At 41.7% G+C, this 72,089-nt stretch overlaps 1 protein-coding gene across 2 annotated transcripts; it reads right to left on the bottom strand.

The window, feature by feature from the left end:
* Positions 1 to 24,110: 24,110 nt before the first annotated feature.
* On the bottom strand, positions 24,111 to 54,288 carry obi1 (ORC ubiquitin ligase 1). Of its 2 annotated transcripts, none has more exons than XM_073027543.1 (6): positions 54,114 to 54,288; positions 52,113 to 52,248; positions 50,842 to 50,933; positions 44,316 to 44,567; positions 37,639 to 37,727; positions 24,111 to 26,554 (listed from the first exon to the last, which is right to left on the bottom strand). In XM_073027543.1, exons 1-6 carry the CDS (start codon positions 54,195 to 54,197, stop codon positions 25,054 to 25,056), a joined length of 2,154 nt encoding a protein of 717 aa, XP_072883644.1. In that variant the 5' UTR covers positions 54,198 to 54,288; the 3' UTR covers positions 24,111 to 25,053. The 2 variants fall into 2 exon arrangements, with proteins under 2 accessions (XP_072883644.1, XP_072883654.1); XM_073027553.1 differs by lacking the exon at positions 54,114 to 54,288 and adding an exon at positions 52,936 to 53,286.
* Between the last annotated feature and the right edge of the window lie 17,801 nt (positions 54,289 to 72,089).

The following is a 72,089-nucleotide window of genomic DNA, read 5'->3' as shown; positions in this document are numbered from 1 at the left end:
TCGCAATAAGCACTGCATGGAAATGTTTTACGAAAAGGTAAAAGGAGTATACGAAGAAAATGTTAATTTTTGGGCTACATCCAAAGTTTAATCGAGAGAGTTAAACCATGTTCTCTGTTTTGCAGGCAGAGGCTGGTTTGATTATTTTGAAATGCAGTATTTAAGTGTGTGATATCGATTGTATAAATTGTTTTCGGGCGTTTTGCTACATTCAATTGACTATTGACATTTGCCTTATCAATATAATTTAATACGAAACATGATGAAACAAGTTTATAAACTTGAAAGTGGTGAGATTCATGTTTACATTCCAGGGCCACTTTTCAAAATAGATCTTTCGAAGATAATTGACTGGTTTTGTGCCCCACCCCTTACAACAACGTAACTGTTTAACAATGAGCAAGCAACATCGGGGGCGGGGTGGAACTGTACCAACACGCTTCTGTGGAGTAGTTTATTCGGTAGTCTGTGACACAATCCTTGTAAAATTCGAGGTTGCCTGTATTTTAATGCAAATAGGAGCGATCAGCTTGCTGCTAATTGCTTATCAATTTTAGCATCCAGGGCCATGAATGTATTTTATCTTTTAAACATATTTGCTACCTGCACCATACACTGAAGTACGATAAGAAGGGCAGTGATCAATGAGATTTAGATTACTGTACTGTTGGATAGCGCAGAGGAAATTATACAAGACGCAATATACACACTTGCTAGTGAACTACAGTTTAATGTAGCTCGGCATGTTCGCGTGGGTCTAATTAATTTACATTTATGCGCATTCTTTGAGCAAATAATGTTATGGGCCCGAACAGCAATTAGAGTCAGGCTAGTATATATATATTTTTTTCTGATGCGATGCCCAGTAAAGCAGAGCCTTTCAAAAAGAACTTCTATCTATTAAAATAAATGCATGAACTAAAGAACTTCTGGAATAAGGAGATGTAATTCTACTCTGGCTACAACATTACTCCGGAAATACTGAAAGCAGGTTTAAAATTACCAGTTTTATAAGCTTTTGAAACAGGAAATGAGTGCAATATTTAATGTAATTCTCTCTTTAATTGGGTGTGGGAGACGTGCGTGGCGAGTCTTTGTGAGTCACCTATTGCAATCACCAATATCTTTAGTTGGAGCAATAATATTCTCTTTTGATCCTGTGGGACTGTAGAATTTCTTCCCACAAAGACGCGCATACATAATGACGAACGCTCGGCTCCTACTGGAATTGCCAGTGGTTCAGTATTCTGTTGAGAATTATGTACAGGAATGTGTGATTGCACTCCTAGGGTCGATACTATTTTGAATTATTTTTAATGAGGCACAACTAGTTCTGAATAATTCTTCAATAGAGATCTTCCACAAATAGGAGACTGTGATTCGGGAATTTGATGGTGCTGTAACGCTAGATACAATGAAACGCTTCTGATGCTAAGGTGTTATCATGTGATTTATATACTGCTGGGCGAGAACTGCGCTTTTCTTAGCTACGAACATCTCAAGAAACGAATGCACGATTAGATTATTGAGACTTGCAACAATGAAATCTTGAATGTGCGCCTTTGCTGTTCGGAATTAGTGTTCCGCTTCTCAATAGCGATCACAAAGTATTATCGCGATTTGCAACGTCACAAATGGCATATAAAACCTAAGATCAAAATGCCGGCATTCACTTTTTCAAAAATGATGTAAACTAATTCATTAGGTCAATGCAGCAGCAGCACTAATTTCCCACAAATGGTGATCTATTTAGGGTTAGCTTCATGGACTCGGGGTGCATCCAAGGCGCAGGGTGCTGATTTCAGAAGTGTAACACACCCGTTAAACAGACCAATTCAGAATCAGTCTGGGGCCCACCTAATGCCTGTTTGAGATTGTTCTTACACTCAAACTTAAAAGTCTGACCTCAATTAAGCGGAAAACAAAGATATAATTTATATAAAAAGTAACCAGTCTGACACGAAATATTAAAATTGGTGGTTGATTTGTTTAATTACCATAATTAGCATTTATTTAATTTTATTAAATTATTTTGTACTGTTAGTATATAAAAGCATGGGACAGATTATGAAGCGATATTGTTTATACATTCACATAAATCAGTTCTTTAGATTAGCAAAGAACAGCCAAGTGTCTGCGGACGGCGGGTAGTAATTATGGTTTCATTCAAAGTGTGTAACGATGTAATATTAAATATTGAAAGCCTTAATTGTGCTCTCCATCCCAGGGCTTGCTGCAGAACCCCTTCAGGGTTGGAGATAAGAGCATGCCTGCTTGGGTTCTGGATGCCAATGTTCCCTTTATATTTAGAGCATCTTGCATTGTTACCTAATTACCGCTCGCAAATATCATCTTTGAAATTCGAGACCACTGTAGCACTGGCAGCAAGGTCTGAGAAGTCGCTGTCTTGTCCCGCGTCTGATCTGATTTATTAGAAATTTCTAACGAAATCATGCATCCTTTACAAGCCTTTAATCACTCCATGAAATTTTAATTCATGAACTGTGGCGCGTTTAAATAAATGAAGCGTTAATTCATTAGGATTAATTAATTTGTTAAAAAGTTCTGTGCATGGCCGAGACAGCATTGATCTGTTAGTGTTATGAGCTAATGGGATAATGAAGTGCCAACGATAAGGTGAAGCATTTCTTAGCGTTTGTTGTCAGAAGTTTATGATCTAATGTAAAGTGGCACACAGATAAACAGCCAAGCACAGCGAAAATCGAAATATTGTATTTCCTTTTATGTGTCTACAATATTCTTTTATTCAAAGAATTGATTTCTTTCTTTTAGTTTATCCGCGCAATATCTACTCCATCTTTCACTCCACGCGATCTGAGGCAGGCGTAAAATAAACTGCAAACCCAACCCGGTTCAACCTGTACTGGCGGACAGGTGTCCGTAATAGGAGCCACGCGAAGAGTGGGGACAGCGGCCCGTACAGAATAACTGCTTTTAAAAGTGGAATTAATGTTTGCTAAAGACCGCCTTTGAAAATAGGTGAAATAAATCTGTATCTTCCCGGACTTCAGGTTGAATTCGGAACCCTGTATTCTCTGTTTATAAACGGCGTTCCAATTCTAGGCACTCTTTAGGCCAATAACTTTTGAATGGCTTATAAGGTGTAAATGAAGCTGGGCTCAAAATTACAGCGCAGAAGCGAATCAGCAATGAAACTGAATGACTGCATCAAGGCAGAATAAATCCGATTGTATTTGATTATTGGCTTTTAAAGCGTTGACTGTATGGACACTGGTTTGTCGGTCGGATTTATGCTTTCTAACCAGCCTCCGTGCGTAATGCGAATAACTGCTGGGAACGTTCATCTGAGTGATTAGCCCGCAATGGAAAATCCCGACCAAAGCTCGTGATTACATTAGCCCACATTCTAGAAAGCCGGTTGTTTAATTGTGAAGCACGGACACTGTGCAGCCTTTTAAACGGTATTGCTATAAGACCAGACACGGAACACGAATGCATCCGGGACTGAGCCTGCATCCAACGCGTCGAGCCGAGCACACGCACTGTTGTTTGGGTTTCCGTGATACTTTGAATCCTTTCAACGGCCGTGGCCCTTGGTTCCCGTCAGGAGGTTCAAAAGAACGCGCCACTCAAGAGGCTGGAGCTTACAGGCTGCTGTGATTCCCCAATGGATCACGGGGGGTGGGGAGGTTGTGTGGGGATGCCGAACCGCCGTCGCACAAACGAGAGGTTAAGACGAGATGCATTCGGGGGGGGGGGTTAGACGTACAACATTCCTTTATGCAGAATAGGACAGTTTCACGACGCCAATCAAAATAATGCCCGTGAACTCCTGTGTCCTTTGCAACTGAAGTGTTTTTTTTTACGTTAGGAGATGGTGTAGGCAGCCCTGGCCAAGACAGGACCCGAAACGTTTACAATTCCTTTCCCCCTACCGATACTGCTCAACCCGCAGAGTTCATTCCGCAGATTGTCTGTTGCTCTAGATTTTTGACTCTGCAATCACTAGCTTCGTTGACTTCGAGACTCGTTTGGAACTTAGTAACATGTTGGAAGGAATTTTTTTAAAAATCAAGCTTTTTGGAGTTGTGGTCATACAGCACAGAAACAGCCCCTTCAGACTAACTGGTCCCTGCTGATCAAGATTCCCATCTAAATTGGTCCCATTCTCTCACCTTTTCCTAGACATGTAACTGTCCAATTGTCTCTTAAATGTTGTTAGTGTTCCTGCCCCAATCTCTTCCCCGCTCACCTTAAACCAATGCCCTTTAGAATATAGAACACAGAACAGGCCTTCAGCCCAATGTGTTTTGCCTGTACCTTAACCTACTGTTACATCAATCCAACCCTTCTCTCCCAGATAGTCTCCATTTTCACGCATTCATATGTCTCTTAAATGTCTCTTTTGTTTTTGTCTGCTAGCACTCCAGACAGTGTGTTCCATGCATCCAGCACTCTCTGTGTAAATCCCTACCTCTGGCATTCCCCCCACACTTCCCTCAAATCGCTTAAAATCATGCCCCTTCGTATTAGCCATTTCTGCCTCAGGAACTGAGAACATGCTCAACCTTTCGTTTCCTGACTTGATAGGAAGGCTTAACAACATCTCTCCCCACAACCACTCCACAATCTACTCTGGTGCTCTGGTTCCCATTCCCCTGCAACTCTAGGTTAAACACCCCGCCCCCACCCTGCCTTTCCACATGCAGCACTAGTGAACCTTCCTGCAAGGATATTAATTCCCTTCCAGTTCAGGCGCAAACTGTCCCTTCTGTACAGGTCTCAACTTTCCTGGAAGAGAACCTAATGCGCTAAAAATCTGAAGACCTCCCTCTTGCACCGTCTCCTTTTCATCGTTTACAGCTCTATCAAGACCCATGGAGGAAAGAAAATGGAGGGCTATGTGTGAGGGAAGGGTTGGATTGATCCTCGAGTAGGTTAAAAGATCGGTAAAACATCTTAGGCTGAAGAGCCTATACTGTGCTGTGCTGTTCAGTGATCTATATTCTAAAGGGCATACAGCAGGTTTTTTAAAAAGCCCAAGCTTCCTCAACCTATCCTTATAAGGCACACTCTCTAATCCAGGGAGCAAATTTGGGAAAAGACTTGGTACATTCCTGCTATTTATAGAACATAGAAAACCTACAGCTCATTACAGGCCCTTCGGCCCACAGTGTTGTGCCAACCATGTAACCTTCTCTAGAAGCTGCTTAGAATTTCCTTACCGCAGAGCATCTTTCCTTACCTATCATGTACCTATCTAAGAGTCTCTTAAAAGACCCTATTGTATCCACCTCTACTACTGTCACTGGCAGTGCATTCCATACACCCACCAGTTTCTGTCTGAAAAACTTACCTCTGACATCCCCCTTGTAACTACTTCCAAACACCTTAGCCATTTCGGCCCTGGGAAAAAGCCTCTTGCTATCTACATGATCAATGCCTCTCATCATCTTATACAGCTCTATTAGGTCCCTTCACATTCTCCGTCACTCTACGGAGAAAAGGTCAAGTTCACTCAACCTATTCTCATAAAGACACACTCTCCAATCCAAGCAGCATACTTTTCCAAGAGCTGGGATGTGATGCTGAGGCTTTATAAGGCACTGGTGAGGCCTCACCTTGAGCATTGTGAACAGTTTGGGCCCCTCATCTTAGAAAAGATGTGCTGGCATTGGAGAGGGTCCAGAGAAGGTTCACAAGGATGATTCCAGGAACGAAAGGGTTATTAAATGAGGAATGCTTGATGGCTGTAGGACTGTACTCGCTGGAATTCAGAAGGATGAAGGGGGATCTCATTGAAGCCTTTCGAATGTTGAAAGGCCTAGACAGAGTAGATGTGGAAAGGATGTTTCCCATGGTGAGTGAATCTAGGACAAGAGGGCACAACCTCAGGATAGAGGGCTGCCCTTCCAAAACAGAGATGCAGAGAAATTTCTTCAGCCAAAGGGTGGTGAATTTGTGGAATTTGTTGTCACATGCAGCTGTGGAGGCCAGGTCGTTGGGTGTATTTAAGGCAGAGATTGATAAGTTCTTGATTGGACATGGCATCAAAGGTTGCAGGGAGAAGGCCAGGAACTGGGGTTGAGAAGGAGAAAAAAAAGGATCAGCCATGATTTGATGGAGTAGGACTTGATGGGCCAAATGGCCTAATTCTGCTCCTATGTCTTATGGTATTATGATCTTTTAAATCTCCTTTGCAACCTCTCTATGGTATCCACATCCATCCTGTGGTGAGGTGACCAGAACTGAACACAATACTCCAAGAGTGGTCTAACCTAGGCTTATATGTTCCATGTTCTATCTTCTTTGCATTCTTCCTGAATGCCAACAGCACAAAAAGAATCGTGCACATTAAATCCCAAACCACTCGACTTTACATTGGCCTACTAACACAGAAAAAAACAACCCAATGTGCTTCACATCTTTCACAATTCCAGGAACCTGGGTTCAGCCCTGACCTGAGCTATTTGGAAGGAGTTTGCAGACTCTCCCTGTGGCCAAGTTGAATCCTCCTAGGGTGCTACAGGCTCTTTCAACATCCCAAAGAAGCATGGATTTAACAGCCCACTGTAAATTATCCCTTGGGGTAGGGTAACAGAAAGAGGAATCAAAGATATGTTGATAGCCATGAGTGAAAGAGAATGAGTGGCAGAGTTACTGAGAACTGAGGAGAGAAGAACAGGAGTAATTGGATTGATCATGGCCTAAATGGCTCCCTTTCATGTAGATATTAGTATACAGTTATACAATGCGATATGGAACTGAGTCACGTGATGCTGAAATGCAGGTACTAAATTATTGGCCAACATAAAACTGCTGGAGAAATCCAGTGGCCCAGGCAGTGTCTATAGAGAGAAATGGACAGCAATTTTGTTTTGTTCTGTGCCCTTTCATCTGGACTGAAAGATGATCAGAGATAGCTATCAATATTCACTCTAATTTGTAATGAGCTATGTGTGCAAAAATACTGTGCTTTGCAATTTGATATATAGAGGAATTCATCTTAACGGCTAACAAAACACTGTCAATAAGAACTTTGATCTCATCCGTGTTTGATTGTTTTCACTCTCGTTCGTCTTCACTCTCACGAAACATACCTAGCAGGCCTGTAGTCGCCAATGAAGGATTTTCTCGCTGGAGCTTTTGCATATCATCCGTATGTGATTTGCTTGCTAAATGATACTTTAAAAAGTCGGGACTCCAAATATCACTCCACTTCTTCCCACTTGCAAATTCTCCAGCAACTTTTGCATCGCGACAATGCATGCAGGTAGCACCAGTCTTTTTATCGTCAAGAAATATTTCTCATAGCTTCACATTCCGGACCTCATGAGCTCTCAGTGTAGCAGTTTCTATTGTTTCATTAAGCCATTCCACTTTAAATGAACAAGCAGTTCTTTTGCACTTCACACCCTTTGCTTCTTTGGTATTTGACAGAGTGAATCAATAATTTCTTCAATAAAAACAGTATAAATACGTCAGTTCTAAAATCTGCAGACAAATTATCACAAACTCCATGTTCTCAACACTGTCCACATCAAAAACCAGAAAAGGAAATGTGATTGTGTACAATCATTAAGTTTACTTAACACGCCAATGAAGTAGAAGATGATAACCATTTGTGCACAGTTTAAATTCCCTTGTGTGTTGGTAGCAAAACGTGTGTTCGTGCATCCACTTGCACACCTTAGAGGGAACATTGATAACCTTCATAAAGAAGCAACGGGAAGGGATAAAGCAAGACCTAGCCAGTTATAGGTGAATCCAAGTGAAGAAGGATGGCAGGCAGATGGCGAGGGAAGAGTGAAATAGTGACAAAGTCTCAGAGGTGATAGGTGTGGCAACAAATGGCTCCAGATGACTGAACCTCATAGGAAAAGGAGGTGGAATGTGAATCCAAATAGGGAGGTGGGGAGGACAGATGGGAACAGTGGTGGGGAGGACACCCAACGGAATAGTGTGTGAGTGTTGGGCAAATGGAATGAGGCTCAATTAACCTATCACATGAATACATACATTAGCATTAGACTGTCACCTTACCATCAATGTTAGAAAAATAGAACATAGAAACATAGAAAACCTACAGCACAATACAAGCCCTTCGGCCCACAAAGCTGTGCCAAACATGTCCTTACCTTAGTACTACCTAGGCTTACCCATAGCTCTCTATTTTTCTAAGCTCCATGTATCCATCTAAGAGTCTCTTGGAAGACCCTATCATATCCATCTCCAACACTGCCAGCCCATTCCACGCTCTCACCACTCTCTGAGTAAAAAACTTACCCCTGACATCTCCTCTGTACCTACTTCCCAGCACCTTAAAACTATACCTACTTGTGCTAGCCATTTCAGCCCTGGGGAAAAGCCTCTGACTATCCACGCGATCACTGCCTCTCATTATCTTGTACACATCTATCAGGTCACCTCTCATCCTCCGTTGCTTCAAGGAGAAAAGGCCTAGTTCACTCAACCTATTCTCACAAGGCATGCTCTCCAAACCAGGCAAAATCCTTGTAAATATCCTCTGCACCCTTTCTATGTTTCCACGTCCTTCCTATAGTGAAGTGACCAGAACTGAGCACAGTACTCCAAGTGGGGTCTGACCAGGGTCCTATATAGCTGCAACATTACCTCTCGGCTCTTAAACTCGATCCCACGATTGATGAATGCCCATGCACCGTATGCCTTCTTAACCACAGAGTCAACCTGCGTAGCAGCTTTAAGTGTCTTATGGACTCGGACCACAAGTTCTCTCTGATCCTCCACACTGTCAAGAGTCTTGCAATTAATAGTATATATTCTGCCATCATATTTGACCTACCAAAATGAACCACCTCGCGCTTATCTGGGTTGAACTCCATCTGCCACTTCTCAGCCCAGTTTTGCATCCTATCAAAGTCCCGCTGTAACCCCTGACAGCCCTCCACACTATCCACAACACCACCAACCTTTGTGTCAAAGGCAAAATTACTAAACCATCCCTCCACTTCCTCATTCAGGTCATTTATAAAAATCACAAAGAGTAGGGGTCCCAGAATAGATCCCCGAGGCACATCACTGGTCACCGGCCGCCATGCAGAATATGATAGGTCTATAACCACCCTTTGTCTTCTGTGGGCAAACCCGTTCTGGATCCACAAAGCAATGTCCCCTTGGATCCCATGCATCCTTACTTTCTCAATAAGCCTTGCATGGGGTACCTTATCAAATGCCTTGCTAAAATCCGTATACGCGGCATCTACAGCTCTACCTTCATCAATGTGTTTAGTCACATCAATGTGTTGACTGTGCCATTTATGCTCTGGTGTGTATGTGTCCACGAGATCCAATTTTGTGAGTGGCTAGCAATAACCTGAGCCAATGGAAACCATCTTGCAGCTCTTAATGAATCTTAAGTTATTTACAATCATTAGTCCATCCCCTTAATCAAACTCTTTTACAGGTGTAAGCATGCACCTCTTGAGCAATTAGTGATGGCAATAAATGTTGCTGTTGCAATAATATTCATCCTATTATATTAATTTAAAACAATTATAATAGATAGAAGTTGTTGTCAAGTGTGTCCTAGGAACACATTTTATAGAGCAGTGTGCTTATCTAGCAGTGCTTGTTGATAGCTTATACCTGATGTCTTCACTGATCTTGATAGAAATGCCATTGGGTATCCACAAACACAAGTCAAGGTGAAAGTGGATGAGGCAATTAGCAAGTTCATCTCACTGTGAAGGGGTTTGTTTTCATGACCTAGGATGTTATACTTTAAGTCCTTATTGAGACGGCACCTGGAGTACTGAGTACAATGTTGGTTTTCTTTCCCAACTGATGACTTATATGGTATAGAGATGTAACACCTGCTCAACAGACTGGTATACGTCTGGGGGAAGAACTCCAGCCACTCTCCAACCCCACCTCCCGTACACGCAGGTGCTGTGGAAAACAAGGTAATGCAGCGACACACACACAATATCAGACTCACAGCAGATATCGTTATAGAATATACTTTAAAGGTTTTACTAGAACTAAAAGGTTACTAACAATACAATATATATGAAGGAAAATAAAATAAAATAAAAGGCGCCAAAACTTATCAGAGTTCATCATGGATAAAACCCTCCCCACTATTGAGCACATCTACATGGAGTGTTATCACACAGCTGAGACATTAAACAAATGTTTTGCAATCTTTTTTGTAGAAGGCACAGTGCATGTAGCAGATCTGGAGAGAAAACAATTATCCAGTAATTTGGGGAGCTTAAAGTAATTAAGACCACTGGAGGGAAAATACTGAAAGAATTAAAAGGACCTGAAGCCTCAAGACAAATCACTAAACTCCAAATTTAAGGTGTTGATACCTGCTAGTGCAACTGCATCCTTGATGTCCCCACCAGCAAATCCCAGTCATACTGATTGGCAACAACATCTCCTCCACAATCACCATCTGCACAGGAACACCACCAGGCTATGGACTTAGCCCCCTTCTCTACTTGCTGTATATTTATGACTGCATAGCTAAGTTCAGCTCCAGTGTAATATTCAGGTTTGCTGATGACATCACTGTTGATGGCTGAATCAAAGTTGGTGATGGATTGGCATGTAGGAGGGAGATTGGAAATCTGGTTGAATGGTGCCCCAACAACCTCTCACTCAGTATCAGCAAAATCAAAGAGCTGATTATTGACTACAGGACAAAGAAGCCGAAGGTCCATGAGCCATTCCTTGTTGGGGGATTGGAGGTGGAGAGGGTCAGTAACTTTAAATTTCTTGACATTATCATCTCAGAGGATCTGGCCTGAGTCCAAAATATAATTGTCATTACAAAGAAGGCACTACTTTCTTAGAAGCTTGCACAGATTTGGCATATCATCTAAAACTCTGATAAACTTCTATAGATGCAAATTGAAGAGTATTTTAATTGGTTGCATCATGACCTGGTCTGGAAACACCAAAGCTCAAGAATGGAAAAGCCTACAAAAATTGGTGGACACAGCCCAATCCATCCCCACCATTGAGCAAACCTACAAAGAGCACTGGCACAAGAAAGCAGCATCGACCATCAGGGACCCCCACCGTCCAGACCATGCTGTCTTCTCCTTGCTGCAATCATGAAGAGGGTACGTGTGGCTTTGATCCCATACCACCAGATTCAGAAATTGTTATTTCCCTGAAACCATCAGGCTCCTGAACCAGCATGGATAACTTTGTTTACCTCAATTCTGAACTAATTCCACAACATACAGACTCACATTCATTAACTCTACAACTCACATTCTCAGTGTTATTAATTTATTTACTTATTTGAACTTTTGTTTTGCACAGAGGTTGTTTGTCAGTTATTGCCTATATTTTTTCATTGATTTTATTTTTCTGCTCAACTGTGAATGCCTGAAAGAAAATAAATTTCAAGTATCTATATACTTTGATAAAAAGTTTACTTTGAACTTTGAACTTTAGAAGCAGATAAATCTGGCCCTGGTAGACTCTGTGTCAGAGACTGGAACAAAAGCTACAGGGATAAAAGATGTATTAAGTTAGAGTCTTTGTCATAGAGGAAGCAAACAGCATCCTTGGTGCAACTCATCCATGCTAAGTCTGCAATCTAAGCTGGTCCCATTGCTCGCATTTGACCTATATCCTTCTCAGCCTTTCATATCCATGTGCACGTCCAAGTGTCTTTCAGTATTCCCTTGATTGAGGAAGAGTACCAGGAGAACACAGTTATTTTTAGAAAGGAGGAAGAGAAAAAAATACTTATTGAGATGCAATATGGAATATACCCTTCAGGCCCTTCAACTCATGCTGCCCAGCAACCCCCAATTTAAGTCTAGCCTAATCATGGGACAGTTTACAAGGGCCAATTAATCTACCAGCTGGGACATCTTTGGAATGTGGCAGGAAACCCATTGGTCACAGGAAGAACGTATAAACTCGTTACAGACAGCGGCAGGAATAGAAATAATATACCAGTTAGCCTTGATTCATTGTGGTTAGGTACTGGGATCTGTCTTTGCAAAGTAGTAACTTGGCACCTGAAAATTCATAATATGATTAGGCAGCATCAACATGATTGTTTGTGGAGAGAACATTGTGTTGGACAAATTAAATGGTTTTATGAGTGGGCACCAAAATGCAGCATATTTAAATTTTTAACAGGGTCCTTATAAGGAGTTTTTATGGATTACAATCTTGTGGTCTTAAGAGACATCCAAGATACTGAGAGGCATAAACAGGCATAAACCGAGAGGCTATTTTTTCTAACTTGAGTGTTCAGAACTACAGATGATAATTTCAGGACGAGGGCCATTTGGGAGAAATACTGAAAATTGTAAGAAATTTTCACATTAGAGGACTATACTTGTTCAATCAATGCATTTTCAAGGCCGAGATTGATAGATTTTTTGGATTTACAGATACAAGATCTTACTGAATGATGGAGCAATGTCTGGGCTTTTTCTCCCTCTGTTCATACCATTCTTGAATTCTTACATTGCTTTGATAGATTGAAGTACCTTCACCAAGAGATTTTTCTCTTTTATATGAAAATCTGAAATACAATCAATGCCAGCAGCAATAAACCAAGCACCTGTCTGTTAACTCGGCAGTCAGGAGATTGCTGCCAATTATGAGGGCAGCAGTCTCATAGCAAGCATTTGAACAGAGTTTACTGACAAGATGATTCCATTATAAGGGTACTCAGATGCTAGCAGCTTAGAAGAGGAGCATAAAGATGTTTTGTAGATGTAGAGGAGTCAGATAAAGATTGCAGTGAAGCAGTTCATGCTATGCGTGCACTTGATACTTGAAGAAGTGTCAGGATACCTGACGCTACTCCAAAACAAGCCTATTATAGCAATAAAGCCCTTTGTGAGTGTTTATGGTGATGAACACTTTGAGAGTTTATTTATCTGCTTTCAGCACTGGGTTCATGGTGACCTTAAAATCACCACAGATCCTAGCCGACCCATTTTTCTTGGCTACTGGCACCACTGATGTTGCAGTCAACCCAGAAAGGAATTCCTTCAGCCTCCAAGCTCACTGGCTACTTTATCATGGATTGTAAGGGAAGTGGACTGGCTGCGTAAAAATTGATTGTGGCTTTTGCAGTTAATGATATTTTACCCTTGATGTGTTTGAGTTTTCCAATGCCATCCTTGAACACAGTCTGCTTTCAGTTGACTTTATTGCAGGGGATGTGACATGCAAATAGTGGTTGGATCTCCCATCCAGTTGTGGTTGTCTCAGCCAATCACAGGCCCACGATGCTGGCCCTGTTGTTTTTACCACATACAAGCCCAGTGTGGCTTGTTGGTTGTTGAATTTCACTGCTACCAATGTTACTCCCACGGGTATTATACTTTCTCCAGTAGAATTTCTTAATTGGATATCTGCAGGCTTCATTTCAGTATTTCTGTAAATGCCATTCAAACTCATTTTGTATAATGACTAAAACAGATAAGCCAGTGTCTAATTCCATTTTAATTCATTTGTCGCTTACCTCTGGTGTAAGCCATTTTGCTCTTCTCTTGTTAGTTTTCACATAGTAAATCTTAAGGCTACACAGTCCTGTGTCACTCTGATCATTATCAGATTTTTCCTCAGCAGCATGCAGATTAGTACTCTTTTTGAAACTGCACATTGACTTTGTTATCCTTTTCTCTTCCCTGTGCACTCCATTTATTTTTGGCCATCCAAACTGCTCTTTGTATGTGTCCTACTTGGTTGCATTTTCTGCAAGTTTTGCCTTTAAACCTGCATTGCTCTGGTGTGTGTGAGTCCCTGCCACAACAATAACACAATTTGTTTGGCCAGGCAGTTCTGCAGTTTTGTTTGTGCTCATTTTCATTCACAACTGCTACTCATTAACATCTCTGGCTGCTGTTTCCATTGATACAATTATAACAGCTCTTGTAAATGTGAGTTGTACATCCCTTAGGAACCATTTTTGAATGATATCTTGTAAGATTCCACAAACTGAACAATCTCTTAATGCATCATTGAGCCCATCACTAAGGTTGAATAATTTCTTCGATACACTGACATAAACTAAAATGGACTCCCCTTCCTTTTGATTCCCTCTATGACACCTAAAGCATTTTGCAATGAATGATGATTTCAGTTCTAAATGTTCCTGCATTACACTCATGATGTCAGCAAAGCTCATTTTGCCTGTTTGGTTGAAACTGTTAAACTTCTAAGGCAACTATATCCTTTCCCTGTCATTGCACACATCAATACTTCCAATCATTTTTCATCGACTATTTTATTTACTTAAAAATATTGCTCAATTTGTTCAGTATAATCATCCATATCAGTTAATCTGTTGTACACTTGTATCTTTTTGATGTAGCCAGCCATTTCTCCTTTTTAAAGAATTTATTATTATTTTCGCCTGGTATTATCCCCTGTTTATGAACCAGTGGGCATATTTGTTGCTTGTTAATTTCATCCATTTTCTGGTTATTTTTAAAACATCAAACTTCACTCTCTGTTGGAAAGAAAACCATTCTGTGCTTCAACAGGTATGTGGTCGTCTCAAGTTCATTTAAAAACTTACTCATTACTACTTTTATGTTTTGTAACTCCAAAAACTAACTGAAGGAAAAACACAGGAGCCAGAATTCTTACCTACTTAGTTTTTCTTTTTCTTTTTTTTTAGTGTGTCAGTCACATATGGCATGGTGGCATAATGATGTATGCCATTCACTTACTTTTACATATAACCCTTAATGAATTATGTGAACTAAGGAACGCTTAACAAACAATATTTTTACAATAGTACTCAAATATTAGTGAATTTTGAATACACTATGGATGCCAGGGAGATTTATACAGATTAGTGATATGGGTAGAGAATTGCTATCATAAAATTTGTTGTTTAGAGATAGTAATGCAGTGTAAGATATATTTAAAAAAATACCCTGATACAAATAAATAAAATGTGCGAAAGCAGAACAGTGACATAGTGTTCATGGACCACTCAGAAATCTGAGGTGAGGGGAAAATGCTGTTCTTAAAACACTGCATGGATGTTAATCATACTGGTACCCAAGAACAGAGCTTTATAAATAAAGTTATAGAGTACAAAAACAAGGAATACATGATAAAGCTTTATAAATTTCTGGAGTAACAATCTACTGGAGGGGCTCAGTGGGCGAAGGGGAGCAGTGGGAGGAGGTAGCTGCCACGGCCTGACTGCACCCCATCCCCCCACCAACCTGACTCAATCTGCCATTTAACTGCCTCACCACTCCCAATCTCATCTTTAGCCTTTACCCTCAGCCCTGATACAAAATTTTGACGATTTCTGCCCAAAGATGCTGGAAAAGCCCCAAGTTCCCCAGCAAATAATTCCAAAATCTGCTGTCTCACGTTTCCAATTATAAAACTCTGATTGGGCCACATCAGTATTGTGTGGAGCTCTGGACACCTCTGTTTCTAAAATATACAAAGGCTTTAGGAGGGTGATTTACCAAAATGATGAGTGACTTTAGTTTTTAGGACAGACAGGAGAAGCCAGTACTGTTTTCCTTTAAACAAAAGAGACTGCAAGGAAACTAGATAGAAATATTTAAAATCATGATACAGAGAAAGTAGAGAGGATGTATGGGGGAGGGGAGAAAAAAACAGACAACAATGATAGCAATTGAAAAAAGAACAAAAATAACAGGCAGAAAACTTCATATTGTGAGTGGTAATTGGTATATTATTGTCGTATGTACCAAGATGCAGTAAAATATGCCATCCAGTTATATCATTCCAACCATAAACACACTGAGGAGATACAAAAGAAGAAGCGTTAACAGAATGCAGAATTTCGTGTTGCAAAGGAAGTGCAGTACAAGAAGACTACTAAGGTGCAAGGGCTATCGGGAGAGGGTGGGGAATTGGAACTAGCTGAATTGAAGGATCTCAACCCAAGATGTCCATTGTTAATTTCCCTCCAAAGATGTTGCCTCACCTAGAGTTCCTCCAGCAGTATGGTTTTGCTCCAGATATCAGCATCTGCAGTCTCATGTGTCACCAGTTTGAACCTGACAGGCTGAATGGTCCTTCTTTCATGTAACCATTCTTTAACAATGTGAAGTTAGCTCCTCCATCCATTTGCATTACAGCAGTGTGTGTAGCTGTTTGTACTCGTAGCAGGATCCTGATCCAGCAACAAGGGCTAAGCAGAAATATATTCCCAAAACAGAATATAATGTGACTCAGGTGATAATCTAATTGTCTGATACTGCCAAAGAGGCTACAGTAGAGTTTGTAAATTGAAGGGTTACCTGTGATAGAATACTACAGTGCAGACCCTTTAACCTACTCCAAGATCAATCTAACACTTCCCTCATAAAAAGCCCTCCATTTTTCTTTCACCCATGTCCTTATCTACAAATCCCATTTCCAGAAAAGTTGGGATATTTTCCAAAATGCAATAAAAACAAAAATCTGTGATATGTTAATTCACGTGAACCTTTATTTAACTGACAAAAGTACAAAGAAAAGATTTTCAATAGTTTTACTGACCAACTTAATTGTATTTTGTAAATATACACAAACTTAGAATTTGATGGCTGCAACACACTCAATAAAAGTTGGGACAGAGGCATGTTAACCATTGTGTTACATCACCTTACCTCTTACTAACACTTTTTAATCATTTTGGAACTGAGGATACTAATTGTAGTAGATTTGCAATTGGAAATTTTGTCCATTCTTGCTTGATATAAGACTTCAGCTGCTCAACAGTCCGTGGTCTCTGTTGTCTGATTCTCCTCTTCGTGATGCGCCATACATTTTCAATAGGAGATAGATCTGGACTGGCAGTAGGCCAGTCAAGCACACGCACTCTGTGTCTACAAAGCCACGCTGTTGTAGCCTGTGCAGAATATGGTCTGGCATTGTCCTGCTGAAATAAGCATGGACGTCCCGGGAAGAGACGTCACCTTGATGGCAACATATTTCTCTCTAAAATCCTAATATACACCTCAGAGTCAATGGTACCTTCACATACATGCAACTCACCCATGCCGTGGGCACTGATGCACCTTTCGCTGATAACAATCAGGATGGTCGTTTTCATCTTTGGCACAGAGAACTCGACGCCCGTTTTTTCCGAAAACTAGCTGAAGTGTGGACTCATCTGACCACAGCACATGGTTCCACAGTCTTTCGGTCCATCTGAGATGAGCTCGGGCCCAGAGAACTCGCTGGTGTTTCTGCATAGAGTTGATAGATGGCTTCCTCTTGCATAATACAGTTTCAAGTTGCATTTCTGGATGCAGCGACAGACTGTGTTAAGTAACAATGGTTTTCTGAAGTACTCCCGAACCCAGGTGGCTACAATTGTCACAGTAGCATGAGGGTTTCTTAGGCAGTGCCGCCTGAGGGCTCGAAGATCATGCGCATTCAACAGTGGTTTCCGCCCTTGCCCTTTACGCACTGAGATGTCTCTGAATTCTCTGAATCTTTTCACAATATTATGTACTGTAGATGTTGAAAGACCTAAATTCTCTGCAATCTTGCGTTGGGAAACGTTCCTTTTGAACTAACAATTCTCTCACGAATTTTGGCACAAAGGGGTGAGCCATGACCCATCCTTGCTTGCAAAGACTGAGCCTTTGATGGACGCTACTTTTATACCCAGTCATGATACCTCACCTGCTACCAATTAGCCTGCTTAATGGGGAGTCTTCCAAATCGGTGTTACTTGAATATTCTGTGCACTTTTCAATCTTATTTTAACTCTGTCCCAACTTTTGTTGAGTGTGTTGCAGCCATCAAATTCTAAATTTGTGTATATTTGCAAAACACAATTAAGTTGGTCAGTAAAACTATTGAGAATCTTTTCTTTGTACTTTTGTCAGTTAAATAAGGGTTCACATATCACAGATTTTTGTTTTTATTGCATTTTGGAAAATATCCCAACTTTTCAGGAAATGGGGTTTGTAAAAGCCTCATCTTAAAAGGTACTGACAGTCCACTCCATCTTACTACTAGAACTATTCGAGGGCAGGATATTTTGGGACGAGGATCTCAGCCATTGACTCCCAATTGCTTTTCCATCATCTCTGAGGTACGAGTCCAGAATGCAATGGAATTTTTTCCACCTCCCTGGATGAGCTGTTCCAATAGCACCCAGTAAACTCAGCCTTATCCCAAATATAGCAATTTGTTTGATTGGCATCCTGTCGGTCTCTCTGGTCATGCATAGGCACAGTACAGCTGTTGGTCAGAGATCCAGTGAAGGGGAAGCTGATAAATAAAAAGTGCAAGTAGTCAGGTTGCCTCACACCTTGGTGCTTGGGTGCTGCTTATGTTATTTCTTTTTATTGCCTGAGCTTGAATATTATGCAGGTCCTACTGCACACTGGCATGAATAGCTTCATTACCTGAGGCTTAATAACTTGCCTCAGGCACGTCACAAAAACTACAAGGAGATGGTTCTGTCCCTCACACTGTGTATTATCAGAGTTCACAGGTTTGCCAGATAACATTAAAGAAGCTACTACACAGATAGACTTTTGACTGGCTTGCACTAAAAGAGACTTCATTATTTAAATTGTAATTTTCTTTGTAGATATTTAATTTATGCTTTTGTGAATGCTGCTTATATGCTATGTCTGTGATGCTGTTGCAAGTACATCTTTGTTGCACCTGTGCATACATCTGCATGTGACAATAAACTTGACTTTGATCATTTGAACACACTGATCCTCCACCTCCTCCCCATTTCCTCATCTTTCTGTCCAGCTGTGCGGAAGGGCAATGCATATATGCATAGAGATACATAAATAGTCACCATGAAGTGGGTCTCTTTTCTTTTTAAAAACACTTTGTGGGTGTGTGCAGCTCTCATCCGGGCTAGGCACTGGTGCTATCCACAATCTTCCAGAACTGCAAGCCCACTTGGAGTATAGACTCTGCTGTGAAGGAGGCACTCGTTAATCTCGACTGGCCCCAATATATCTGGTGTGCTGACAGGTGTATAGTAGCCATGGCAAATAACATGACTCATTTGTGCAAACCTCCCAGCAACCAAGAAGTCACCACAAAGATTTCCTAGTTGTAGCTACATGTGATGTTATACAATGAAACCCCTTGCAGTTCCAGCAGATCGCATGTGGAATCTTTCAAGGTGATTTGGATGCAACCAACTACTCTCTGAACCAAAGGAAGCCTACCTTCTCAGAAAAAGCCCACAGGCATGTTCCTCGCTACTCTGTTCAATTCCCTTTAGCACAGAGCTACTAGCTTTATGCTACATCCACCACTAAAAAAAAGCTTATTCTTACCCGTAAAGACTTTACAAAGCATCACTTAGAAGATACTGTAAAGATATGAAAGGGGATCCAGTGGTCAGATGAGGCTACAGTGTAACATTTTGGTCTCAATACTAAACAGTACGTGTGATATAAATCTAATACTGTGTATCAGCCAGGCAACATCAACCCTACTGGAAAATATGTTGGTAGTAGCATCATGCTACGGGGAAGCTTTTCAGAAGCAGGGTCTGGAAATCTGGTCAGGATTGATGGGAAGATGAATGCTGCTAAATACAGGGAGATCCTGGATAAAAACCTATTACCTTCTGCCAGAAAACTTAAACTGGGGAGGAAATTGGTCTTTCAGCAGGACAATAACCCAAAGCACGCTGCCAGAACAACCATGGAGTGGCTTCAAATGAAAAAAATTGACATCCCCATGTGGCCCAGTCAGAGCCCTGACCTTAACCCGATTAAACATCTTTGGCAAGACCTCAAGATCGTTGCTCACAGCCGCTAACCACCTGGTACAACTTAAGCAATTTTGCAGGGAGGAATAGGTAAATCTTGCTCCATCATATTATGCAAAGCTAATAGAGATATACCCTAAAAGACTACTGGCTGTAATGGCTGTGAGAGGTGGTTCAACTAAGTACTGAGCAAAGGGGGAATGAATACTTTTGAAGTGCTAACATTTCAGTTTTTGATCTTTTAGTTTTTCATGTTTTTCCTGCTTTTTCATTTCTACTGAGAAACAAACATGCATGTGATGCATAAATAAAAATTCTCAGTTGAATTGGTCAAAATCCTATTTGTAATACTGTACTCATTTATGTGAACAAAAGGGTTGGGGGTCTGAATACTGTACTTACAAGGCTCTATATGTGTGTTTCAGTGTTTACATCTTGGCCGTTGAATGTCTGTATTGCTTTTGTTCCAAGTTCAAATGCTCAAAAGCAAAACATTTTCAAAACAGTAAGTACTGCAATCAGAAAACCACACACCTCCAATAGAAAATGTGGCACTATTCCTACATTATATATACAATCCATTTTACTTTTAATATGGATTATGTACTGATTAATCAGACCTTCAAAGGGCCACTGCTGATGAGTTCTGCTTTTACAAACCTTCTCCTGAATGTGGGATACACATACTTCATCCTGGTTTCTCGTAGTGTCAAAGACCTTGCCAATCCACATCCCATTTCACACACCTTCCCTCTAGCCCCCTTTGCCTTGTTCCTGCTTAATATTTTGACTTTCTCATTCTGTTGTAGCAGAGGTCAGTACAAACAATTAATGGTTGATTTTATACCATTGTTCATACAGGATAGGGGGAACCATTCTGTCAAACTGAGGCAGTAAGCAAAATGCTTGGGATTTTTTTTAACAAGTTAAACATTTCCCTGTATTGAAGAATGTATCTTTAACGTTCCATATCTAACTAGCCTGAATTGAGATTCTAAGTGTTGCCTGTTAATCTTAACCACCATCACCTGCACTGCAATTCAGACAACATCTGCCAAAAGAGAAACAATCACTGATTCAAGTCTAAGATTCTTAGGAATGCAACAAATGTAATGGTTGGAATAAAGCGAGTGTCTCTGAAACAATTTGCCTGTTAAAGAGCAGTTAAGCACCTTCATTTCAATTCTCAATTCTGCGTAATATTCCACAGTGTGGGCTACTGGGAAAGCCAAGACTCAACAATACAAATGAAAAGAGGTCATGTTGGGAGGGGGGGGGGGGGGGGGGAGAGGAGGAAGTTGAGAATGGAGAGAGTATTCTGTGTGGATTGTGTGCATGTTCTTCCTGTGACAGAGCTGAGGTGAGGAAAGATCTTGGAAAGGCCTTATCCAGGTGGCAGACCTGAAGCCAGTGGGTAATCCAAGCGCTAGGCTAGATTGGAATAGCCAGCATCGGAGCTGAGAGATGGGCTGGTTTGGCTTGCTCCTCCACAGGGTTTGCTCAACTGTGTGCTGGACTGAGGCCTTCTAAACCAGCTGCAGTGATGCCTGGCATTGAGAACTTCCATTCTGAATTCTGTTTGCTAGCTTTATTCTTAACACAATTTTGTTTTTTCTGTCTATCTGCGCATTGGATGTTTGACGGTCTTCGTTTTAATGGATTCTATTGAGGTTTTTTTGTTTCATGGCTGCCTGTTTAAGGAGACAAATCTCAAGGTTGATAAAAGTGTACATTCTTTAATAAAATGTACTTTGATTGCTTGGTTTTTCTCCAAGTGCTCTGGCTTTCTCCTACATCCAAAGATGTGCAGGTTGGTAGGTTAACTAGTCACTGTAAATTGCCTCTGGTGTTGGTGGCTGACTCTAGCATGAATTAGACTGTGAACAGTGTGCTTGACAGTGAAAAATCAATGGGCTTATGGACCATTTTGGTGTTGCACGACTCTATAAATTCAAATGCATTAAAATGATTAAAGATTGATTCTGTTCCTTCCAATATTTCCACCTCAATATGTATTTCTGCTACTAATGATCTTACTTAAAAGAAATCTTGTCATCTGAATGAGAGAATATTGTGGACACCAGTAATATCTAATGTACAGGCCTGTAACTAATTGCTAGCATTACAAAGTACTCTTGGACATGGTAAAACAGGATCCCAAGATCAGTAAACAGCGGGTGGCCATGTTTGTGGAATATGTTCAAAAAGAAATGAGAAAAAGTTGGAGAACATCCAACTTAACCAATAAAAGTTAAGATTTTTGGAGAGGTCTTCTCTGCATGAATATATTGAGTTGAAACTGAATTTTGTCCTTACTTGTCCATGATCATTGATGCTGCCCTCAACGCCTCCATTTCCCAGATTTCTGCACTTACTCCATCTTCCCAGCACCTTAATAGGGGTAAAGTTCCTCTTGTTTTGATCTACCACTCTCATAAGCCTCTGCATCCAGCACATCATTCTCTGCAACCTCTACCATCTTCAGTGGGATCCTACTGCAAATCATATCTTGACGTTCTCCCATTCTCCATTTCCTCCAGGAATCATTCCCTCCATGATTCCCATGTCCATTCATCCCTCCTCATTGATTTTCCTCCCAACACTTATCCCTGCAGGTGAAACTTAATCTCCTTCAGCACAAGTGCACCACAAGACTGTGTGCTTAGCCCCTGTTCTACTTGCTTTATACCTATGAATGTGTGGCTAAGCACAGCTCCAGTGCCATATTCAAGCTTGCTGATATGGACCGAATCAAAGTTGATGATGAATCAGCATTCAGGAGGGAGATGGAAAATCTGGCTGAGGGGTGTCATAACAACCTCTCCATCAATGTCAGGAAGACTAAGGAATTGATTTATGGACTTCAGAAAGAGGCCCATGAGCCAGTTCTCAGAGGATCGGAGGTGGAGAGGGTTAGCAACTTTGAATTCCTGGGTGTTACTAGTTCAGAGGACCTGTCCTGGGTCCAGTGCGCAAGTGCAATAAAAGGCACAGGAGCGCCTCTACTTCCTTTGGAGTTTGTGGAGAGTATATTGACTGGCTGCCTCATAGCCTGGTAGGGAAAGAGGAACGTTTTTCAACAGAAAATCCTTCAAAACCCCATCACGGGTAAAGCCCTCCTAATGACTGAGTACGTCTACATGAAATGCTGGCGCAGGAAAACAGCACCCGTCATCACGAATCCCACTGTCCAATGACACGCTCTCTTCTCACTGCTGCAGTTAGGAAGAAGGCACAAGAGGCTCGCGACTCACACCACCAGGTTCAGGACCAATTACTACCCCATAGCCATCAGGCTCTTTAACAAAAGGGAATAAACTTAATTTGCATATCATTCAAGTGTTCCCACAGCCCAAGGACTCTTCACCTCATGTCCTCAGTATTTATTGTTCATTTCTACTGTTCACATTTGTACAGTTTGTCTTCTGCAGTCTGGTTGAACACTCTCGTTGGCTATTCTCTCCTTGACTCTGCTGTAGTTACTATTCTATCGACTTGTTGAGTATGCCCACAGGATAATGAGTCCTCAGGGTTGCAAGTGGTGACATACATGTTGATAATTAGTTCGATAATAAATTTAGATTGAACTTTGAGGAGCTACACCTGCCCCTTCACCACCATACAGGGTCCAAATAGTCTTTCCAGGTGAGGCAACACTTCAGCTGCTAGTCTGCTGGGGTGATCTACTCTATCTGGTGCAACCACCTCTACGTTGTCGAGACCCGACATCTATTGGGGAACCTCTGTCCACAACCTTTGCTCCATCCACAGCAAACGTAACTTCCTGGTGGCCAAACATTCTAGTTCCACTGCCCATTCTCAATCCGACATGTTGATACATGGTCTCCTCGACTGCCACTCTCATGTTGGAGGGATAACGCCTCATATTCCATCTCTGTAGCCTCCGACCTTACGGTACGAACATTGATTTCTCCAATTCTGGTAATTTTTCCATCCCTCTCTTTGTGTATTCCCAATTCAGGCTCCACTCTTACCCCTTCTTCTCTTCTCACCTGCCTATTACCTCCTATTACTGGCGCCCCTTTTCCTTCCCTTTCTCCCATGGTCCGGATTCCTCCTCCTTCAGCCTTTACCTTTTCCACCTATAACCTCCCAGCTTCCTACTTCATAACCCTCCCCCATCTTCCCCCTCACTTGGTTTCACCTATCACCTTGTAATCCTCTCCCTCCCCCACCTTATTCTGTCTTCTTCCTTTCCAGTCTTGCTGAAGGGTCTTGACCTGAAACATTGACTCTTTATTCCTTCCTGCAGATGCTGCCTGACCTGCAGAATTCCTCCAGCACTGTGTGTGTGTGTTACTCTGGATTCCCAGCGTCTGTAGATTATTGTGAATATGGACACATTTTCATTGATTCAATATTTAAGCAAAGACAAATAGATTTTTTTTTAATATTTCCATAGAACATTAAATGATTAATGCAAGAAAAACCCAGACAGTGCAACATATTCATTCTGATTCCATTTGGTGGGAAACAGGATTTTACTGAAGACCACATTTTGTCCACTTCTGTACCCAAGAATCAACTTGAAAAAAAAAATTTGGAGATTCCGGAATCTCTCATTCAGAATTTGCCCATTTGTGTATCATTCACGCTGCTTCCTAAACCAAGAATGCTTTTGCAGAGGTCCTTAACTTTCACCAATAATTCTTTATGCTCAGTTGTCTGACAAATATAACAACCAGTCTTAAAAGGAATAGATCACTTCGAGAAATACCCTTTTCCAATAAGACTGCTTGAAGGATAAATTGCTCACTATAATTAATGGTGAATGGACTGCGAATTATGTTCAAAACTGCAATATAAGAGGAAAGGAACACCAGTGAACTATATGGAACAATGGACTACTCCCCCTTTAGCACTAATACTTGTAAAAACAGAATTTCAGAAGCATATTGGTATATTTGTGGATTAAGCACCAGACTTTCAACACATTAGCTTAAAGCACACTGAGCTGGGTATTGCATTCAAAAACAGTTGCCTAGCTTACTTTCATTTGCCAATTTGTAGTAGTTTTCCAGCCTGAATGATTTAAGTACAAAACAAAGAAACAGCATTGCAATTGCATTTGATACATACAGCTGATATCGATTAATGGACTCCTTGGAACATAGCTTTCTTCCCATTTAATGAGAGGTTTGTTGTCAGCTGTTGGATTTCACAAGCAGGAAAGGTGCACCCATCAGAGACGTGTCATTGTGCTGTCCCAGATAATATGTTACACGATAATAAGACAGTTGGGGGTGGAGGAGAGCGGACAAACTACGAAGATAAGATGGACTCAAGATTCTATTGGGGAGGGGTAGAAAATCGGAACGTTAAGAGTTTCAACATAGGAAGTCTTTTTTTGAGGATTTAGATGGACTGGACAAGTCCTCGCCATAACTCGGTGGCTTCCTCTTGATGGTAAGGCACCTGTTGACTGGTTCCAGCATTGGCTCACTTTCAGCCATTAAATAGTTGTTCCACAAAGATGGCTTCTTATGTGGGAGGACAGATAATTCTGAAGGGACTGAAAGGAATGGAGAACTAAAACTGCAAGGGAAAGACCGTTTTTCTTCTGAAGTTTCTTCCTTTTGGCTCGAAGTAACCGAAGATACCGTGAGCAATGAAACTGCATTTTTCTCCCTGCTCTTTATCTGATCTCCAATGTCAGAGGCGGGGGCAAGCAGCTGATTTTGCCTCATTTTCTGCTCCAATCTTTTCTCAGCTTCATTCAAAAGTTCCGTACACTGCACTAGATCTGATGACAAAGATACATCCAAGTCAGAAAGATCTTGGGACAACACAGAGCACTGGGGATTTTGAGTATTCTCTGTTTCATCCAACATGAAATCCAGTTCAGATACCTTTTCTCGATAGGCTGCATCCATTGACGTCTCACTGGAGGTTCTGGAACGTTGACTGTTGTTCTCAGCATGCGAGGGACCATCAAGAACTGGACTACATATTAGATCGGGCATTTCAGCTTTCAATTTGGTGTCATCATACACAGAAGTCTGAAAGTTTTTTCCTAAGGTATCTTTCTGGGCATTTCTATTAGGACCAGACTGACAATCCCAAAGCATCATGCTTTCAGAGGTAACATGGGCATTCGGTGCATGACCATTGGCATTCGGCTTTGACAAAATCTGCTCCTCGAAACATGCATTTCTCCAGCGAGCATCATCAAAACAAAGTCTTCTCAAGTAGCCCAACTTCTTGTCTCCATCTCTCCTTTTCATCAGGGGACTGGCTTCGTCGTCCGTGCTGTCGAGGTGCAGTCCGCCTAGTGACATGGATGGCGTGCAGGGGCTTGGCAGTTCAAACTGGATCACGCTCTCATTCGCGGGCAAGGTGCTCTCCTCGTCCTTCACATCAGACTTCGGGAAACGTAACACATTCTCAACACTGGCTGTAGCTAAAACTCCATTGTCAGCAGGGGCTTGTTTATTCGTGATAGACTCACACACAGTTTGACTTGTACTTCGGTGGGAGAAGGCAAAAGACGATTCCGCATTATCTAACCGGCTGACGGATGACTGCTCTATTTCACTGAGGCTTCTCCTCAAGGCCATAATCCTCTTTTCCTGCGGGTCATTGTGACCATCCCACAGGTCGCCGCCACTTCCGTTTTCTCCGTGCTGAGCAGAACCAGATGGTGACTCTGAACAAAATCTCCCACCTTTGTTTTCACTTTGCTCACACTTTCTCCTCAGCCGCTCCATCTGGAACTCCATATCCTCGATGTACTTGTCACTCCTTTCCAAAGCCCTCTTCAATCGGCTTATCTCACGCTCACACTGTTCCACTTTGGACTGAAGGGCAGCCACTGTGAACCTTCCAAATCTGCAAGCAGATAGGAACCGTTTGTGACAACGAGAACAGACACCATTTTTCTTCATCTAATTCTTACCTTTTATCTCTGGCCAGCTGCAAAAGCAGAGAATAAAAATGCATGCAAATGGTTTACGCCAAAGCTGGTTGCTAATGAAAAAAAAAAACATTTGAACTCATGCTATCTGCTTTTCAAAGCAACAGCTGCAACAATCTCCAAGATCTCATTGCATTGTGCAGATGACATTTGTGTAAAGGTCCTCCCTGGGCTACTACAGTGTGTGGAGCCTGTGCAGTTCGTCAGTTAGAAATCTACAGAAACAGAGAGGGTCACAGAAGCGGCGGAGATGGTAGAGGGAGCAGGCGAGGGAAGAGCAGCCACCAATTGACCTCACTGACTCTGTGAGACAGCGAGTCTATTCAGTGCTCTCAACCCAGCCTGGGAGTGGTGCCGATGATGGGGGAGGGTGGGCAATGGCAGAGAGGGCATGCGGAAAGTCCTCAGCCCCACATGGCAGAGGATACCAGAAAACCTGTAGCAGCCGGCAAGTGCATCCCACTGTGCTCCCAAACACTCACTCAAACACGTCAGGTGTTTGTAACCTGGGGAGGGCCTGTCTGCATGAGTTTGGGGGCTGAACCCCAAATGTTTGTCAAGTAAAAGAGGCCACTCGGCCCCTGCTGACCTTCCCCTTGTCTCATTCTGCTTCCGAGTCAGTTCTCTATAGCACTCAATTCCTCGATCTTCCACAAAGCCAGCTGCAGGTCCTCCCCAGGTGATGAACAGCCTGTACATATCAGTGAGCCTGAGAACTTGGTCCGCGGCGGCATTACTGACTTGTGGACATTTCACGGAATGGAACCCTGCCAGAACCTGGGGGAGGATTCCGTAAATACCTTCCATTTAAATACCTGCCAATGACCTAGAGCCCAGAAACTGACGAGTCTCTATGTGATTCTTGCACATCAGTTATAAGTGCTTACCCCAGAATTATGCAAGTGTATGCCTCGTTCAGAATTCTCCCACTAGTGAAAATGTAGGCATTTCCCCCTCGGACCTTATGTTTCAGTAAGATTGCCCTCCCCCTTCTCCTAAATTCTGAAAAATACAGACTGAATAAGATCACAAAGTATTTCAATGGTGGTAAGCAAATGGAATGCCCTATGCTTTACATTGCCTACCTAATCAGACTGTTGCTTGACTGACAAGTCATACTGGCGGAGGAATAGTCACTATTAAATGTGAAGCTGACCAAGGGGTGCAGGGATTGTGATCTACTTAATACCCCTGGGAAATTTTAGGCATATGTACTTCAATCTGAAACCCAAGCAAACTTAGGAGAACTGGGTGAGGCGGTTAACTTCATTGTAAAATTGCACACCTAGATTTTCACTGAACAAAACTATTTTACATCTCATGTACATCTATATTTCAGTTTTTAATTTAACTACCTGCATTTTATTCAGTGCCCTTCCGGGTCATTAATTGTGCAAACGATTATTGCTTTAAAACATGATTTACATACTATGTTAATACCCCACTCCTAATATATGACTGTAACCTCACTAAGAGCTTTTTAAAATGACTGACATTGTTACACAGTAAACTGATAAAAGCCTGTTTTCCTAAGTGACAAATAGTGAACATGCACAAAAAGAGTTCATTTAATGCATTAGCGGATCCTTTCAATGAAATCTGTGCTTCAAACAGCTTGACTGACAATGAAAGATTGCTGAGAGATAATTTTTAAAAACTAAAATGGCTATTGCATTTGAACAAGTACTCTAAGATGTACATACATCAGTATTCTGCATTAAGAACAAATCCCTTGTCTCAAACAGTATGAAATGATTTTCATCTCACTCACACAGACAGCAAGTTGGATCTAAATTCATAACCTTTGGGAAAATCTACATGTCTTGATTCATGTTGGATAGCTTCTCCTGCATTTGATCAAAAAAAATCACTACCTTGCCAAAAAAAAATGTCTGGCCATTCCTGGAGCATTCAAGAATGAAGGCAAACTTACAAAATGATAAATTGTCTTTCTGCTTTATTCCACACACTTCTCAAACTAAAGCTACAAATCAAAGTAGCAAATATTTAAGGACAACAATTTTGGATGTAGAAACTACTGGATTAATTTTGAGTAATCCACTATAAGCGCGAATGTGTGGTACAGCTTCAGAGAAGGTCAATCTAACAGTCTACACGACAATATTAAGTAAAAGGATCAGGAACTCAAAGTGTTCATTTGCAAGTGCATGGAGAGGCAGAAGTTTAGGGAGAAAATTCCAGAGCTTGGAGCCAGTAGCCAAAGGCACACTATCAGTGGAGAGATCGAATTAGGCATCATCATAAGGTCAAGACTGGAAAAATACAATGCAAAGTTAATTAAAGTATAGGGATAAGTAAAGCCATGTAAGAAAAACAATTTGAGGGAAAAGCCAAGGAATTGCTCAACCGAAATCCAGTACAACTGGTCTTAAATGAAGCAACAACATTACATGGGTTTCAGTGACAAATTTTCAAATGAGGTACAGTTATAACAAAGCTGGGGTGACACAGAGCAACACAAAAAGCAAGCTCTGGATTTCCTCAACTCCACAACTGCAAACTCTAGAAAGTACAGCCCAATTCACTTAACGGTGAGTACTCCTTCATCAATACAAGGTAAAACCAGGGATAGTTAGCCGCCATCCATTAAGAACATAGAACAGAAATCTACAGCTCATGACAGGCCCTTCGGCCCACAATGTTGTGCTGACCAGGTAACCTACTCAGAAACTGCCTAGAATTTCCCTACCACAAAGCAGTTTGTTTTTCTAAACTCCAGGTTCCTACGGGTTTCTTAAAAGACCCTACAGTATCCACCTCTACCACCGTCACTGGCAGTGCTTACCATGCACCCACCACTCTGTGTGAAAAACTTATCCTTGACATCTCCTCTGTACTTACTTCCAAGCACCTTAAAACTGTGCCCTCTCGTGTTAGCCATATTATATTGTCCTCAAATTTCACCAACCAAACTGAACCACTTCAGTTATTTGGGTTGAACTCCATCTACCACTTCTCCGCCCAGTTCTGCATCCTATCGACGTTCCATCTCTGACAACTCTCCAGACTATCCACAACACCCGCAACTCGTGTCATCATCAAACTTACTAACCCACCCTTCAGGTCATTTATAAAAATCACAAAGAGCTGCCCCAGAACAGATCCTTGCAGAACACCACTGGTCACCGACCTCCATGCAGAATATGAACCATCTAAAACCCCCCCTTTGCCTTCTGTGGGCAAGCCCATTCTGAATCCACAAAGCAAGGTCTCCTTGGAATCCTTGCATCACTGCTTTCTGAATGAGCCTCGCATAAGGAACTTTATCAAATGCTTTACTGAAATCCATAAACACAAGATTCACTGCTCTACCTCCAACCTGTTTTCTTACATCCTCAAATAATTCAGTCAGGCTGATAAGGCACAACCTACCCTCAACAAAGCCATGCCGACTATCCCTAATCAGATTATGTCTCTCCAAATGCTCATAAATCCTGCCCCTCAAGATCATCTCCAACAACTTGCCCATCATTGAAGTAAGACTCACTGGTCTATAATTTCCTGGGTTATCTCTAGTCCCTTTCTTGAACTAGGGAACAACATTTACACAGATCATTGCCAGAGGTTTAGCAATCTCCTCCCTCACTTCCCGCAGTAGCCTGGGGCATATCTCATCTGGTCCCGGTGACTTAGCTAACTTAATACTTTTCAAAAACTCCAGCACATCCTCTTTCTTAATGTCTATATGCTCAAACATTTCAGTCTGCTGTATGTCATCCCCACAATTGCCAAGGTCCTTTTCACTGGTGAATACTGAAGCAAAGTATTCATTAAGCACCTCCACTGCCTCCTCCGACTCCACACATTTCCACTATCCCATGCGATTGGTCACATTCTCACACGGCTATCCTCTTGCTCTTCACATACTTATGGAATGCCTTGGGGTTTTCCTTAATCCTGTTCACCAAGGCCTTCTCATGGCCCCTTCTGGCTCTCCTGATTCCATTCTTAAAGTCCTTCCTGGCAACCTTGTACTTTCTGGAGCTTTAACAGTAGCTAGCTTTTTGAAGCTTTTGTACGCTTTTCTTCCTAACTAGATTTTCTACATCCTTTGTACACATGGTTCTTTTACCCTACCATCCTTTCCCTGCCTCAATGGAACATACCTACGCAGAACACCATACACGTTCTCTGAACATCTGCCACATTTCTGCCGTGCATTTCCTTGAGAACATCTGCTCCCACGTTCCTGCCTAATAGCATCATATTTCCCCCTACTCCAATTAAATGTTTTCCCAAATTGTCTGCTCCTATCCCTCTCCAGCACTATGGTGAAGGAGAGAGTTATGATTACTACCTCCAAAACGCTCTCCCACCAAGAGATCTGACACCTGACCAGATTCATTTCCCAATACCAGATCAAGTACAGCCTCTAGTTGGCTTATCTACATATTGCATCAAGAAACATTCCTGAACACACCTACCAAACTTCAACCCATCCAAACACCTTGCTCTAAGGAGATGCCAGTCAATATTAGGAAAGTTAAAATCACCCATCACAACAACCCTATTATTATTGCACTGTTCCAGAATCTGCCTCCCTATCTGCTCCTCAGTGTGTCAGTTACTATTGGGTGGTCTATAAAAAAAAATAACCCAGTGGAGTTATTGCCCCCTTCCTGTTTCTGACTTCCACCCACACTGACTCAGTAGACAGTCCCTCCTTTTCTGCAGCTGTGATACTATTCCTGATTAGCAATGCCACGCCCCCACTCCCTTTGCTTCCCACTGTCCTTTTTGAAACATCAAAGGTCTGGCACACTCAGCAGCCATTCTTGCCCCTGAGATATCCAAGTCTCTGTAAATGGCCACACGTCATAGCTCCACATATTGATCCATGCTCTAAATTTATTCGCCTTGCTTATGATACTCCTTGCATTAAAATAGACACAACTCAAACCCCATCTGGCTGACTGCATCTTTCCTCCATCATCTGCCTATCCTTTCTCACAAACTCCCTAAAAGCTGTCTCTACTTGTGCACCAACCGCCCCATCGTCTGCCTCTTCACTTTGGTTCCCACCCCCCTGTAAATCTAGCTTAAACCCTCCCCAATAGCATTAGCAAACCCCTCCCAGCATATCGGTTCCCCTCCAGTTGAGGGGCAACCCGAACCATTTGTACAGGTTATCCCTGCCCTAGAAAAGGTTCCAATGATCCAAAAACTTGAAACCCTGCCCCATCTCCTCAGCCACTCATTCGTCTGCACTAACTTCATGTTCTGACCTTCCCTAGCTCATGGCCTGGAAGTAATCTGGAGATTACCACCTAGGAGATCCTAACTCCCTAAATTTACTGCGCAGGACCTCTACCTCTCTCCTGCCTATGTCATTGGTACCAACATGTACCACGACCTCTGGCTGCTCACCCTCCCCTTCAAGAACGTTCTGCAACTGCTCTGAAATATCCTGGACCCTAGCACCTGGGAGGCAACACACTATCCTGGTGTCTCTTTTGCTGCCGCAGAATCTCCTATCCGTCACCCATATCTATTGCTTCGCCTAACTTCATCACTGTGCTCAGATGCTCAGAGCCAACCCCAGTGCTATTAGTCTGGCTGTTGCTGCTTTGCCGAGATAGGTCATTCCCCCTCAGCAGTATCCAAAGGTGTAGTATACCTGGTGCTGTGCAGAATGGCCACAGCGGAGGGGGGGGGGGGGGCACCTGCACTGACTTCGTTCTCCCTTTACCTCTTTCAGTGTTCACCCATCTACTCACTGAATTCTGCACTCTGGGTGTAACCATCTGCTCAAAAGTCGCATCTATCAATTGCTCTGCCTCCCGGATGATCCTTAGCTCATCCAACTCCAGCTCCAGATTGTAAGCTGAACACCATGGCTTTGTCTAGTCCTTTGCCAGATCCCCAAGCTGATCAAGGACTCAGGAATTCCAGATTCACATTCTTCCTCTAATCTATAGATTACTCCACGTCTAAGACTAATTGCTCTGGTTTAGGACCCCCCCACCCCAAGCAGAAAGACACACCTCTGAGAACCAAACACACCAAATATCATATAATTTTAAATTACCTCTCATTCTCGAGTATTGGCCTTGCCTATTCCAGCTGAACAAGACTGCTTGGATTAATTACTTCTATCATAATATTTTATCTCCTAATGCCCACACAGGGAATACAGCTGCTTTCCCAAAGACCATGCAACAACTGCAGCAACACAAGCAAAATGCTGGAGAAACTCAACGGGCCAGGCAGCATCCATGGAAAAAAAGTACAGTCGATGTTTCGGGCCAAAACTCTTCGGCAGGACCGGAGAAACAAAGCTGAGGAGTAGATTTGAAAGGTAGGGGTATGGAGAGAGAAATGTCAGGTGATAAGTGAAACTTGGAGGGGGAGGGATGAAGCAAAGAGCTAGGAAGCTGATTGGTGAAAGAGACAGAAGGCCATGGAAGGGGGTGGGGTGGGGGAAGAGCACCAGAGGACCATCCATTTTAATTCCACTTCCCATTCTGATATGTCCATCCATGGCCTCCTCCACCATCGGGATAAGGCCACACTCAGGTTGGAGGAACAACACCTTATATTCCGTTTGGGTAGCCTCCAACCTGATGGCATGAACATCAATTTCTCAAACTTCCCAGTAATGCCTCCACCCGCAACCTCCACCCCCCACCATTTCCCATCCCCTCGTCCCTCTCTCATGTTACCTCCTTGCCTGGCCATCGCCTCCCTCTGGTGCTCCTCCGCCCCTCTTTCTTCCATGGCCTGTTGTCTCTTTCACTGACTTTGTAGCTCTTTGCTTCAACCCGCCCCTTCAAGTTTCATTTATCACCTGGCACTTCTCTCTCCCCTCCCCCCAGCCTTCCAAATCTACTCCTCAGCTTTTTGTCTCCAGCCTTACCGAAGGCTTTCGGCCCAAAACGTCGACTGTACTTTTTTTTTTTTCCCCCATAGATGCTGCCTGGGCTGCTGAGTTCCTCCAGCATTTCACGTTACTTGGATTTCCAGCATCTGCCGATTTTCTCTTGTTGTGAACAACTGCAGCATACAGGACCATTGTTCCTGCTGGTGACATCGAGAAAACCAGATGTGGAATTTCCACCAACTCCACCTGCTGCATGCACGAAGGCGGCTTCGAGTTCACATCAGGAACCTGCGCACTGTTAGCGAAAGCAGCTTTTTTTGGGAGGGAAAGCCAATTCTTTCATTTATTAAGAGACACATATTAGATGAACTACCTTTTTCACCACAGACTATGTAATGGAGATCCCAGCTGCACTCGCAATGTATTGGCTTTAGACCACAAGACCATAAAACCTAGGGGCAGAGCTAGGCCATTCAGCCCATCAAGTCTCCCCCATTATTTGATCATGGCTGATTTATTTTCCCTCTCAATCCCATTCTCCTGCCTTCTCCCCATAATCTTTGACATCCTTAGGAATCAAGAACCTATCAACCTCTGCTTTATATTTACCCAAATACAGACTCGAAGGCCATCCATCCATTAGAATGGAGGACAGGGATGGAAAGACAAGAGAACATTGGATGTCCACAGAGGTGATGAATTTAGTCAAGAAGAAAAAGTAAGCAAAACTCCAGAAGTTAGGATCAAAAAGGCACGAGGAGTAAAACGAAGCCAGAAAATAACCAAAGGAGGGAACTAGGAAAGCCAGGAGGGGCCATAAAAGGTCCTTGTCAAGTAGGATTAAGGAGAACTCAAAGGCATTCTGTACATACATCAAAAGCAAGAGGTTAACTACTCTTCATGATTTTTATATATGACCTGGATAAGGAAGTGGAGGGATGGGTTAGTAAATTTGCTGATGACACAAAGGTTGGGTGTGTTGTGGATAGTCTAGAGGGCTGTCAGAGGTTATAGCGGGACATCGATAGGATGCAAAACTCGGCTGAGAAGTGGCAGATGGAGTTCATCCCAGATAAGTGTGAGGTGGTTCATTTTGGTAGGTCAAATATGATGGCAGAATATAGCATTAATGGTAAGACCCTTTACAGTGTGGAGGTCAGGGAGATCTTGGGGTCTGAGTCTATAGGACACTCAAAGCTGCTGTGCAGGTTGACTCTGGTTAAGAAGGCGTATGTTGTATTGGCCTTCATCAATCGTGGGATTGAGTTTAGGAGCCAAGAGGTAATGTAGGACCCAGGTCAGACCCCACTTGGAGTACTGTGCTCAGTTCTGGTCGCCTCACTACAGGAAGGATGTGGAAACCATATAAAGGATGCAGAGGAGATTTACAAGGATGTTGCCTGGATTGGGGAGCATGCCTTATGAAACAGGTTAAGTGAACTCGTCCCTTTCTCCTTGGAGCGACGGAGGATGAGAGGTGACTTGATAGAGGTGCATAAGATGATGAGAGATATTGATTGTGTGGATAGTCAGAGGCTTCTTCCCAGGACTGAAATGGCTAGCACAGTTTTAGGGTGCTTGGAAGTAGGTACAGAGGAGATGTCAGGGATAGGGTTTTTTTTTAAAACGCAGAGTGGTGAGTGCAGGGAATGGGCTGCCGGCGACGGTGGTGGAGGCGGATACGATAGGGTCTTTTAAGAGACTCCTGGACAGATACATGGAGCTCACAAAAATAGAGGGCTATTGGTTACCCTAGGTAATTTCTAAGGTAAGGACATGTTTGGCACAGCTTTGTGGGCTGAAGGACCTGTATTGTGCTGTAGGTTTTCTATGTTTCTATAACTAGGGAGAGGGGAGGACCACTCAACGATAAAGGGGGGAACATTTGCTTTGAGGTGGAGAATTTGAGTGAGGTACTTAATGAGTACTTCGCTTCAATACTTACCAAGGAAAAGGACATGGGGGACCAGAGATCAATAGGGAGTGTATAAATATGTTAGGGTGTTTAGAGGTCAAGGAGGATATGTTGGGTTTCTTACTGAGTTTTAAGGTAGATCAGTCCCCAGAGCCTGATGGGATTTACCTCAAGTTATTGAAGGAGGCAAGAGACGAGATTGCTGGAGCTTTGACCAGTATCTTCGTATCCTCTGTAGGCACAGGCAAGTTCCTGGAGGACTGGTGAGTGACTCATATTGTACCTCTACTTAGAGGGGAACAAGCGAAAATCCTGGGAACTATACACCGATGAGTCTCATGTCAGTTGGAGGATATTGCTGGACAAAATTCTTTGGGATAGGATACTGTGTACGAGCATTTGGAAACCTAATTAGTGAGCGCCAGCATGACATTGTGAGAGGCAGGTCGTGACTTATAAACTTAATTGAGTTTTTTGACAAGGTGATGCAACAGTTTGATGAGGGTAGGGCAGTGGATGTTGTCTACATGGATTTTAGTAAGGCATTTGACAAAGTCCCTCTTGGGAGGCTAATCCAGAAGGTTAAGATGCATGGGGTCCATGGTGAACGGGCTGTTTGCATTCAGAACTGGCTTGCTTATAGTTGAGCTGGAGGCCTGTAATTACTTGTGTTCCACAGAGATTTCTTCTGGGACCTCTGCTGTTTGTGATTTATATAAATCACCTGGATGAAATTTAAATGGTGAGTTAGTAAGTATGCGATGATACCAAGATTGGTGGAGTTTTAGATAGTGTAGAAAACTGGCAAAGAATACAGCACGATATAGGTCAGTTGCAGATATGGACAGAGAAATGGCAAATGCAGTTTAACTGTATAAATGTGAGGTGTTGCACGTTGGCAAGGAGATAGTACACTGTTAAGGGCGAGATATTTAATAGAGTTGCTGAGCAAAGAGATCGGGATTGAAGTTCATAGCTCTTTTAAAGTGGCTACACAGGTCGATAAAGTGGTTAAGAAGGCTTATGGATTCTTGCTTTTATTAGTCGAGGCACTGAGTTCAGAAGTCAACAGGTTATGTTGCAACTTTATTAAGCCTCTGGTTAGGCTACATCTGGAGTATTGTGCACAGTTCTGGCAGCACTATAGGAAGGCTTTGAAAAGGGTACAGAAGAGTTTTCCAAGGATGCTGCCTGGAATAGAGGACATGTGCTATCATGAGGTGCTGGACAAATTTGGGTCATTTCTTTGGAGTGGCAGAAGCCAAGGGGAGATCTGATAGAAGTTTATAAGATTATGAGAGGCATAGACAGAGTAGACAGGGAGTATCTGTTTCCCAGGGTAGAAATGTCTAATACCACATTGAAGGTGAGAAGGGGTAGATTCAAAGGGGATGTAGGAGTAAGTTTTTTTCACTCAGAGTGGTTGATGCCTGGTGTGCACTGCCTGGTATAGGCACTTGGATGTGAGAAAGATGAAGGATATGAACATTGTGTAGGCAGCAGGGATTAGTTCTCTTTGAGGAGGGTTTAAAATTACTTTTCAGCTGGTCTGGCACAACACCGTGGGTCAAAAGGCCGGTTCCTTGCTGCACTATTCTATGCCCTAACTCTATTCTAAAGGGACGTCCTTGTAATCTGAGGCCGTGCCCTTTGTTCCTAGATTCTCCCACTAATGGAAACATCCTCTCTACATCCACTCTATCTAGAGTTTATGTAGAACTGCCGTATCCTGGGAAAATTTGATGGGATTTAGTAGTGCCTGCGACCGGCAAATAAAATGGACAATAGGTTCCTGGAGCTGCGCACGCCAGTTAAGTGAAAAACCAGTAGATGATTAACATAAAAGAGAAAATCTACAGATGCTGGAACATTCATTCTGGGTATCTGAAGTGCGAGGGAGGTGGTGTGAAAACTATATGTAATTCAAAGGAAGCATTGTAGATACACTGTAACTATAGAATTGTCCTGCTGATACCTTTGATCTTTAGCATATAAAATGTCATGTAATATCAGATTGAACAGGCCTCTTCCTTCAAAGAGTGTCTCATTTTGTCGAATAAAGGACTGCTTTTATCTACCAGCCACATCTCTCCATTGACTTCGTTCACATTGCAACACAGTATTTGGCTAACAGTTTGTACAAGATTGGGGAGGTGGGGGGGGGGGGGAGAGAGAGAGAAGAGAGAGAGGGAAGATAAAGTTGACAACTAACTTGTTATATTTAGCACAGACATCATACATACTTTTGTGGTGATCTACTCTCCACTTCAGCCTTCAGATGCAAATTCTCCCTCACAAGATCACCATTTTGAATACGAAGTTTTTGGTTTGCCTAAAGGAAAAATTTAGAAACATCAAAGCATTGTTACAGATACTGAAGGGGTACATCATAATTTGCACCAAATAGTCAACATCAAAATAAAATTCACATGCCCACCTTTCCAAGGTTCATTATGCACGTGATCTCCTTCCAACACACACAGTTCAATTTAAGTTAGATTTTGCAAATGAATATTTTATGGTAAAATGCAGAATATGTTTTTGATACTTCATTGGCAGCCGAGAGTTAGCTGCAAGACATCAAGGGAATGCACTAATGGTAAAATCATGTTTCTTGCACAACTAACTGATTTGAATGGAGTATGCAATGACAATGTGTCTACATCAATGGAATTGCTCAACAGCTATTAGGAAGAGAGAAAAAGCATTAATTTAAGTTTCATGGTGCATTAGACTGAATTTAATGCCAAAAGGTGATGCTTAAAATGAAAGACTATTTACACAGCACACAGCGACCTTTCTTCCCGTGGAAGCAGATGATCTGAAGCAATGTTTCACAACATAACATATCCTCCAAGTCTCATTCCATGGGCCCTTGCAGTTCTGAATTAAATGTCACCCTCCTCTTCATGGCTTTGGAACATAAGAACAACCACTATAAAATCATCAGCAATGTTGGACTGTTGCCAAGTCCAACTCTGATTAGGAGGCAGTTGTTAATTAACATACCAATTGATTTCCTGAAGATCAGCTTCTTTACTTGGCCTACACTAACTGAGAAGAGTGTGAGTGGCCAAGTTCAATTAAAACCAACAGGGAAAGTAAAGTAGTTCAGCACACATGCACTGTCAATTTGAATGTAATTAGGTTAACTCTCTACAGCTTTTTCTTCCAGGGAATGCTCAAGTTATATCCACAGCTAAGTGGAAAGAACTAGAAGATGCTCAAATGGAAAAGTCTGAAAGGAGGATAATAATGCAAACAAGTCTTGAGAAGAGTCCGTAAACTCCATGCTTTAAAATGCCCAACATCACGATGTTAACATTTGAGCACGTCTTGGGAGTCTTTGGGTCAGAGGCATGCATAGAAATGAGAAAATTGGCTCAACAAGCTCCAGCTTGCATCCACACTCTACCTAAGCAACCCCCCTCACACACACTTCCATCTCTAGCTCTAGCAATATGACCCATTTATCCTTTCTCCTATCATATCACTTCAATGAGAAGTCAAATAACCAGCTATACTATGCACTTTGACTATTGCAAATAAACACAAGCCCTGGTTATGCGACCACTGACGTCAGCCCATCTCTGAAGGGTATTTTTAATGGATAGTGTCATCTGTCTTGTAAAGACACTACCCAGAAGGCGGCAATAGCACACCACTTCTGCAGAAGAATTGGTTAAAGACAATCATGGTCATGGAATAACCATGATCGCCCACGTCACATTACATGGCACTTAACGAATAAATGGACTCATCAATCTCAAATCATTACCTCTGCTTCTCTCTTTCTATTGGCGCTGCCTGACCCAGTGCGTATTTATAGCACTCTGTTTTTACTCCACGTAGTAAAGAATTTCACATTCTTGCCACTATGAATGAGTCTTTCCTGAAACACAGCTTTGGTTTGTTTGGTCGAATACAGCAGCCAAGATTCATGGATTAAAACATCCACAGAATTTTTGGATACAGATTAACATCTGGCTTTCTGATAAATTCTAATGGTTGCTTCAGCAATCAAAATTTAGAAGATTATGCACAAGTCATTTCCATATTGTGAAATATTATTACTATTGAATTTCATAGAATTTATAACTTCGTCTTAAAAATTTTCCTCAATGTGAAACCCAAATTGCTATAGAGAAGGCCAATAGATATTATATGAATCACGTGACATAAAGTAGATGAGAGTGTGGAGAGATTTTGAATTTACGATGGGAACTGATATGAAGTGGATATGGAAAGCTTTTGCCAACCTAGACAAGCTACTAGCAGGGAATATTGGATCCAAACTTACACTTAAGCCCTCCATGAATTAAAAAGCCTGCACTGCACAATTTACTAAACTCCATGACCTACAGTGGAAGAACAGGAAGTGCAAATTAACTATCCAAATTTCATTGCTTCAAAAATATAAGTTCAGTGATTGCCGTGGTAAAAGAAATATATTTTTCCATCTCACTCTGACTTACTTGCTGTTGTAGGCATGATGGGTTAAGTGGAGCCTTCTCTACTAAGTGACTCCGTGATGTTAATGTTAATTATCTCAAAGGCCTTGCAATGATTTTAATCACTTCTTCCACACCTCACTATTACAATCTTGTATAATAAAAATAAAGGCATGACAGTGAAAGAAAATGTTAGTATGATGCATTATTGAATGAGCTGGAGTAAAGCTTCAGATGTAGTGAGCTTGGTTTGTTCACTTTTACTGAAAATGAAATAGGTCTGTGCAGGTGATAAGGCAGTAAACAAGCCATAAAACAAAACAGACAAAGTGGATAATTCTTTCAGAGAACAGCATGGGAGTATTGTGCTTAACAAACTTAATTTTTCCTATATAATTCTTATAATTAACAAAGGATATTTAACAATATGATCTCAAAGGCTTTTCGGCTTACATACTTGCAGATGGGTTAAATTACACTAGCATCATGGTCAGCATAGACATAGTGGGTCAAAGGGCCTGTACGTGATTGTTCTGCATTCTAAATGTAAAAAGGTCACAGAAATGGTGATAATTGTGAACGACTTATTAGATCAGGAATAAGGGGACATTGCAGATTGGCTAGCCAGCCAGGCTAGACAGAATTAGATGTTGATTATTCAGAATGGCAGAGATTGGAAGTCGAACTTCAAAAAGGCAAGTGTGAGACTATTGTTGTTCACAATTTATATCACTGATTTATACTTTAGAATTCATAAATATGCACTCCAGGTGGGAGAAGGATAAGAAATAGTCAATTAAAGAGATTGCAACAAATTAAAAACATGAATAAGTAGACAATGCACATATAATTTGACAAATAAATTTCATTGCATATCCAAAATCAATACCTCTTAAGAATAATAAGCATCTATATATTACTTGGTGCAACATTAGCCTTTAAGCAAAACACACAAAATGCTGGAGGGACTCAGCAGATCAGGCAGTATCTATGAAGGGAAATGACCAGACAATGTTTTAAGACCATAAGACACGGAGAAGAATTAGGCCGTTTGGCCCATCAAGACTGCTCCGCCATTTAATCATGGCTGATCCTTTGTAGGTTGGCAGCTTTCATCAGGACTGAAAAGAAAGAGAGCAGCTGCACTCAGGGGTCTCCTCTACATCAGTGACAAAGACTGGGTTGATCACTTCTGAGTACCTTTGTTCTCTCCACCTTAACAGCGAGAATCTACTGCTGGTCAGCCATTTTAATTCCACTTCCCTTTCCCACAGTGACATGTCTGCTCACGGTCTTCTCTACGGCCAAGTTTAAGTCTAGATACATATTAGAAGAACAATAGCTCATAATCTTGTCTTGGTAATCTGCATTTTGATGGCATGAAGATCGATTTCTAATCCCTGGTAACCACTCTCCTCTGATACCCCCATTCCATTTTGGTTTTCCTTATTCTTCAAGCACTTTCATCCCTTTCTATCTCCTCCCCCACCCTCATAACCTGTCCACCACCCAAACCCATCCTCTTGTTCCCCACCTCCTTCCTTTTATTCTATGGTCTACTGCCCTTGGCCTATCAAATTCCACATTGTTCAGCTTTTTGCCTTTTCCACTTATCGCCCACCAGCTCATTTCCTCTGCCCCCTCCCATTTATTTTTCTACCCTCTTTATTTCCAATCCTGATGAAGGGTCTCAGCTCAAAGTGTCTATTGTTCATTTCCCTCCATGGATGCTGCCTGACCCGCTGACTTCCTCCAGAATTTGTATGTGTTGCTCCAGCATCTACAGTCTCTCGTCTCCATTAGCCTCCATTCAGAGGGGCAGAATGGAAAGGATAGTTATGCTAAGTATATTGATCAATGGCCTTCATTCCACACCTCTCATTCACCCTGGGCCTGGTTCCTCCTATTATTTTAGGTCTTTTATCTTCTATGAAGGAGGATACAAAATGTATCCAATTTTGTTATATTCTTCTTCCCCGATACTATGTATTCTGTCTGAGGAAACAGGAATTTATATCGATCAGGACAGGACAAACATTACAATCTGTACATTTGAAAAGTGCCGAAGGGGTTATTCAATAAAATGGGGAGAAATACGCCAAAAAAAATCAATTAGGGTACTCTGGAGAGGTTCTCTACCTAGATTTCAGCAAGACTATCAAACTCTCCCTAACTGAAAACAGCAAGGCACAGGGGAAAGAATTTAAAGGGAACACACTCAAAATGCTGGAGGAACTCATGACGCCAGGTACCATCTATGGAAAAGAGCAAACAGATAACGTTTTGGGCTGAGATCCTTCATCGAGTCCTGACTTGGCTTGTACGTTTAACTAATTTCTTTCTTCACTTTCATAGTGTACTGAAATTGAAATGTGGAATAAGTTGCCAGAGTAAGTGGCTAAGACAGGTATAATGGCAACATTTCAAAGTCTTTTGGATAAGTATGTGGATAGGAGGTGTTTAGAGTGATATGAGCCAAATGTGCGGAAAAGGAATTGGCTTGATGGGCTGAAGGGCCAGTTTCTATGCTGTATTAGTCTAACACTCTACTGGATACAATGATAGGTAACAAAGGTTTTTATAGTTAAAAAGTGTGTGCACTCACACCAGCCCTAATATGTATGGGCATCACCTCAATTCTGTGCAGAGATAAGAGGAACTAGAGCAGAGGAGAATAAGAGCAAATTAAATAATGTTGATTAAAATTGAGGTTTTGTAAATAGGGTGACACTCCGCTGAAGGCATGAACAAAACAATGATATATAGATTTAGAGCAGCACACACACACAAATTGCCAGAGGAACTCAGCAAGTCAGGCAGCATCCATGGAAGGGGAATGAACAGTTGACGTTCTGGGCTCCTGAGTTCCTCCAGCATCTTGTGCTTGTTGCTCGAGATTTCCAGCCTCTGCAAAATGTCTTGAGAATGTAAAGGTTTAGACTGTTGCGATCTGCAATGTACTGCCCGAAATGTCAATAGAACCTGACACAGCAAAGTCAAAAGGGAAACTGGAACAGGAAAATGTCATTGGTCAAGTAAGGAAAATGGGTCAATTTGGAGGTTGTTCCAAGAGCTGCTGCAGGCAAGATGCACCCGTTGATTTCCTTTGTGCAACTTTATGGTGATGCAGCTTTGCAGTTCTAGGAACATGCTTTAATTCCAACCTCCAGTTCTGCGTGGGTTTCCTCCAGATGCTCTGGTTTTCTCCTACATCCAGAAGGTTAATTGGCTGTTAGCACAGACAAAAAAAAATTAAACTGGAATTCATAGACTTGTTAGGAGAGAATCAGTCGCAGGGCTTCAAAAAAAATAAAGTGGGGAGCTAGGACTAATAAGATTACTCTCCTCGGAGATCCTAGAGACCCAGTGGGTCAAATAATCTTCTTCTCTGTCTAAATGCGCAAGTGTCAAGTTAAATAAACTAACTTGCATTTTACCTGATGTGCTTGGCATGTCAGATACACTTTATATCTACTACATGGATGACACGTAGTAATCCTATCAAAATTAGATAAATAAAACAATACACAATGTGTAAATTAAGATACTAAACTAATTGCTTTTTCATTCGCGGATTATGGACCTCACTGTCGATGCTTCTATCGTCCTTGGGCAGGAATGCTACGCCACTTTCTGGTGAAGTCACCCATAGGGTGACCTTGAGTGAGAGGTTCTACGGCTTCGATATAGGAACAATAAACTGTGCTTTTGGGGCAGGATGGTGGTGCTCCCACTTGTAACCCAGACCATTAATCCAGTTCTGCTTTATTAACCTATTCCCTTTCTTGGAGAATTCAGGAAGCAAATTTATAGATTTAGGAAGTAAACTGTATAGCAGTACCATACAAGTTTAGAAAAATTTGCTTATAATTTACTTCATTGACAGAGTGATTACACAGACAGCTACATACAAGATGTATAAACGTAGATCTTTTTTATTGTGTTTACAATATACATTTAGAAAGTATTAGGAGAAAGCAAAGCATGCATAGGGAAAATTATTTGGATAAATCCAATTATAGGTCAACAACAAGGAAAGGTAATTCAAAAAAGGAAATTCAGAAAGATATAAACAGAAATCTCCTTCTTCCATCAGTTGGGATAAGCCTGGAAATTATAAGCTAGTAATTTTTCCATTAGTGACAGAGAAACTGGCCAGCCGCTTGCACGCTTTCCATCTGTACTGGGTTGAATGTTGAGCTAGCAACTCACTTCATTAAAAAAAATAACTGCTAAGGAAACAGCAAAAATTGCCCCCCAATGCCCCACAAGGCGTGAAAGGAACAAGAAGTGATAGGGAAGTTGTTGAAGAAGATTGTGAAGAACCAATTGATGTTCACTTTGAAATGCAGGGAATAATCAGGAATAGTCGACATAATTTTGGGCAGGGGAGACCTGTACAATTCTGTGATAAATGCAGCATTTAATAGAAGTTATACTCCAAATAAAAATGGAAAGAGAATACATACTTGCTTGAGTTTGTCTAAATCCACTTTTGTTTTCTCATAGATCTCGGTGGCTGCTTTGAGCTTGGCTCTCCATTCCTGCTGACTGGTTACGCCAGAAGCACTGCTCTGTTTGCTCGGGCTCTGCTTCTCACCGTCATCTTTACCGCCTGGTGGCAGCGCCACTGGATCGAGGACAGTCTTTAGCTGTGACTCCAGGCTCAGATTTTTGCCACGAAGTTCTTCAATTTCTTTCTGCAAGGACTCAATTTCTTCCTAAGTGAGAAAAGACCAACACGGCTTCAGAAATGGTTCAGGACACCTTTCCACTATCACATTCTGCGAAGTATTGAATGGACACCAAATGGGGTTACTTTAACTGCTAAAATAATATCTTGGTGCTGGTAAAAGAAATAGAAATGGACCATAATTAAACAAGGAAATAAAATAAACAACAAAATTATTAGATGGTTTCACTGCTCCACAAACAACTCCAAAATTACTTATTAATTTCTTGCAACATAAATCAAGTTTCTGTTTAGAATTCTTACCATATGAAAGGTATGTGGAGTGTTCCAGACTAGTGCCTGGACTTCAGAAGGATGAGGGGGTATCTTACTCAAGCCTACCAAATACGGATAGGACTGGATACCACGGATGTGGGACAATGTTTCCAATACTTGGAGAGTCTAAGATTCAAGGGCAAATCCTCAGAATAAAGGAACGTCCCCTTAAAAGTGGGATGAGTAAGAATTTGTTCATCCAGAGGGTGGTGAATCTGTGGAACTTGTGTTTTTATACTTGCATAGCCCTTTGAGGTAACAAGAAAGTCTGCAGAAGCTGGAAACCCAAAGCAACACACACAAAATGTCGGAGGACTCAGCAGGTCAGGCAGATTCTATGGAAATGAACAAACAGCTGAAGTTTCGAGCAAAGACAGGCCAGAGAAGCAAGGGCAAAAATGCCAGAACAAAATGATTGCGGTTGGGTGGGGGGGGTAATGGAGGGAAAGAGGCTAGCTTAAAGGTGATAGGTGAAGCCAGGTGGGTGACAAAGGTCAAGGGCTGGAAGAAAAAGAATCTGACAGGACAGGAGAGTGGACCGTAGGAGAATGGGACCCAGCAGGAAGTAATCAGCAGGTGAGAAGTCACAGTGGGAAATAGAGGAAAGGGGTGGTATGTTTTCTATGTAAGCAAAGTCATTGCATATATACAAGGCAAAGCATTTTTCAAACACAAGGCATTTCAAAGTGTTTTACATAAAACAAGATAAAATCAAACATCAAAATACAGACAATATAAAGAGATTAAAATCACACATAGAAATAAAGAAATAAAAGTTATAGTGCAGGAGATTCTAATTAAAAGCTACAGTTAAAAGAAAAGTTTTAAGCCTCGACTGGAAAACATCCATATAGTTGCTTAGTGCCAAAAAGCTGTTAAGTTGCTAATAAACAACTTTTTCAATACTTTTACTTATACATGGTAAGGTTTATATAGGCCTGTAGTTATTAATTATTGAGGCATCTAGGTTGTTTTTTTTTTTAAAAAGAGGCTTAATAACAGCAGTTTTCAGGGCTTTTGGTAAGCAGCCTGATAGAAGTGTGCAGAATGTCTGATGCCATGCAACTAAAAACATTTTTTTTTTAAAGTTGCAGGTAAAATGAACAAGAGGAGGATTTTCAGGTGTAGCACAATTTCTTCTGAAGTTTTACAATCAATAGGCTTGAATTGTATCATCTTAACTAAATTAGTTGTAAGTGAGTGGAAGGATGATACTGACAGCATGACTAATCTTCTGAATTTTGTCAATAAAAATGAACGCAAGGTCATTACATAACTCTGTAGATAGAAATTCAGGTGCTACTGATACAGGAAGATGTGTGAGCCTATCAACTGTAGCAAATAAGGCACTTGCATTATTGCTGTTTGTGTTTATAATATCAGAGAGGGACTGCCTTGCATGTCTCAACTCTAAGTTATAGATACAAAGAGTTTCTTTATAAATGTTGTAATGGGCATAGTGTTTTGTTTTCTACCACCTGCAATCAGCTTTCCGACACTTTTTTTAAGAGTTTAACCAGCGAGGTGTTTCTCCATGGTGCATTTTTCTTCCCAGAAACCACCTTTTCTTTTGTGGGGGTGACTGCATCAATGACATGTGTAACTTGAGAGTTGAGATGGTCTACAAGATCATTGAGAGACCGGAGAGAGGGCAGGTGTTGGAGAAGACGCCTACGTTAATAATACTTGGTGTTTTCCATGATATACTGATTTGTGATTGTCCCGTTTGTGCGCTAATGGATAGAAACATTGTAATTTTGAAGAAAACACAAAAATGATCAGAAGGAGCAACATTGGTTTCCAGAACCTCAGAAGTATTAATACCTTTGGAAATGAGAAGATAAAGGGCATGGCCCTTGCTGTGTGTGGGCCCGGTCATACGCTGTGTCAGTCTGTAGTTGTCTAGGATTCAGAGATTGATACGTTCTTGATTGGCAATGGAGTTAAGGATACAGAGAGAAGATGGGAGAATGTGGTTGCAAAAAATAAAATAAATGAATTGGATTGAATGGGATGCAGACTTGATGGATTGAATGGCCTAATTCCACTCCTATACCGTATGGCCTTGTATTTCAACATCAGCCTTAGCTCACATGTAGCAGTCCCAACAAGTGAGAAAATGGAATTTGTTTACTGTGACATCATCCAATACAATGAGACACTAAAAGTTGAGATTCTCTCACCCTTCGTGAGACACAAGAATATTTAAGAACATAAGAAATAGGAGGAGGAGGAGGAGTGGGCCATCTGGCCTGTCAAGCCTCGTCGTGGCTATAAGGTCGAGGATGATGGTCTTTGTTCCGTTTCCACAGAGTGAAGACGCCCGTGCATGTATTTGTTTATTGTGTACTTGATGATGCTTGTGTGTGTCCTTGAGCAAGGCACTTAACCACACATTGCTCTGCAACGACACCAGTGCCAAGCTGTACGGGTCCTAATGCCCTTCCCTTGGACAACATTGGTGGCGTGGAGAGGGGAGACTTGCAGCTTGGGCAACTGCCAGTCTTCCATTAAAAAAAACTTTGCCCAGGCTTGCACCTTGGAAACTTTCCAAGGTGCAAATCCATGGTCTATCAAGACTAACGGAGGGCTACACATTTGATGATGCACTCCAAGAAGCACATGGTACTTCACAAATCAACAAACTGATTCCAATGGCATGGAAACCATGATGATTGGAGCTGATGGATTTGTTGCAGCTTTCATCCGCCTTCACAGCTGTTAAGTTCAAAGTTACTTCATCCGCTTATTCCACCGTTGAGGTCTTGCTTGGATTGTTCTTTGTCAGGGACCTCACCTTCGACCTTACCTCCATGGGTGACCCTACCAGGAGCGCAGCTCCAGACGGCATTGCTCTCAGGATCTCAGGACCACACAAGCTTCTCCACCACGACAAGGTGACAATCCAGGGAGAAGTGCATATTTTTGTCAAGTCTGCTCCGCCATTTAATAAGATCATGGCTGATCCGACCAATGACTCATCTCCACCTACTTGCCTTTTCTCCATAACTCTCAAATCCCCTACTATGCAAAAATCTATCCGACCTTGTCTTAAATATATTTACTGAGGTAGCCTCAACTGTTTCATTGGGCAGAGAATTCCACAGATCTACCATTTTTTGGGAAAAGCAGTTCCTCTTTATTCGTCCTAAATTCACTCCCCCGAATTTATAGACTATGTCCCCTAGTTCTAGTTTCACCTATCAGTGGAAACAAGTTTCTTGCCTCCATCTTATCTATCCCTTTCATAATTTTATATCTTTTTATAAGATTTCCTCTCATTCTTCTGAATTCCAGTGAGTACAGTACCAGGTCTCATACTCTAACCCCCTCATCCCTGGAATCAACCTGGTGAACCTCCTCTGCACCACCTCCAAAACCAGTACATCCTTCAAGTAAGGAGACCAGAACTGCACGCAATACTCCAGAGGCAGCCTCACTAGTACCCTGTACAGTTGCAGCATAACCTCCCTGCTCTTAAATTCAATCCCTCTAACAATGGCCAACATTCCATTTGCCTTGATAGCCTGCTGCACATGCAAATCAACCTTCTGCAATTCATGCACAAGCACTCCCAACTCCTTCTGCAGAGCAGCATGCTGCAACCTTTTACCATTTAAACAATCTGATCTTCCATTTTTCCTTCCAAAGTGGATGACCTCACATTTACCAACATTGTACTCCATCTGACAAACCCTTGCCCACTCACTTAGCCTATCTTTGTCTCTCTGCAGCATTTGCTTTTCCACTCAGTTTAGTGTCACCAGCAAGCTTGGATATGGTACACTCTGTCCCCTCTGGCACAATGCTCACTACTGATTGCCAACCAGAGCAACACCATGTATCCCAATTCCCTGCTTTCTGTTGGGTAACCAATGCTCTATCCACATCACCCCCAACTCTATGCATCCTTATCTTATGGATAAGAATTCTATGCAGCACCCTATCGAACCCCTTCTGGAAATCCAAGTAAATAACATCCGTCTGTTCAGTTCTATCCACTGCGCTCATTATATGCTCAAAGAACTAAAGTATATATCTCAAACAGGACCTGCCTTTGCTGAATACATGCTTGCATCTGCATTTCTTTCCAAATGCCTCACTATTTCTTCTTTAATGATAGCTTCAAGCATTTTCCCCAACTACAGAAGTTAAATTGGCCTATAGTTACTTGCTTTTTGCCTACATTCTTTTTTTGAATAGTGGCGTGACCTCCGCCTTCTTCCAATCTGCTGGCACCTGCCCAGAGTCCAGAGAATTTTGGTAAATTATCACTAAAGCCTCTACTATAACCTCTGTCATTTCTTTCAGTACCCTAGGATGCATTGCATCAGGACCAGGGGACTTGTCTATCTTTAGGCCCACAAGTTTGCTCAGCACTACTGTCTAAAAGAAGGGTCAGAGCCGTCTCAATTTCCTGAGGAGACAGAGGTCCTTTAATATCTGCCGGACGATGCTGAGGATGTTCTACGAGTCTGTGGTGGCCAGTGCTATCATGTTTGCTGTTGTGTGCTGGGGCAGCAGGCTGAGGGTAGCAGACACCAACAGAATCAACAAACTCATTCGTAAGGCCAGTGATGTTGTGGGGGTGGAACTGGACTCTCTGACGGTGGTGTCTGAAAAGAGGATGCTGTCCAAGTTGCATGTCATCTTGGACAATGACTCCCATCCACTCCATAATGTACTGGTTAGGCACAGGAGTACGTTCAGCCAGAGACTCATTCCACCGAGATGCAACACTGAGTGTCATAGGAAGTCATTCCTGCCTGTGGCCATCAAACTTTACAACTCCTCCCTCGGAGTGTCAGACACCCTGAACCAATAGGCTGGTCCTGGACTAATTTCCATTTGGCATTATTTATTATTATTTAATTATTTATGGGTTTATATTGCTATATTTCTACACTATTCTTGGTTGGTGTGACTGTAACGAAATCCACGGGATCAATAAAATATGTCTGTCTGTCTGATAGCTATTGTATCATTGCTGGTGTTTAGGGCAGCAATGAAGATCCTCCATCTCTGTCTGTCCTTGGCCACCTTCACATTGGCAGGGTTCTGGGCTTCCTTCATTGTGCCAGTAGCTTCCTCTCATTTTTCACTACTGTCAGTCATGCAAATCCTGACTGAAGACTCAAGAATACTGTCCCACAAATATTGGAATCTTCATTGCTGTTTCTGTAACAATTTCTGTTTGACCAGTCAAGGTTGTTAGCCCTGAACCTGGAAGACCAGTGGACCTCTCTTAGTCTAGCCTCTACCCTTTTTCGGTTTGGCATGGGTGACTCTCCCATTAGCCAAAGCACAAGGTCTTGAACTCTCCGGGTCAAAGAGGCATGCACCCCTCTAAACCTTACGACAGGTTTGTGGTCCTCTTGGATGGCCCTTGCAAAATCTATACATTTCAAACAGACCATAACCACTATAACCATTCCACTCAGAAGAGATTTTGATACCAATTACAGAAACTATCTATGCTAAACAGAGATTTGAGTTTGCAAAACTCTTACATCCTTTCAAGAATTATACCGTAAGAAAGTTAACTGTAACAAAGCAATAATTAAACAGTAATTAAAATTCGTCTCAGGATACCTAGTTGTGAAGTAACAAAATTCAAACAAATTTTAATTAAAAGCTTTGCAGTTTTTGAAGTACAGCCCAATCTCAGTTGAAAATACTTATAAAGATTTGGAAGAACAAGAATAGAGCAAGGAAGTGACGATCACAGTAATTTGGAAAATCAGGTTTTATTCTGCATGGGGCAGAAGGCTTGCTGTTATCCCCAATGCTTTCAATTATGGAAAGGCATTTCAGATTTCCCTTTGTATATACACACGCAGCAGAAGCCAAATGTGGAAAATTCTGATTGCTCCATATATATGGAGAAAAGTTTGACTTTTGGGGCTTAAGTGAATTCAAAGTCATTAAGATCTTTCTAACTCCACTACACTAACTTTACAAGTTTGGCTGATGAACACATGCGTTACCTCATATTCTTTATGTAACAGTTCAAGCCTGGTTTTTCGAAGGGATCGCTTGATTGATGAACTGTCACAATTTCCTGCTCCATCTGATCCACCTGAATAAGAAGTAAATACAAATCAGCAATTGCGCCCCAATAAAAAGTAACATTTGATTTTAGGCCTTAATATCCATTTCCCCTACAAAAGGCCAAAGAGCATTAGAAATTCCAGTTTCACATCCTGCCTCTCCAACTCGTTGTCTACAGAGGCATTTAGATTTGCTACTTAGTACCAAATGTAATATCACACCCACCAGAATGAAATCTGAGGCATAAGAACAAAACTAGAAGTTAAGAATTTGTCAGTGTAAATTAGAAATGTAAATTTGGAACCGCAGCTGAATGTAGTCACAATTAGTGAGAGACCAAAGTGCAATTATTACATTTTGAATAATATAATCACTGTACTATACTACTGTTTATTACTGTCATAGGCATTCCTAGTCCAGAACATAATAAACAAGATATTGAAGAAACTCATTGAGTCAGGCAGCATCTGTGGAGGGAAATTAACAGTCTACATATCAAGTCGAGACCCTTCACCTGGACAGGGTGACAGAAGCACCAGATGTGATAAACTGGGTAGGGTTGGTTTGGTGATTAATGTATTGGAGTCTTTAGTGGAAATTTATTTCTGACCATTTGCTAACAAGACTTGTTCCCATACATTTGTTAAGGAGGTGTAATGTCTACATTTGAAAAAGTCTTTTTAGAAACAGTTTGATATCACTACAGGTTTTCATGTGACTTTGGGATACATGGTGGTGACCTGCATTGATTAACAATGTTCACCATTAATGAAACGCTGCTGACAGCCCAGTATGTTGTTGGGCAAGAATTGATGTATAACATTCTGTATTTGCTTGGTAGCAGTTACCTAGGAAGCAGCATAGTACTTTGTTGCACAAGTTGCTCACTTGTAATTAACATGGAACATAGAAGAGTACAGGCCCTTCAGCCCAAAATGTTATGCTGACCTTTTAACCTACTCCCACTATCAAAACCTGCTCTTCTACACGGCCTGCAGTCCTCTATTTTTCTTCCATTCACGTGTCTCTCTCTGTCTCTAAATGACAATAATAGATTGGCCTCAAGTGCCACCAATAGTAGATTCCAGGCACCCACCACTCTCAAGGGAAAGAGAAGAAAGATTGAGGCTGCTTTTTAAAAAAAAATTTAGACCTTTTACAATTCAACTGGGAAAAGAAAATGCACTATGCAAATTGAAACACTTACCTAACACTTCCTTGTAAGGATTTTCAGATGTAATCGGAGTCCTACAGGTTGGACACTGGGCACTGTTTTTCAACCAAGATTCCATGCACGTGAAGCAGAAGACATGGTTGTTCGAACAGATAACCGGGTGACGGACCTGAAGGGTAATAAATAAGGTTACAACACCCGTAAATTTGATCAGTCTGATCAACTGTGGCAAACAGACTTAGGAGCAGCATTAGAGCGTACAGCCCTTTATGAGTTGGTTTCGCCATTCCATCATGGCTGATTTATTTTTCCTCTTAACCCCATTCTCCTGTCTTCTCCTCATAACCTTCGACAACTTTACTAATCAAGAACCCATCAACATCTGCCTTAAATACACCCAATGACTTGGCCTCCACAGCAGTCTGTGGCAATGAATTCCACAAGATTCATCACCCTCTGGCTACTGAAATTCCTCTGTGATAAAGGGATGTCTTCTACTCTGAGGCTGTGCCCTCCGATCATAGGCCCACTATAGGAAACATCCCATCCTCGTTTTAGTCTGTCTAGGCCTTTGAAACCTTTTGAGTATTAAATGAGATTCCCCCCCCCCCCCCCACACACACACACACACACACACACACTCATTATTCTAAACTCCAGCGAGTACAAGCCTGGAGCCAAACATTACACAGGACTCTAATAATCTATACATTACTAAACAAGTCCATAAGTTATAGGCAACTTCTTAATTTTGTTCCCTGTATCTAACCCAATAGAAGAGATTTAATAAATATAAGCACACAAAATGGCAGCACTTAAACCCGATTTCTATTAAATTTAACTTGAAATGGCTCACGTTAAGTCCCCTATCAAAGTCACGTGTCCGTGTCATTCCAGAGGCTTGAACATATAAACAAGAGTAGAACTTTACTTCAGCGTGGAACCGTCTTCTGAGGTTTTAAGCCAAGTTAAATGGAAGTAGCGAATTAAATGAATAGGGACCTCTACTGATTCCAGTCAATTCTTTTGTTTGTTTCACTCAACACTTGAAACAGATTATCTGGCCAGATGTGTCAATATTTTTTCGGTAAATATTTCGCCAATTAGGTATATGCACTTTAAAAACTCAACGTTGGCTTTGGCGGCACACGAGTACAAAACATCCCAATCTAACCTCTCTAACTTTTTAAGCACGACGCCAGACCTGTATAACCACAAAAAAGTTTGCCCAAGAAAAAAATGTTCTAGATTTTATGATAAAAGCCTTGCTCTACCATTATCAATTGTTTGTGGAAATGCTGCTCAGACAAATCGACCCGTTGCCATAACAGCCAAAACAATTCAAAAGAATTTCATTTGTCGCGAGCTGGGACGTTCTGGATTGAACAACGCAAACGGCCTGTTAACCTTTGTGTAAAACGAGTGTTTACCGCAAATTACAAAGTATGGTGTTAAAAATGTTTGAAGTGTATAAATCATTTAACCACAGTACTTTTCATTCACACCTGTAAAAAAAAAGTGAATTTGAAAACAGTTCTCGGCAAAGTTAGGCAAATTCACTTAAAAAATACACTCAAATCTCTGGACAAAATGCACATAATATAACTTCATGTAAAGTGCTCAATCTTCGTAACAAAACAAATTCAAATTCAAACAGTTTGTCAGACGTTTTGGGCTACAACAAGCATACACTGCGTTTCGGCCGTCTAACATAGCAATACGGAAGTGGAATCTAACCCAGAATTCACGAGTTCTCTTCATTTAAAACTTCAAATGGCTCAACGTCTGCACTGCAAGTTTACGGCGCATTTAAAAAAAAATGTACCCACTCCCTCTTCGGAAAACTAATACCAAGTCGCATTTTTGTTAAACCTTCTTACAGATATTTTAATCATCTGTACCTATATGAACATTGGTAAAATTAAGAGGAGATCTATCTTGCAAAAGAGGCACAAAGACAGGCAAGACTTTGGGGTTACTTTGCAGGCTCGGTCTGCGGACTCCTGCTCCGCTCCCCGGTTACGAGTACATTACCTTCCCCAGGCAGATCTGGCACGAGATGGGCAGCGTGAGGTTGAGGGTAACGTTCTGAACGTTCTGAAACGCCGGCTTCTGCATTGTGCTTGGAATTCCGCCCCGGAGCACGCGACCTGGAACGAGCCGACCGGGAACGCGCGACACACACACACACACACACACACTCACTCTCGCTCACCCCGCCCCCTTCCTCTCCTCGCCGCACTTCGCAGCCGCAAGCGCCGGAATCCGCCTTCCTACAGCGGAGGTCCATTTGTCACTGCTTTGTCTGCACCAGCACCGGAAAAAAAAGGCGAGAGATCAAAATGGGTTTGCATTAAGCTAGGGATTCCCATACTCGGGTGGACGAACCCCTCGGTTAATGGTATGGGTCTATGGCATTAACAAAGGTTGGGAACCCCTACATTAAACAGTAGCATAGCATTCAACCGTCTCGGAAGCCGTTTTGAATTCGACTTTATACAAAAAGAAAAGCGAGCACTTTAACGAGGTTATATTTTGTGTGTTTTTTGAGTACTGGGTTCTCTTAAAATAATATTTACATTGCCAAGCGCCGCTTTCAAATATATTTTTCTACAGTTTTGGATGAATAACATTCTGATTATATGATCTTCACACTTTAAATTCTTAACGCCATATTTTGTCATTTACGGTAAATACTCTTTTTAAACAAAAGTGATCCAGGTTATTTTGAGCTGTGTTGGCTGGTTAAATTTTAAAACAGATCTTCTGCGAGATGAAAAGAAAAGGTGTTACATTCAGGTCTGCTGCAAAACTAGTAAACATCTCTGCACTCGACAATGATATGCGCGTATCGCTGCAAATCCACAGGTCCCAGGCAGGAGCTCAAATCGCAGCTCATCATCAAAGTAGCATTTTTATTTTTTAAAGTGGCGCTTATAATGGCGACAGTGGAAAAAGTAATTGATTCTGTTGCCTTTCTTGTATTTGCTATGATTGTCCTCGAGAAAATTAATTTCAGGGTTGGAAATTGTGAAATTTATGAACCTTGAACTTTAATAACCTCTCAGAAAGGAAATCTGCTGTCCATATCTGTTAACCGATTTGATGTGTGACCTCAGATCCCAGATAACTTTCTTAAATGGTCTCAGAAATGACCACATTGGTTTAAGAGGCAATAAAGTGGCTGTGCTAAATTCTCCACAGAACCCCTCACCCCTACCCTCACACTAAATTCAATTTTGGTCACTAGCTTTGGGGATATGATGCAGATTCACCATGCTGCTGTGAGGTGGGGGGCGGGGGTAAAGGATTAAATGATGATGAGGGTTCTTTGAGCTGAAACCTTTGCTCTGTTCTTTCCAGGGTAGGCCTTACTTTTGATCCAGAATGACATAGTTCAGCCTATAGTATGCTGTTCCCCACCACCCCCAGCAGAGCAATCCCATCAGTCCCAACTCCCTGCACATTATGCTCTCTCACACTTGCCCACCAACTTACCATTACAGTTTAACGGTAGCCAACCCGCACACCATTGTAACCATCATAATTTTGTATACCTCTATTAAATCTCCTCTCACTCTCCTATGTTCTTGTAAATAAAGTCCTATCTATTTAAAATAGCCATTTATAAATTAGGCCCTCAAATCCTGACAATGTAATTGTAAATTTTCTCTGCACTCTTTCAATCTTATTAATATCTTTCATGTAGCATCTATGGAGGGAAATAAACGGTTGATGTTTTGGGCCAAGACTTTTCAAAACCTTTTGTTTTCCTCCATGGACGCTGCCCGGTCTGCTGAGTTTCTACAGTGTCTGTGTATGTTGCTCAAGTCTTAATTAGATTGTGGCGTTCTGTGCAGGCAGTTTCTATTATAAGTATATATATAGTGAGGAGTTTATAAAGATTCACATTTCTCCATCTTTACCCAGACACTACACACTCAGTTTCAAACACTTCAGCCTGAAGAAACATTCTTGCATTTTGATGTGATTTATACATTTAAGAAACTTTACAGATCATGTTTCTCTCTTCTCAGCTGTGGCAAGTACAACCATTTTTACTCAGTGTTTTCTGATGAGGCGGTGCCATCTGCAAGGTAGGTGTGCCCATTTTGTGGCATGCAGACCCTAACTGTGCGTAGTTCCAATGAAATCTCACCAAAGATCATCTCACAGCGGTACTCCAACCTCTTTGTTGCAAAGGCTGACATAGCAGTCATCTTCTTTATCCGTGGTTTTAAGTTATATACAAATCCTGGATTCCCCCCATCATGGAAAATACAATAGACAAAGAGAAACAATCAGTAGCTTTATAGATCATAACCACAATCAGTTTGCAACTTGCCATAGTCAGAGTCAGAGAAAAGTACAGTACAGAAACAGGCCCTTCGATCCATCTAGTCCATTCCAAACTATTTAAACCTTTTACTCCCATCGACCTGCACCAGGTCCATAACCCTCCAAACCCATGTGTCTATCCAAACTTCTCTTAAATGTTGAAATCGAGCTGGCATGCACCACTTGTGCCGGGAGCTCGTTGCATACTCTCGTGATCCTCTCAGTGAAGAAACTTCCCCTCATGTTCCCCTTAAACTTTTTACCTTTCACCCTTAACCCATGACCTCTGATTGTAATCCCATCCAGCCTCATAACTTAATATGGAAACAGAATTTCTTTATGACATAGAAGATGGGCATTTAATCTATTGAGACTATACTAGCTGACAGAGCAAAACCACTGTCCCATTGATTTTTTTCCCCCATAACTTTTTCTCCCCATGTCTCCTTCCCTTCCCACTCACTTATATACCGGGGCATTTTATTGAGGCCAATTAATCTATGGATTCACACGTTTGGGACGTGACATGAAACTGGAGTAACAAAGCGAACTGCACAGGCCGAAGGGAAACATGCAATCTCCACACTGAGAGCACTGGAGGTCAGGATTGAACCTGGGTATCTGGAGCCATGAGACAGTGACTGTACCGGCCGTGCCACTCCTGGGATTGATTCAGCTCATCAGGCAATATTACAGTTGGAGGAATCAATTCTTTGGGGGCTTTGCTACTGCTCGCATGGTGAGAGGTGTTTTTGCTGGAGCACGTGGGGGGGGGGAGAGTTGATGCTTTTGCTGCTGTTTGTGCATGTGGGGAGGGGAGGCTTTGGAGTTCTAATGCTTCTGTCATTCATTCTTTGTTTTTTTTTCTGTTTTATGGATGTTTGTGAAGAATAAGAATGTCAGGTTGTATACTGTATACATTTTCTGATATTAATTCGAACCATTTGACTTTGGGTGCTGAGTGAGTGTGTGTGTGTGTGTGTGTGTTGAGTTGCCATGTTTTGCTTGTGACAGTGCATGTTTCCCCTGGGTCCTTCAGTTTCCTCCAGAATTCCATAAATTGGGTAAATGAAAGCAGGCTGAGTTTGGGTGAGACTAGAACTAAAGGTTATGGGTTAAGAGTGAAAGGTGAAATATTTAAGGGAACATAAGAAGGAATTTCTTTACTAGAGGGTGGTAAGAGTGTAGAACGAGCTGCCAGCAGAAATGGTGGATGTGGGTTCAATTTCAACCCATCGTGGATGTGAGTGGTATGGAGGGTTACAGTCTGGGCGTAGGTCAATGGGACTGGGCAGATTAATAGTTCAGCACGGACCAGATGGACTAATGAGCCTGTTTCTGTGCTGTAGTTTTCTATGTCTCTATGCTGCTGAGTTCCTCCAGCATTTTGTGTATGTTGCTCAAGTGAGGGGTTTATAAATCTGAAAACTGTAAATCTCGTTGGTCAAGATTTCCAGAATCTCTTGTGTCCGCTATTCGGACTTGTTACTGATTCAAGTACCACTTGGCGAAAGGACATAATTACAAAATGATATGTAACGTTCAACCAAAAGCTAATACAAAATGCCTCTCTACCCCAGAAAACGGAGACTTTAAAAACTGGTACTGATAAATATTTGGATCCTAGGGAAATCAGAGAATACAGAAATTGGACAGGAAAGCAGAGATACAGGATAAGCTATAATCTCATAAGCAAGCTCAAGGGGCTGGATGACTTCGCCCTATTTTGAATGTTCTTCAGATCAAACTGAAAAACTCATTAGTTGCACAGCCGACTCATTTTCCTTAGTAGGGACAAAAACAGTGGGATGCGAGATGGAAATCATTAACATTCATTGACTTCTACACATTAATGTCAACTCTATAAAACACGTAACATAGCCAACTTACTTTCTTGTATGAAGCATTATGAATAGAGGACAACAGTGCCCTGAAGAGGAAGAAGAAAGCTGTGAAGGGGTGACAGGAAGAAAAAAAAATAAGCTGACTGCAGACTGGAGAAATTGAATCCAAAAAAACCTTAACATTGATAATTACAAAAATGTTAAAATATAAACACATGGGTCATAAGGATATATATTCATCTTGAAATTAGTAGTCAGGAAGAGATAAAGAAGAAAAATTGCCAATCAAAGCATAACAGCAGATTATATCTTAAAAGAAGTATGACTATATGTTTTCATTATTTGTACATATGGGACATTAATGATGTGCCAACTTGCCACACTTTTGTATTTGCTACTAGTTCAAGCATCACAGCACTGCCTCTGGCAGAAGGATGTTAGTACAAAATGGAACATTAACAATAATTGGGATAAGCAGACTCCCTACAACAGAAAATGGAACTACAGGCATTCTACACATGTAATACCTCTACATTCGTAGAAGTCCTCCTTAGCAGGTTGTTTTTGGCCAGTGATTGCTGGAGTATGCTCTGTGGCTGGAACCCAATAGTGAAGCAGCAAGTTGCAGCATTGCCCCTACTTAATTACTCTTGAGAAAGAGCTGGGTGAGCTCTTTGCTGGAACTTCTGTAGTCCTTTCAGTGAAGCTATTTCCACTGTGTTCCCACATAGGGAGTTCTAGGATTTATACCATACAACAACAAAAGACTAGTTTATTTCCAAACCAGGATGGTGTGCAACTTGCAGGAGAACCTGTAGGTGGTACTCCCATGCATCAGAAGATCTTGTCCTTCTCATTGATAGAGGCCATAGGTCTCAGAGATTCCCAAAAAGAATCCACAGACATTTATCTGCAGTATATTGTGTTCTACCTGTAGCCTCTATACTGGCAGTGAAGGGATTGAACGTCTAACGCAGTAGATTTTGTACCAATCAAGTAAGCTGCTTTATTCTGAATCATTGGATGGTTTTGAGTTTACTGAATATTATTGGAGCCACTCTCATCTAGGCAATTGGATATGCCAAGGTGAAGCCGCCCTTTGGGTCAATGAACAACATCTTGTATTCCATCTGGATACTCTCCAACCTTTTAGTATGAATATCAATTTCTCCTTTTAGTGAACAATATTTTCCTTCCCCTATTCTTTATACCCCACTCTGACCATTTACTTCTTCTCACCTGTCTATTACTTCCCCCTAGGTTCCTTTCTCCTATTGTCCACTCTCCTCTCCTATCAGATTCCTTCTTCTCCAGTCCTTAACCTTTCCCACCTACCTGGCTTCACCTATCACCTTCTACCTAGCCTCTTCCCCTCCCATCACCATTTAATATAGACATCTCCCCACTTCCCTCTCAGTCCTGAAGAAGGCTCTAGACCCAAAAGATCAGCTGATTTCCTCCAGCATTTTGTGTGTGTTGCTTTCTATTCCATTATACTCCTGATCTCTGCCTTGCAAATAGTGGAAATGATTTAGAGAGCCAGGACATAAACCAGACTTTGCATGATACAACTTTTGACCTGCTGTCATATTGATGGTACTTATGTGGATGGTCTAGCTAACATCTGGTCTTCAGTGATTCCCAGATTACTGATGCTGGATCTCATTTATGGGCAGTATTTAGGCTTGCATTTGTTGGAAATGGTCATTGTCTGACACTCTCATTTGAATATGTGTTTGTTGCCACTTATCAGCCATATACAAGCCATGAGGTACAGCATTCTTGGAGGAGTTGTAAATGGAATTGAATGTTGTGCAGTCAGCAGCAAGCATCTCCACCTCTGGCTTTATAATGGAAGGAAGACTGAGGAGGAAGGAGTGTTTGAGCCTTTGGACACTGTTCTGAGGATCTCCAGTCATGATGTTCTGGGGCTGAGGTTACTTACATCCGACACAATTTTCTTTGCTTGGTGATGGCCTCTGGCCATTAAAGTAGTGTCCATTTGTTGACTTCAGGTTTAGCAGGCCTCCCTTATATCACTCTCGTCTCACCTCAGGAATTCAGCTCTTTGGTCCAAGGTTTTGTTGGGGAATTGGTTTGAGTTGTTTTGGAAAAACCCAAACTGCGAATTGGTAATGTCACTGGCAAACACTGTTGGCGACACCTTTCATCACTTTGCCAGTAATTGAGTAGTGACTAGGCAATAACTCACATGATTGGATTTGCTCTGCTATTCGTAGTCAGGACACAGCCAAGCAAGCTTCCATATTGTTAGGTAGATGAAACTGCTGAAAGGGCTTGGGTAGAGGCATGACTAGTTATGAAGTGCAAGTCCTCAGTGCTATGATTATGGAGGTGTACATTCTGTAAGAGGCATTCTCTGCTGTTTTCTGAGGTTTAACTGAAGACGTGTCTGTGATAGTGGTCGATTTCTCAGTGATCAATTTCAAAGGTTCAAAGATTCATTTATTATCAGAAATGTATGCCATATACAACTCTGAGATTTGTCTTCTACAAATAGCCACGAAACAAAGAAAACCATGGAAATCAGTTCAAAGGGAAGCAGCAAATCCGCCTCCACACAAGAGAAAGATGCAACACAATCATCAACCCACCCCAAAACCCCCTCCCCTTGCTCAAAATGCAGCAAGAAAATCGACCCTAAATACCCCTCCCCCCACAAAACTGCAACAAGAATATCAACCCCCAAAACCCCTCTCCATAAGAAAGCAAGAAAGAATGAGTGAAAACACTGAATATAAAAACTTTAAGACTGAAAAAGCCCATAGACCATAGTCCAAATCCATAAACGCAGAACCTAGTTAATATCCTCCCTCATCATCAAAAGAGACAGACACCACTTGAATACAGAGGCCTAACTTGGGCCACAATGAGCCACCACTTTGTGATAGGCTACTCACGGATTCCCTTCTCTAGCATCAGTGATCAAAAAGCAGGTAGTGGTTGCTGAATCATGTCTCACCTTCTGCATTCGCCTGGATGTTTCAATCTTCCTCGACACTTTAAATGGCGAATAATCAACATTGTAAACAGCAAAATAGAGTCGAACATCGGCTTGAGCCCTGTCTCGAAATTTCTTCGCCTCAATGCCTTGAGGGTTTGAGCTCAAGCCTGCACTCATTTCCTGGAATCTCCTCAGAGACAGCAAAGCACTGGATCACTCAGTCAATTTCCAAACTGTAAATCACAGGTGCTAACAGTTCAGAAGCACATTTAAGATAAAAACAAACATTAAAGAAGTGAAATACTCAGTTTTGGGGTTCATCTGGAAGACCTCAACAGAGGTGCCACCTTGACCAAGCCTGAAAATTTCTCTAACTTCTGGTAACTTTTCCCCTTTCCCCTTTCCGCTTCTTTCATTCCGCACTATGACTCCCCTTTTACCTCTTCTCTTCTTCTCACCTGCCTATCACCTCCCTCAGTGCCTCTCTGCCTTCCCTTTCTTCTTTGGTCCACTCTCCTGTCCTATCAAATTTCTTCTTCTTCAGGCCTTTTTCATTTTCCATCTATCTCTTCCCAACTTCTCACTTTATCCCCCCTCCCCCAAGCACATAAACTTTTTATCCTCCCCTCCCACCTTATTCTGGCTTCTTCCCCCTTTCTTCCCAGTCCTGATGAAGTGATTCAGCCTGAAACATTGACTGTTTATTCCTTCCCGTTGATGCTGCCTGATCTGCTGTGTTCCTCCCGCATTTTCTGTGTGCTACTCTGTGATGGTGGGGATCTGAGAAAGATATCCATTAGCACCTGGCATAAGGTAAGCTTTAGCTAATTTACATTTTTGTCTTAATTGACATAAGTTAACTATTTCAATTATTTGAAAATACATTTAGTTATTTTTATTATTTTGAAAAATTTCTTAAACATAGTTACTTTTTACATTTATGTTCTATTTGTTTTGAATGTTTCTGAATGACGGGATGATGTGGAAACTATCACTTTTGAGAGAATTGACAACTGCGTAATCATGGATAGGTGACTGAAAGTTTCTTTCAACTGTTTTATGAGCAGGCATATGTTGTCCTCCCATAAAATATCACCAGGTCCCACAAGACCCTGGCATGCTATAGATCCTTGCATTTAATATCAAGACAGCTCTTACTAGAAATTCAACACTGAGCAAAATGGGGAAGTTAAAATTGTTTGTACTGTACAGTGATGAAAGGGAATCCCAGTCATGGGTATACAGAGAGTAAAGGAGGGGGCCTAGGACACAGTCCTGAGGGGCACCTATGTTGAGGGTCAGAGTTGAGGGAGCCCACTCTTATCACCTGCCAGCGATCTGACAGTTAAGTCCAAGATCCAGCTACACACAGCAGGGCGAAGGCCAAGGTCTCTGAGCTACTTGTCAAGCCTGGAGGGAATTACGGTGTTGAATGCTGAACTGTACACAACTGTGGCTAACAAGAGAATTCAAAGGCACCATCAAAGCCAAAGAGAGGGCATATAGAAGAGCAAAAACTGAGTGGGAACTTAGTGGATTGAGAAGCTTTTAAAAGCCAACAGAAGACAACTAAGAAGTCATTGAGAAGGAAAAGATGGAATATAAAAACGAGCTAGCCAATAATATTACAGAGTATACCAAAGGTTTCTTCAGGTACATAAGGTATAAAAGAGAGGCGAGAGTGGATGTTGGACAGTAGGAAATGATGCTGGAGAGGTAGTAATGTGGGCCAAGGAAATGGTGGATGAACTGAATAAGTATTTTACATCAGTCTTCACCATGGAAGACACTAGCAGCATGCTAAAGGTTTGAGAGTGTCACGGGTCTGAAGTGTGTGAGGTTGCCACTACTAGAGAGAAGGTTCTTGGGAAACTTTAAGGCATGAAGGCAGATAAATCACCTGGACCAGATGGTGTACAACCCAGGATTCTTAAAAAGGTGGTTGAAATTGAGGAGGCACTAGTAATGATCATTCAAGAATCACTAGATTCTGGAATGGTTCCAGAAGACTGGAGAATTGCAATTCCCTCTCCGCTTTTCAAGAAGGGAGAGAGACAGAAGAAAAGAAATTTTAGGCCAGTTAGTCCGACCTCAGTGCTTGGGAAGATGCTGGATTGCTAAGGATGCAGTTTCGGGGTACTTGGAGACACATGATAAAATAGCCCATGGTCAGCATGGTTTCCTCAATGAAAAACCTTGCCTGACAAATTGTTAGAATTCTTTGAAGAAATAGCGAGCAGGATAGACAAAGGAGAATGAGTGGATGTTGTGTACCTGGAATTTAGGAAAGCCTTTGACAAGATACCACACCTGAGGCTTCTTAACGAGTTAAAAGCTCATGGTATTATATGGAATATTCAAGAATAGATAACCCAGTGTCTGATTGGCAGGAGCCAAAGATTGGGAATAAAGGGAGTCTTTTCTGGTTGGCTGCTACTGACCAGTGGTCTTCCACAGGCATCCGTGTTGGGACCTCTCCTTTTTATGGTATATATCGGGCCTGGATAATGGAATTGATGGTTTTTTCACAAAGTTTGTGGAAGATATGAATATAAGTGGAGGGGCAGGTGGTTTTGATGAAGTAGGGAGGCTATAGAAGGATTAGGAGAATGGGAAAAAAAGTGGCAGATGGAATACTGTGTCAGGAAGTGTATGGTTATGCACTTTAATAGAAGAAATAAAAGGGTAAACTATTTTCTAAACAGAAAGAAAATTTAAAAATCGAAGGTACAAAGGGATTATGGGAGTCCTTGTGCAAGATTTCCTAAAGATTAATTTGCAGGGTGAGTCTGTGGTGAGGAAAGCAAATGCAATGTAAAACATTATAAGGCACTGGTGAGGCCTCACGGGGTATTGTGAGCAGTTTTAGGTCATTTATCTTAGAAAGGATGTGCTGACACCGGAGAGAGTTCAAAGGCGGTTCACGAAAACTATTCCAGGATTGAACGGCTTGTCATATGAAGAGCGTTTGTTGACTCTGGACCTATATTCATTGGGATGCAGAAGAACGAGGAGTGATGTAATTGAAACATATTGAATGTTGAAAGGCTTCGATAGGGTAAATGTGGAATACTCTAAGACCAAAGGACACAGCTTCATAATAGGGCATCCTTTTAGAACAGAGATGAAGAGGAATTTCTTTAGCCAGAGAGTGCTGAGTCTATGGAATTTGTTGTCACAGGTGGCTGTGGAGGTCAAGACTTCACATATATTGAAGGCAGAGGTTGATAGATTTTTGATTGAAAAGGGCATGAAGCGATATGGGGAGAAGTCAGGAGTTTGGGGCCGAGAGGGAAAATGAATCATTCATGATGAAATGATGGGCCAAATGGCCGAATTCTGCTCTTGTAACTTATTGTCTTATAGAACACACACCAGTCCTCCTGGAGGGATCAGAAGTGGAAAAGCTGAGCAGTTTTAAGTTCCTGAGTGGCAACATCTCTAAAGATCTATCCTGGCCCAGCATACTGATGCAATTACAAAAAAGGCACTACAGTGTCAATGTTTCATTAGGAGTTTGAGGAGAATTGGTATGCATAGTGGGCTATGGGCCAAAGGCAGGCAGTTAGGATTCATAAACTGGGCAATACAGTCAGCATGGATGAGTTGGGCTGAATGGCCTGCTTCCTTGTACAGGACTCTATGACTGTATGTATCATCCAACATCATTGGGAGATTAACATCCAAGAATACTCATTGTATTGTAAGGACAGGCAGATAGTCAGAGATGGTAGGGTGGCTCTGTTGGTAAAAAAAAAATACCATCAAATCCTTAAAAAGAGGTGACATTGGAATCAGAAGATACAGAATTCTTGTTGGTAGAGCTAAGAAACTGCAAGTATAAAAGGAATCTGATTGGAGTTACAGTATATATAGGCCTCCAAAAAGTAATCAAGATGTAGAATACAAGTTACAATAGGAGATGGAAAAGGCATGTAAAGAGGTAATGTTATGATAGTCATGGGGGATTTCGATATGCAGGTAGATTGGGAAAATCAAGTTTCCTGGATCCCAAGAAATGGAATTTGTTGGACCAGGATGGCTTTTTAGAGCAACTTGTCGTTGAGGCCCCTAGGGGAAAGGCAATTCTAGATAAGGTGTTGTGTCATGAACTAGATTTGATCAGGGAGCTTAAGGTAAAAGAACCCTTAGGAGACAGTATCACAATATGATAGAATTCACCCTGCTGTTTAAGATGGCGATGATAAAGCCAGATGTATCAGTGTTACAGTGGAGTAAAGGGAATTACAGAGGTATGAGAGAGGAGCTGGCCCATGTTTATTCGAAGGGGACACTAATAGGATGACACAGATCTGCAATGACTGGAGTTTCTCAGGTCAAGTTGGAAAGTGCAAGTTAGATACATGCCAAAGATGAAGAAGTATTCTGAAGGTGGGATGAGGCAACCATGCCTGATAGGAAAAGTCAAAGGCAGCATTAAAGCAAAAGAGAGGGCATGTAATATCACAAAAATTAATGGAAAGTTAAAGGATTGGGAAGCTTCTAAAAATAAACTAAAAAAAAGCTATAAGGAGAGAAAAGATGAAATGTGAAGTGAGGCAAGCCAATAATGTAAAAGGGAATACCAATTTTTTTCAGTTAAATAGAAAGTAAAAAAGAAATAAGAGTGGATATCAGACTGCTGGAAAATGATTCTACAGAGGTAGAAATGGGGGACAAAGAAATGGCAGATGAACTTGTTAAGTATTCTGTGTCTGTCTTCACTGTGGAAGATACTAATAGTAGGCCAGAAGTTGGAAAGTGTCACGGGGCAGAAGTGAGTGTAGTTGCTTTTACAAAGATGAAGGTGCTTGGGAAGCTGAAAGGTCTGAAGGTAGATAAGTCAAACTAGGTGAACTACACCCAATGGTCTGAAAGAGGTAGCTGATGAGATTATGGAGTCATTAGTAATGGTAAATCAGACTAGGTGAACTACACCCAATAGTCTGAAAGAGGTAGCTGACGAGATTATGGAGTCATTAGTAATGGTAAATCAGACTAGGTGAACTACACCCAATGGTCTGAAAGTGGTAGCTGAAGAGATTATAGAGACATTAGTAATGATCTTTCAAGAGTCACTAGATTCTGGAATGGTTCTGGAGGACTGGAAAATACAAAATGTCATTCACTCTTTAAGAAGCAAGGGAGGTCGAAGAAAAGAAATTATAGGCTAGTTAGCTTTACTTCAGTGTTTGGGAAGATGTTAGAGTCAATTATTAAAAAAGAGCTTTCGAGATTCTTGGAGCAACATGATGAAATAGGCCAAAGTCAGTATTGTTTCCTTAAGAGGAAATTTTGTCTGAAAAATTCTTTTGGAATTCCTTGAGGAAATCACGGGATAGACAAAGGACAGTCAGTGAATGTTTTTTGGATTTTCAGAAGCCCTTTAACAAGGTGTCACACATGGGGCTGCTTAACAAGGTAAGAATCTATGTTTTTGCAGGAAAGATATTAGCATGTATAGAAGATTGGCTGACTGGCAGGAGGCAAAGAATGGGAATAAGAAGGGCCATTTCTGGTTGGTTGCCACTGACTAGTGGTGTTCTACAGGAGTCAATGTTGGGACAGATTCTTTTCAAGTTATACATCAACAATTTGGATGATGGTATTAATGGCTTTGTGGCTAAGCTTGCAGGCAATACAAATATAGGTGGAGGGACAGGTTGTGTTCGTGAAGCAGGAAGTCTGCAGAAGGACCTAGTCAGATGAGGAGAATTCGTAGAGAAGTGGCAGATGGAATGTAGGGAAGTGTATGGCCATGCACTTTGGTGGAAGGAATAAAGGTGTAAACTATTTTCTAAGCAGGGAGAAAATTTTAAAAATCAGAGGCGCAAAGGGACTTGGGAGTTCTTGTGCGAGATTTCCTAAAGATGAACTTGCAGATGGAGTTAGTGCTATGGTAAGCAAATGCAACGTAGCATTGATTTCCAGATGACTAGAATATAAGAGCAAGGATGTAATGCTGAGGCTTTTTAAGGCATTAGTCAGACTACGTGGACTACTATGAGCAGTTTTAGGCCCCTTATCTAAGAAAAGATGTGCTGGCGTTGGAGAGGGTTCAACAAGATTCATGAGAATAGTTCCCGGAATGAAAGGGTTAATGTATGAGAACCATTTGATGGCTCTAGCCTGTACTCACTGGAGTTTAGTAGCATGAAGGAGGATCTCATTGAAACCTATCGAATATTAAATGGCCTAAACAGAGTGGATGAGGAGAGGTTGTTTCCTATAGTGGGTGAGTCTAGGACCAGAGGACACCAACAAAGAAGAGAGGGGTGTCCATTTAGAACAGAGATGAGGAGGAATTTCTTTAGACTGAGGTTAGTGAATCTGTGGAATTCATTGCCACAGGCAGCAGTGGAGTTCATGTCATTGAGTATATTTAAAGCAAAAATTGATAGGTTCTTGATTAATCAGGGCATCAAAGGTTACAGGGAAAAGGTGGAGAATGGGGTTGAGAGGGATAATAAGTCATCCATGGTGGAATGGCAGAAAAGAATCAATGGGTTGTGTGGCCTAATTCTGCTGCTATTTCATGTGTCAGTATAAACTGAAAACATCCACTGCTCCAGGGTTGTAAAACAATGATCTTCTGCTTCATTTGCTGTAAAAATAATCATTATGTATCATTTTATTTATTATGGGTGGGATTAAAGAATTGAGAGTGTACGTACAGTAAGTCGGGCATTTGTAACCTGGGGAGGAGAGGTACTTAGCAAGAACTATTTTCCTTATAATGACATTTATTGACTTTCTAAGTGTTTTCCTGTGTGCAATACCAAAGGAGCTCAATCAGTTTTCTGAAAAGTGATGCAGAAATGAACAGTTAAATGTTAGGTGAGTGAATGTCCATCTTAGGACTGCAGGTCAGATATTAAGGTGCTTGAAAGTGAGTGTGTGGGTAGCTTGCGAGGTGATGGGCCCTTCCACTATTAAGTTCAAATTTCTGTCTTGGAAGAATGGGTTTGATCATCAGTGCCATCCCAAAGGCTCCTTCTTCATTTTGAGCAATCATGGGCTAGTAATTCCTAAGATTCAGTAGGGATGTTGCATCCTTTCAAATGGGCTTTGACATCATCCTTGAACCACTTCCTAAACACAAGAGATTCTGCAGATACTGGAAATCCAGCGCAGCACACACAGAATATTGGAGGAACTCAGCAAGTCAGGCAGCATCTATGGAAAGGACCCAGTTTCCTGATGAAGTCTCTTGGCCCAAAATGTTGACTCTTTATTCCTTTCTATAGATGCTGTCTCAGCTGCTGAGTTCCTCCAGCATTTGTATGTGTTGTTCTTGAACCCCTTTTTCTGTCCAATTAGTAATGTCTTTCCAGGACCAAGCTAAGAACAGAGTGCTTGTTTTGGGAGTCTGGTATCAGGAATACAAATGGTTGTATTCCTATGCTGACTGATTGTAATTATGACCACAATCCTGGAGATTTGGCTTTGGAGAGGATGCCGATTCTTGATCACTTATCCTTCTTGTGCACTTGGAAGTCTCTATAGAGATGCATTTTTTGTGCCATAAGATGCAAGCATCAAGTAGCCCAGGTCTCAGAGACATATAAGAGGCAGAAAAGATGGACTATCATGTTATAGACACACTTCTTGCCCCATCCGTAGTACCATCTTCAGACTGCCTTTTAGCCTCATCAGCACTGTTCAAATCAGCATGTTGAGTCATCCCAAATCCTGAGGGACCACATTATATGTAAAAGGATTTGATCAAACATTCTGTGCTTTTGGCCCTGTCTACTGCAGCCTGTGATACTCTCGTACTGGTGGTAAGAACTAGTCTTCCAAGGACTGCTATTAGTTTTCCTACCAATAGTAACTACTAGTTAATTTTTTAAGAAAATTTCACATTGTGGCTACTGAACACTATTGAAGGCTTTTCACCAGTCTTCAGTAAGCAGACTTAGGATACCCATGTTATTTTATTACATTCTGATAAACAATGTTAACTGCTTCAATGGATTAAATACAGACTGAAGAAAGGTCTTGGCCCGATACATCAACTATCTATTCATTTCCATAGAATCTCTCTGACATACTGAGTTCCTCCAGCATTTTCTCTGTGTGTTGCTCTGCATTTCCAGCATCTGCAGACTTCCTCGTGTTTTTGATCTCACTTATTGAGATAGAAGTGATTTTCAAAAAGAATTCTAACTCTGGCTGACTGTGGAAGATTGGTGGAGTCCTGCTGAGCTAGTTGGCTGTTGACCAAATTCTGCCTTATGTAATACTTATAGGTTTTATAATGCCATTCCTCAATAGAGTTGAATGTTTATTACGTGTTGAGAGGATAGTTACGCTTTACATTCATTTGGAACTGTTTAAATATAATTGTTGATAGTCCTATAATTTCAGCAATTAGATGAGTTATTAGAACTATCATCACTAGTTATGGAGGTAACCTTCTGTAATTACGATACTTTGTATCTGCAATGTTTTGAACCAGCTCAAACAAAATCCAGGACCAAGTTTTTTCAGGTGCCAATAGCCACTGAGGAAAGCACATTTACAGATGATTGCAACTTGAATAACTTGACCTTTTGGTGAAAACTGGTATTATAAAACAATATCCCACCTTGCCTTAATATTTGCATATTTATGAATTGTCTTCATCTTTGCATTGATTGTGCAACTGGCATTAGTCTGCTAGATGGTTACTTTAACCAGAATTTTGACAGTGAACTTTGATACGGGAGCATAAAACTCAGTTATATAGCAGCAAATAGTATCATTGGTATGAATTCTAACAGCTGCTAAATTTTATATTTTAAAAGTCAGGTTGAATAAATGTAATCACAATCTACCATAACTACCTTGATTATACCTCTTCCCACCCTGCCAAATGCAAAAATTCTATTCCCTATTCCCAGTTCCTCCGTCTCCGCCGCATCTGCTCCAAGGATGAGGCTTTCCGTTCCAGGACATCCCAAATGTCCTCTTTCTTTAAGAATCATCGTTTCCCTTCTGCCGTCATCAATGCTGCCCTCACCCGCATCTCCTCCATTTCCCACACTTCGGCCCTCATCCCATCCTCCCGTCACCACAACAGGGACTGTGCCCCCTTTGTCCTCACCCATCACCCTACCAGCCTCCGGATCCAGCATATTATCCTCCGCAACTTCCCCCACCTTCAACAGGACCCCACCACTAAGCACATCTTTCCCTCTCTACCCCTCTCTGTTTTTTGCAGGGATCATTCCCACTGCGACTGCCTGGTCCACACGTCCCTCCCCACAGATCTCCCACCTGGCACTTATCCCTGCAAGCTTAAGTGCTACACCTCCTCTCTTACCACCATTCAGGGCCCCAAACAGTCCTTCCAGGTGAGGCAACACTTCACTTGTGAGTCTGTTGGGGTAATCTATTGCATCCGGTGCTCCCGGTGTGGCCTTCTCTACATCGGCGAGACCCGACGCAGATTGGGGGACCGCTTCATCAAGCACCTCCGCTCAGTCTGTCACAATAGACAGGATCTCCCGGTTGCCACCCACTTCAACTCTCCTTCACGTTCCCATTCAGATATGTCCATACATGGCCTCCTCTACTGCCATGATGAGGCCAAACTTCGGTTGGAGGAACAACATCTCATATACTGTCTGGGTATTCTCCAGCCCCTTGGTATGAACATCGAATTCTCCAACTTCTGGTAATTCCCTCCCTTCCCCCATCCCACCTTCACTCTGTCTTCTCTTCTAGCTGCCTATCACGTCTCATGACTCTGCCTTCTTCTACTACCCATAGTGCTTTCCCCTTAGATTCCTTCTTCACCTCTCCTGCCTATCCCCTCCCTGCTTCCCCTCCCCCACCCCTTGATTTTTCATCTGATTGGTTTTCCACCCTCCCCCCACCTTCTTTATCGGGCCCCTGCCCCCTCCTTCTTTAGTCCTGACAAAGGGTCTCGACCCGAAACGTTGACTGCTCCTTTCAACGGATGCTGCCCAACCTGCTGAGTTCATCCAGCTTTTTTGTACATCTTGAATAAATGTAATAATTGATGTGAATTCCCAACAAGGAATACCTAGTTACATCGTGTGTTCAAAGTGTGTGGGCAGTGAATTCACTGAGGTAAATAGAGGACAAAAGATTATAGCACAATGGATCCCAGTTCATTGGGACGCATCATCGGGTCCAGTACATTTTGGCCCAATTAAGCGGCTACCACAATTAGATGAAGTTTCATGGAAATAATTAAAAAGGTATAAACAAAGACAAAATGAGTAGCAGATTATCTGTTTAAATTAAATACAGAACAAATTAGAACTCTACCAATAGTTCTACAGTACTATAATACTGCGTATTAGTTCCCAATAGTTATTGACAAAGGAATTCATCCAGTGTATGTAAGGAAGAAAATCAGTGCAGGCACCTAATGCAGATAATGGACTGCCTTCATGCAATGCTTTAGATGATTACATCCTTCCAATCTTCATTTTCACTGTAACATTCAAGATGATTGTTGATACCTTCAAGTTCTTCATAGTTCCTAACATGATGAAGTTGTGAAATTGTTTCCTTGCACTCCAAGCTCCTTCTGGCGATTCCAAGCCTGAATATTTGAAACCACAGGAATGAAACGGTTCAGAATTGTCTTATTGCTTATTTCTTGCCGACTGACAGTAGCAAAAATTATTGCCTTTTGAACACAAACACATGTAACTGATGCTATTTAAAAACCATTCGCTAGTGCCTAATGGCCACGCTAACACTAGTTCAAACCCGTTCAGCAACAGTTTCCACTCCCAATTAAGTGGCATAGTGTTCCAAATAAACAAAGAGAATCCTGGCAATTTTCTTGATTAGTTTTTGTTCTTTAAGAGTTGTCCCACATAAGCAGCTGCTCCAATTAAC

The sequence above is a fragment of the Hemitrygon akajei genome, chromosome 2, assembly GCF_048418815.1.
Source record: "Hemitrygon akajei chromosome 2, sHemAka1.3, whole genome shotgun sequence".
NCBI lineage: Eukaryota > Metazoa > Chordata > Chondrichthyes > Myliobatiformes > Dasyatidae > Hemitrygon > Hemitrygon akajei.
The sequence above is the reverse complement of the archived record's forward strand: the minus strand, read 5'-3'. Positions and strand labels throughout refer to the sequence as shown.

What these genes read in the sequence shown, in the direction of transcription:
- obi1 (XM_073027543.1), bottom strand. Translation starts at nt 54,197, where the DNA reads ATGCAGAAGCCGGCGTTTCAGAACGTTCAGAACGTTACCCTCAACCTC. An exon ending in GCCAGATCTGCCTGGGGAAG is followed by an intron (nt 52,249 to 54,113) that starts GTAATGTACTCG and finishes ATTACCCTTCAG; the next exon opens with GTCCGTCACCCGGTTATCTG. An exon ending in GAGAGTAGATCACCACAAAA is followed by an intron (nt 26,555 to 37,638) that starts GTATGTATGATG and finishes ATCTGCTTGCAG; the next exon opens with ATTTGGAAGGTTCACAGTGG.